This window comes from Aulonocara stuartgranti, assembly GCF_965226115.1.
Source record: "Aulonocara stuartgranti genome assembly, chromosome: 7".
Classification (NCBI taxonomy): domain Eukaryota; kingdom Metazoa; phylum Chordata; class Actinopteri; order Cichliformes; family Cichlidae; genus Aulonocara; species Aulonocara stuartgranti.
Window position 1 is genome coordinate 18,185,597 of NC_138945.1, and position 60,382 is coordinate 18,245,978.

The 60,382-nt window shown below is 39.4% G+C and overlaps 3 protein-coding genes across 6 annotated transcripts; all 3 read left to right on the forward strand.

Moving 5' to 3' along the window:
- Positions 1-11,285: 11,285 nt before the first annotated feature.
- Positions 11,286-30,799, forward strand: map1b (microtubule-associated protein 1B). Its single transcript, XM_082542703.1, has 7 exons — positions 11,286-11,690; positions 13,426-13,527; positions 21,377-21,459; positions 22,182-22,322; positions 22,505-27,647; positions 27,792-28,030; positions 29,081-30,799. Exons 1-7 carry the CDS (start codon positions 11,507-11,509, stop codon positions 29,234-29,236), a joined length of 6,048 nt encoding a protein of 2,015 aa, XP_082398829.1. The 5' UTR covers positions 11,286-11,506; the 3' UTR covers positions 29,237-30,799.
- A 6,254-nt stretch (positions 30,800-37,053) lies between these two features.
- Positions 37,054-40,093, forward strand: ptcd2 (pentatricopeptide repeat domain 2). The gene is made up of 10 exons (XM_082542706.1): positions 37,054-37,205; positions 37,508-37,600; positions 37,685-37,814; positions 37,900-38,017; positions 38,121-38,199; positions 38,298-38,389; positions 38,487-38,600; positions 38,756-38,830; positions 38,905-39,018; positions 39,311-40,093. The coding sequence occupies exons 1-10, from the start codon at positions 37,076-37,078 to the stop codon at positions 39,530-39,532; spliced, it is 1,167 nt and encodes a 388-aa protein (XP_082398832.1). The 5' UTR covers positions 37,054-37,075; the 3' UTR covers positions 39,533-40,093.
- Positions 40,094-40,514: 421 nt separating this feature from the next.
- Positions 40,515-49,767, forward strand: cacfd1 (calcium channel flower domain containing 1). Of its 4 annotated transcripts, none has more exons than XM_082542709.1 (7): positions 40,515-41,377; positions 41,744-41,856; positions 41,985-42,071; positions 45,138-45,210; positions 45,764-45,889; positions 46,042-46,149; positions 46,547-49,767. In XM_082542709.1, exons 1-7 carry the CDS (start codon positions 41,328-41,330, stop codon positions 46,635-46,637), a joined length of 648 nt encoding a protein of 215 aa, XP_082398835.1. In that variant the 5' UTR covers positions 40,515-41,327; the 3' UTR covers positions 46,638-49,767. The 4 variants fall into 4 exon arrangements, with proteins under 4 accessions (XP_082398835.1, XP_082398836.1, XP_082398837.1 ...); XM_082542710.1 differs by having other exon boundaries at positions 41,747-41,856; XM_082542711.1 differs by lacking the exon at positions 41,744-41,856.
- The last annotated feature ends 10,615 nt before the right edge of the window (positions 49,768-60,382 follow it).

Sequence of the window (60,382 nt, forward strand, 5' to 3'; positions counted from 1 at the left end):
AGCACTTCGGCACTGTAAGCATTTAACAGGAAAAACTGGATTTCTTACAGATACCGTAAGTGTGTGGTTTGGAAATGACACACACATGCACACACACATCCCCCATGCAGGACACAGTAGTTTCCTTCTGCAGGAGTTTATGTGTTGTGACTCCACAGCTCCACTCTCTGGTTGTACTTTAATGACACAGCGCAGAACGCCACATACGTTCAGACTCGTTTTGTACTTTAGCCTCCTCTGAGTTGTCCCTGCAGGAAAAAAGCTGACACACATTTGGCTCGTGATAAAAGTCTGAAAAGACCTCACAGACTGTGCTCCAGTGCATTCTGTAACTCACGGTCACTGCCAAAACCTCCTCTTTGTTTGTTGATTTCAGGTAATGACAAGTTTACATGGTTTAAGGAGGAAGCGCGTTTCATAATGACTGAGGTTTTGCGAGGTCAACTCAGTAACGGAATGTTGACTCACAGAGATAAAGCTTCGAGATAGCAAGCTGTGCTTTCGTAAGCCACCGTGAAATGTTTTCCTGTGACAGGACAGCAGGAAGCTCTTTTACCTGTGAAGGTTTAGTCATACCGTGTTCACAGAAGTTTAATGACGGCTTGCACTTTGTGAGGTTGGAGGGGTAATAATATATCCTTAGTGTGCAGTTCATTCATGGGTCAGCTCAGGGTCCAGGTGTTTGTAGTGAGATGGTGTTTGTGTCAGCTGATGTCTTTTAGTAACTATGAAATTATGGTTAGTGGTGTCAAACAGGCTGGTCAGACAGGCTGGTTTGAGTATTTCAGGAAGCGTTGATTTTCTGGAATTTTCCCATGCAACCATCTCTGGGTTTTACAGAGATTTGTCTGAAAAAGAGAAAATATGGGGGAAAATGTTTTGTTGATGCCAGAGGTCAGAGGAGGTTGACCAGACTGCTTGAGGCTGATAGGAAAGCAACAGTAACTCAAACAACCACACGTTTCAACCAAAATATGCAGAAACATGACCAACAACCCACTCATAAATAGGCCCTCTCCCTTGGGTCTTGGCCTTGTCCAGTGATGTCTGAGGCGACTCAGAGTCCTACAACACCGGTAATAACTCCCACACGAGTATTCACTAGCTGGGCCCATGTCCTCATTTTAGGTTTGACAGCATTTTAGCAGGTAAAGGTGAATGGCTTGGACATGAGTTGAGCTGCAGTTTGGGGAAGGCCTCAAAGGGGACTGGCAGCGGCTCCCGGGCCTGGCAGATTGCCATGTACTAAATAGAAGTGAAGAGGTTAAGGAAGTGAAAAGGGGAGGGAGGTTGGGGCACGTAAACGAGAATGACGAGCTTGTATAACTGGGAGAACCTATATAGATGAGAACTGGAAGGAGCGTGTTTGGAGGCGTGATCCCACTCCTGAAATTCCGATACTTAATCTCCAAAAATAGACATTATGCTTGACCTGGGAGAGCTGCCCTCTAGGTAAAGTCGATGGCTCATATGGCTCTCCATCATATCAGTGCTGCTGACTTGGGGTATATTGGTTATTCCATATAAGTTTGGGGTTAATAATAAAAATAATTATTATTATTATCAGTATTATTATTAGTAGTAGTTTTTCCCTCCTGATTCTATTGATCCTGGACATATCTCTCTAAGTATCCTAATTTATGTGATGTCTTGCTCTATGTTGAATTTTTCAAAATAAAATTTTCAAAAGGAGGAAAACAAAAAACAACCAAGGTATGCAGAAAAGCCTCTGTCAATGCACAACATGTCAGTTCATAAGGATTCAGCAAAACTGTGAAATTAGACAACTAGAAAAATGTTGATGGCTTGATGTGTCTCAATTTCTGCTGTGACATTCAAGTGGTAGAATTTCATGTGAAAAACACAAAAGCATGGCTCCATCCTACCTTAAATCAATGGTTCAGACTGCTGCTGCTGAAGGTGATGGTGTAATGGTGTGGGGATTGTTTTCTTAGCACAGTTTACGGGTATCAACTAAGCAAATATATACCATACATGGGTACTGTTGCTGCTGACCATATCCATCCATGTATGACCATAGTATACAGATCCCCTGATGGCTGTTTTCAGCAGGATCAAGCACCATGTGACAAAGCTTAAATCATCTAAAACTGGTTTCTTGAACATGACACTGTGTTCATGTACTTAATCTGCAACAATTGTGTGCTGCTTTCATGCATGTGTTCTGTAAACCTGTCTTTAAATGATCAGCTTTCTATAAGATAGGCTATGATTTAATTAAAAAACAATAAACAAAAAATTAGACGAGGCTACTATGACCACTGCTATGAACCAGAAATATAATGTAATTAAATAATACTCAAGTACCTAAATCTGGCTCTACCTCAACCTTTCATGACACTAATGTGCAACTTAAACATGAATTATGCTTCTATATTTTGAAAACTTGATAACTAAAAATTAAACACTAAAGTTTCTTGTCTTCTCCCACCACAAGAATGCACACAAATACCTGACGTATGATATTAATTTATTTTAATAATTTGTGTGCTAAAGAGAATATCCACTCTCCCTGAGCCTGGTTCTACCTTTTCTTCCTGTTAAAAGGGAGTTTTTCCTTCGCACTGTCCTCATAGCGGTTTGTCTGATTGGGATTGTCTCTATATTGCTGTAGGATCTTTGCTTTTGTAATATAAAGCACTTTGGGGTGACTGTTGTTTTGATTTGATGCTTTATAAATAAAACTGAACTGAATTGAATTAAGGTGACATCTATAGCCTGTGTTCCTGTAAAACAAGCACCAGTCAAATAACCAGTGTTGCTCAGTTACCTATTTACAGTAAAATAAGAAACTAAATATTAATGGCCATCTTTTCAAAATAGGAAAAGAAACAGAACAAAAGTTCTCCAGTGTAACAGCAACATGAACTGAATTCCCTGCTTTTGTTCAGGTGTATCGCCACAAGAGGGAGCCATCAATCAAGTTTTGACAAACTTCCTACACTTGTCTACACGATAATGAACAGCTACGATCTCCTTTCTTCCCTGACAGGAGTTCACTTTGTAAAGTGGTGAGAAGCTGTTAACCTAGCAGTGGCTGGATTTGCTGGTGGTCATAGAGCAGCGCTTCTGCCCTGTGCCCCGGATGTTAATGACCAAGTGGAAAATATTGAATTAAACTAACTTGAACAAATACAACTCAGGATCAATCTTTATATTTTTGATATAGATTAAATAAATCTGTCAGGTGTGGTGTGTGAACTTTCAGCTTCTGAAGTGGGGCATGTCTTCTAGAAAAATAGTTCATTAATCATCTCCAAAAGTTGACTCTGTTCATCTGGACGTAGCGTTTTGTCACTCATCCAAGTGACTTCTTCAGTCTCAGCTGACTGCAGGTTTCCCCAATCTTATGAACAGTACATTGCATAAACTTTAGTCTCTCTGTGAATGGTACTCATGGCCATTGATCAGTGGGCTTTGATCAGTGGTTGTTGATCACTGGACATGGGAATTTGCATAATTAAGATTAAGGAACTGACCTCCCAGCCCATTGTTCCTTCAGTGGGCTGGTTTCAGTAATTATGCAAATGTACTGTTTATAAGATTGGGGAAACCTGCAGTCAGCTGAGACTGAAGAAGTCACTTGGATGAGTGACGAAACGCTACGTCCAGATGAACAGAATCAACTTTTGGAGATTTACTTACCTGGATGATTGAGCATGCATCAAGAAGTTCATTAATCAGCAAAGTCATGTGACTGATCCTCTGCCAAATATGAATTGCTGTACATGTGATAATAAATAGGGTAGTGGCTGATGCTGTTATAAATCTGCATCCAGGACTACAGGATGAACTCTTCTAGATGTTAAGAATAAAGTCTAAATATTAATAATTTTTCCCAGATCTAATCAACTACCATTCCCATAAGTCGTTAAAGCCTTTGAAAATAACATCATGTCATGGGAAGTGCAACGTTAGCATTGCATTCAGCTGCTTGGGTCCTCTGGGTGTCATTCAAGCAGCAGAGCTGCCTGTAAGGACTTTGGTTACTTCACACTGCATGCCACACACACATTATGAACACTGATAGAGAAACGAAAAGATCCAGTATTAAACTTGCCACATCTGCGTGTGTGCAGGAGTCTTCTTGACTCACTTGCGGGACTTGGTGGTAACTAAATGGATATTGGAAGATCAATCATAAACAGAAAAGGATGACGACAATGAGGCATGAAGAAGCTACAAAAGGCAGAGGGAGTTCAGTCCTTGCTGTTTTACCAGCAAATGGGTCGGGACACGAGTACCAGATTAAGGTTAACAGTTAAGGGAAATTTGTGTGTTATAGAGATGCAGTCCAAGGTGCATCAGTGACAACTGCTAACGGGTATGAGACCAGTGATCTATCTAGCTTAATATAATTTTTTTCAAACATTAATTTAGAGTTAAATGCATTAAATACATATTTTTTTGTTCAAGTGTTGAGCACAACACATGTTGCTGCATTCAATACTGGCCTGCCACTGACATTCAATACTGTTGCTGTGTTATGTGACCGTAAGCACATGCAAAATAATGAGTATCGATGGCTATAGGATGGAATGGTGCATGATATCTGGTCTGATAAAACACTTGGTCAGCTCTATGTATGAAATAAAGGATAATTATCACTTTTAAGGTCTAATGACTAACAAAATCTGACATTTAGTTAGATTTTGTTTGGAATGCAAATAAGAAAACGTTGCAATTATCAGTACAGCAGTGTTATCCAGAGCAGACGCAACAGGGTTCGTTGGGTTCATGCAGACACACCCACACAGACACACACAAATCACAGTTGCTGGCTTGCCTTTGTGAGGCATGTCCATAAAAACAGGTCAGACTGACTATTTTATGATTGGCATTTTCTAAATTCCTGCATAGTGCTGAACATGATCGCATTTGACAATCAGGGAGATGGAAATCAGAGCTCTTGTATAGTGGATATTGCATGTATGCTTTAGAGAGTCATTGCACTCATGTAAACTTCATTGATTGAAACTCTCATTCATCACACAGCTGCCTTGTTCAATTGCATGTATACACACGCGCGCGCACACACACAAACACACACACACACACACACAGAGGTCTCTGTGATACACTGGTGTTGTCAGCTCAGCAGGGTGTAGACTAGCCCAGAGAAATGCCACAGACACACCAGGAATGGCGTGAGGGACTCCTCAGTGATGGAGTGTGGTCTGTGCACCTGTTTGTTCCCGTTTACTGGAAGACCTATTTTCATTATTAATGCAGTGTGGGCATGTGCTTTTCCCCTTTATAAATATATACTAACTGCTTCCCTTAAACATAGTGGTATATAATTGAACACATACAGTAACTGAGGCTCTAGTTACTTTACAGCAAGTCCTGCATTCATTTATCAAACAAGATATAATTGATTTTTGCATGAATTTGCAATGGGATTTAACATTTGTAGTTCCAACACTTCTCCATAAACAAGCATTGCATTCTGACCTTTCTCAAGGTGAACAGTTTTGTTCTTGACAAACACACAACGCCTGCTGGCTACATCACAACAGGGGCCTTGGCAACATGACTTAGGGGGATGCACAAATGATGTGTGCCCATTTGCAACTGTTTACTATGCAAATGTTGTGCAGTGATTTCAGAGGACTTGTAAATAACTTAAACTAATAATGAGAATCAATATTAATATTAATGTTCTAATAAAACCTCCCATCCACATATGTGCCATTGTGGGCATTTGGTGCCAACTCTGCACAGGAGGAGCCAGCGAGTGCAGCCACTGAAAAGATGTTTTACCCACACACACTCTCTCTATTAATGTCTTAATTGTGGCCCCAGATGGCGGAGGACAGATGGCAGTCCCAATGCCAAGAAATCTTGAAAATGAAAAACCCTTGAAGAGATGTTATAACAATGTTTTAAAAGTATTATATATATATATATATATATATATATATATAATTTAATTTGTTTCTTACTTAAACTAAGTCTACATATTTAACTGGAGTTAACGCAAGCGCTACAAAAATATTAATAAAGCTTCTGTTTGATTCAGGTAAAGCATAATGAAGCCGAGGTTTCCTCTTTTTTTTTTAATCAAAAAGAGTGATGTAACATGAACTAGCTAAAACGACTGGATTATGGATTTTTCTATGCAGCTCTCAATAAAAAAAAAAAAAATCCCTCCCTAAATCTCACAATGTCATCCAAATTTTAAGACACGCTGCTCAGAAGGGTTAACAGCTTTCTAAGCTAACAAAGTAGAGAACATAGTAAACACTATAATGAAAACAAAACTAAATCATAATTATAATCGTACCGGCCAAGCTGTATTGTTGTCAAACTGTAATATTGATAAATGTAACCAGACTCTATATCACTTCAGAGACCGAGAAACTGACAAAGAAGGGGTGCCAAATAAAGGACACAACAATTTTAACTGAGTAATTAATTTTTAAAATCATTAATTACATTTAGCCATATTTTCTCTCTGTTTCAAGCTTTACATTTACATTAAGGTGCCATTGCTAGAGGGAAATTCTTCTGTTTCATCACCAAATATAGGGCTATTTCAGTGTTTTAACAGTGAAGAAAGCGTTGCAAGATTTAATGGACTTTTTTCAGTCTATTTGCTTTGCATTTGAATATGAACAATCTGAACTTTGAATTTAATTCAGCATGAACAGATTTTGCATCCTATTCATTTCTTTATGGAACAGAGCTAGAAATATTTGCTTCTGGCACACATTTTTTCAATGTGTATTTTTAAGTTGTTGCTTGTTTAAACATATACCCAGTTTAGTCTGTAGTGTGTCTAGACTACTGCTTTTGCCATTTACTAGGACCAAAAAGAAACAGGCAAATGGCATGACCTCAGCTGATAACCTTCCATTTACTGTGTTTCATTAAGGTCAGCTAAGTCATTCAGCACATCAGAATGAAATTAATACAGTACGTCTCTATTGCTGGTAGGAGAGTGAGATATAAGAACTTTTCTGGCAGGAACCACTGGCCATATAATATAAGTATAAATGCAGCTTGATTTTCTAAAATCCATTCAGAGTAGTTCTTGTCACGGCTGGCGGAGTGAGCCGTGTGGAGTGGAGGAAAAGGAGGACCCAAAATGCAGCAAACTGATGATACGAGTGAAGTTTATTTACACGGTGGCAGTGGCAAAAAACAGGCAATGAAGCATGAGTAATGACAAACCTAAACTGGGAGAAACTAAGTGACAAACCTGGGACCATACAAAAAGGGTGCGGGGCAGAGAGACGCAGAGACAGGACACCATGGAACGCGGAGGAATGCAGATTAACGCAGAGACACACGGATGAATGCAGACGAGCTGACGAGGAGCACAGGCAGACACCAACTATAAATACACACACCAGGTAATGAGGAAATGGCACACAGGAGGGGACACAGCTGGAACTAATGGGCATAACGAGACACAGACCTACAAAGTAAAACAGGAAATCTAGAACCCGAACCGGACACAAGGGGGGAGGACACAGAATAACTAGAACAGAGGGAAATAATCACAAAACACAAAACGCTGGGTCAACGACCCAGGACCATGACAGTTCTAGGCTTTCAGTGTTACCTGGATCCATAGTAAAGTGAAACTGTGCATCATCAGCATAGAAAATAGTTACTAAATATGTGGCCCAGTAATATATTTAAACTGAAAATAAAGAGGAAGAAAAATGGACTTTTGGTTGACACAAAAGCTGACAGGGTGAGATGGGAAAATGTTCATTAATAGAATTAAGGGATCAAACTGCATCAAATGCAAAGTAGAAGAAAAAATATATGAAGCACTCATAGAGTGCAAACCTCTGCCAAGACAGCTCATTCACTTGGTAGTATTTACTTTCAAGGGAAAAGTGCTGTATTTTGTATATATTCATGTTGTTTTCTGTGTTCTTTTTAAACAAATTTTAGACGAGTGTTCACCTCTTTGTTGTGATCACTATTGTGGTTGTTACTCAAAAACGAACTATTATACATATTACACAGAAGACTTTTCTTTAAAGTAATGTAGTGCGTTACTTTATTACTTGAAAGATAAGGTCATTCCTCCCTCATTACATTACTTTCATGTTACTCTATAAAATAGCTGAAACACACTGTCTCATAATTACCATTTAACAATGTAAACCTGGGGCTACAGTCCCACGGACCAACACAAATCCCTATCCAAATGAGAACACACATATGATCTTTTTCGTAGTATTTATGTACGACCAGAAAGCTGAAAGTGCAAAGCAAGAATGAAAATCAGCACAAAGAGAGTTTAAAGCGATCGCCACAGTGATTCTGCTTTAGAAACATGAAAAGGTAGAAACAGAGGCTCCAGCCTGGCTGTGCCTCAGTTTGTTACTCGTTGAAGTTCAGGGTCTGGCTGCTGGGCTGAGGTCAGCATTCTCTTAGCTTGCACTAGGTTCTTAGCTAGCTTAGCAATAGTATGCTGTCTGGCAACCTAAGCAGGTGCTCCATAAATACCTCGGAGTAAACAGAGATAATAAACTGGACTGGGTTAAAAACACAGTTTATAGGAAGGTCCAGAGTCGTCTGTATTTTCTGAGGTGACAGAGATCTTTTTACATCTATCGGACAGTGTTCAGGATTTTCTGAGTCTGTTGTGGCCAGTGGCATCCTCCATGCATCCATGCTGTTGCATGCTGGGGCAGCAGGCTGAGGGTCGCAGATGCCAACAGACTCAATAAACTGATCCACAAGGCCAGCAATGTTGTAGGGATGGAGCTGGACTCCCTCAAGGTGGTGTCAGAGAGGCGGATGTTGTCCAAGATAAGGACAATGCTGGACAACACCTCCCACCCACTCCGTGACATGCTGGCCACAGGAGCACGTTCAGTGAGACACTGAGATTACCCAAATGCACCACTGAACGACAGGCAATCTTTCCTGCCTGTGGCTCTCTTCCTGAACATCTCCTCCATCTAATGCACAGTACAGTGAAATAGTTACACCCTTTTGCACATGCTCTACAATGAAAATAACAAATTTTTACAGTTTAGAGTAAAATGTCAGTCATACATATTTAATCTTTGCAATATTCTGGATATTTATAATTAAGCTATTTTTATATATTAGAGTAAATTAAATTTAGTAACTTTGCAATGTACTTGATTAATCCTGAAGGAAATTATGTGGTTAGAGTGGCTCCAAGACAATAAAACAGTAACAGACTGAAATCAATTAAATCATACAATAGTTCAAATTTTATTCGTGCATGTGAAGAATAACATTGTATTATTTAATTGATTTCGGTCTGTTACTGTTCTTATTGTCTTGGAGCCACTGTAACCACATAATTTCCTTCGGGATTAATAAAATATTCTGATTCTGATTAAGCAGGTGACTCATTTTGAAAAGTTACAAAATTATGTAACATCTAATAGACCAAAGTTCAAAACCAGATAAGTAACAATATGAAAGAAACATGCAATGTATAAACTTACCCCACCCTCTGTTGTCTGATAGCCACTGTAGGCATCTTTTGTTCTTTTCCAGAACACATTTCTTTGGTTTCCAAAGAAATGAATTAAACAGCTTATTTCACTTCTTTGGTTTGTTTTTTAAGTAACATCCAACAAAATGGGGCTTGGTGTTTTGTAAGACTCACGTGAGTGTTTGGGTTTTGAATCATTCACATCTTTCAGTGTTCATTTTTAAATGGCTTGTCCATATACACACACACACACACACACACACACATCATACATTCCTGTCTATCAAATTGCCATTGGCTCTCTATTCATCACCATCCCCCTCAAGCCACACAAACAGATACACACTCACACACACACTCACATCCATTTCGTCCTTGTCTGTATCTGGGAGACTTCTGGGGGCACCGTGTTGTATTTTTAATGGCATCCTTCTTTCCCAGCTGTGTATGATGAATGTTTGATATGACCTCCAATGGCCTTTGGAGAATAGAATCAAACCCAACCCACCACGCCACAAAGCCTCTGAAATATTCACATCCAGGAGCTGCTGAGTGGATTCCTGCTCCTGGTAGCATTTTTAAGTCAATAAAACACCTGCAGTGGCCCCGTTAGGCTTGCCAGAGGGAAATCTAGAATGAAATTCTGGATTTGTGCGCACGTGTATATGTGTATCTGTCTGACTCGTTTTTTGGTCTACACCTCCCTTTCTGTCTCTGTCATATTTGTGCCATGTTTTTTCTAGCAATGCTCAAACGTAGTTTTAAAGTTGTTTGTGTTCACAGAGGCCAAAGTTTAGCAAGTACCGGTAGGATTATTCTCCTGGGAAAACGGAGCATCTTTTATGTTCATATCAAAAGACAGAACTGTTTATTATTCACTGCCAACTGCATTTAACATCTAGACACACCACACACACACAGACACACACAGCACACACAGCACACACACTTGCAAAGAAAATATGACAGACTGGAATCCTGTGATCTCAACTCTTCTCATTTTCTTTCTGTTTGTAGTTTTCTGACTTAACCCACCCTAATATCTGATACTGCTTTCACATGAAGACTTGTGTTTTGTGAGATCTAAGATTCCAAGAATCAAAGAATTTTCCTCGAGTGACTCCCTTGAAACTTTTTAGTAGACTCTATGGGAGATCAAAGAGGGACCGTGAACAGATGCATAAAGGATATTTGTAGGATTAGAAGCCAAACACTTTTTTGGTTTGAAGTGATTTGATGTGTCTGGACATATAATACTTAGCCCTGCAACAGACTGGTGACCTGTTGGTGTGTACTACACCTCTCACCCAGTGACAGTCCCCCCAGCAATCATAAAGTGAATAAGTGGTTATCAAAATGCATGGATGGATGGATGGATAGCTACCATGGCTTCAGTCAATCTCTCAGGGGTTTTCTGCCCTGATCTTTGAGTACGGTCCTTGCAATTTGCATTCATTGTCTTTGAATATTATAGTTTTTGCATGTAAAAAAAATAAAAAATAAAAACAATTAAATGACTAAAAAGATGAAATCTCGGTTTAAAGTAAATAAAAAGTCTGTTTAAAAACGGAATCTCAAAAAGCACGCCAGAAAGGTCTATAAAGATTTTCACTGCGCTAACAGAAGTACAACTCGTTTACTACAACCCAACATCAGAAACTGAACCCAGAGGGGTGAAACATCAGTGCTCTAAGTATTTTTTTTAATATGAGTAACAAGTAGTGAGGAGTCCAGCACCGATGAAAACAATGAAAAGCATAAAATCTCAGTGACTTCCGGATGCGTTTGATTCGTTGCGGATGACATCAGCTGTGGAGTGAGTATGCGGAAAAAAAGCTCCGGCGCCCTCGTCTCTCCCCGGTTACCGAATGTGACACTGTGTCTGCTGGTATAAAAAGCAAGGGCCACTCCTATCAAGGCTGCACTTGCATGTCTGGAGACCACTCCAAAGCTCTGCAGCGAATAAAGGGAGGCTGGGATCCGCAAACGAGAGACAGCGAGAGAGCGGGGGCGTAAAAAAGAGAAGATAGACAGCAGGAGAGGATGGCAACCCTGGTTGAATCTGCAGACATGGAGACTTTAGGCGGCCAAAGCAACACCGGGGCGTCGCTGACATCCTCGAGCCCCTCGCAGCACTTTAATGACAGCAAATTCTACCTGCTGGTTGTTATCGGAGAGATCGTAACGGAGGAGCATCTGAAGTGTGCCATTGCGGACATAGAGAAAGGTAAGATGGGGCTTTGTGAAAGGGGGTGTAGGCCAGAGAGCTCCTCTTGACGTGTTCAAAACAGCTGGAACAGAGACGGATAGACTGGAAGTTTGGCAGCATAAAGTCACATAATCTGTGCGGGGGTTTTATTCTTTTCTTTTTTTTCTTTTTTGGAGCTGTAGTTATTTGCAGCGCTTTGCTTTGTGAACGGTGGTGAGGAATTACGCGTGTCAACGAGTAATGAACACAGTCTGAGTGTTATTTGTTGGGCAGCTGTTTGAAGTAGACTGCGGTGGTGCTATCTGTCAGCCCCTCCCAGTAACATCACTGTGAGCTAGAGGAAAATAATCACTACATCTTCGCCCTCGGGTATTTTACCCACCAACAGGGGCAGTTCTGTATCATTTTTTTTCTATCACATAATATCAGTGGGTTCAGTTGTTGCCAGCCACAACACACGTGGGCCTGGTGCTGTTATGAAGCTGACGAGCAATGATTCAGCATCCAATTCGGATTGTGCGTCAGTGCAGTGAAGCGAATCGGGTTTCTGAGGGTCTCTCGCAGCACCTTGCTTTTGTGTCACAGTTCACGGCCTGAAGGAGGAAACGAGAGTTTTCTCTCGGTTTGTGTCGTGGAGTTGACAGTTTGCGTTTCGAGACTGCTACAGTACGCGCCCTTGAATTACAATCAACGAATTCCCCCTTCATCCCCGTGGGAATATTTCTCCATCACTACCCTCCTGCATCCAGCTTTCTCTCTCATCCCACACACCGGCTTGTGGGCGTGGCTCGGTCCGCACTGCGGTCCCTACGGAAAGCCAGGAGGACCCATCTTCAAAGTGAAGCGGGGCGTTTTTTAGAAAGGCTACAGCTGCTGTAGAGGCCTGCCTCACTGGCCATAGTGCACTGTTTGTAGGGGGGGCAATGGCGCAGTATCTGCGTGGGCGTAAAACTAAGATGGGTTCATATTATCTTTACCCTGCACACTTCTAGATTTTCCAGGCACTATCAGAGTAAAAGCACAGAGTAGGTGTGGCTCTTTGTTAAAGGTTAAATCTGCTGATGATGTATACAGATGTACCAAACAAAAAATGAATAAATAATTTTTCTTTAATTAAAAAAAATAAGAGGTTACTTTGGAGATGAACCTGTTGGGGCCACAGTCATTTCTTTCTCTCTCTCTCTCTCTCTCTCTCTCTCTCTCTCTCTCTCTCTCTCTCTCTCTCTTTCTCTCTCTCTGTGTATTGTCAAATTTACACTTGACCTTGGGTGGGAAAAAAATTCAATAAATACATTTATGCTGTCCCCTTCATGCTGTCTTTAAAATAAAAATGATCTTATTTAATGGTGTTTCGATTTTTAACTTATGCTGTCATTTATTTTTTTAAGGTTTAGGCCCTGTTGCTAAAATAAGTGTTTTCAGCCCATCGTCTGCTGTTCACCTCAGAGTAACACTGATTCACTGCTGCTATCAAATAACTTCTCGGAAGCCTTCATTAGGCCTTGGCTTTGCAAAATTATAGAGAGGATGACACCGCAATGAGTCAGCACAACAGAGGTCGTCCCTGCTTCTGGCACCGTGGCCAAACAGAAATAGGGATATAGATATTTCCTATTATAGATTTCATTCCTCTTGCCAAATTAAAAGTCAATCCTTGCTCGTGCCAAGATTTTCCTGTAAATTTTAGGAAGATAATTCACGAGGGAAGGTGACTTTTCACAGTTTTGTTTGTGCTTGTGTGCTTGTTTTGTAGGGATCCGCTCGTGGGACGCCAACTTAATTGACTGCAACCTGGACCAGGAACTCAAGCTTTTTGTGTCCAGACACTCGGCTCGTTTCTCTGCAGATGTCAGAGGTAAACTGGAAATTTATGCCACAACGTTTCACACCGATTAATGTCTTGAGATTTTTCAAACAGCTTCCATTGTGTCGTAAACAGAAACCAAAGACATACACTTTTGCAGTCATGTGAGAAATAATACGCTTAATGTATTAAAAGTAAAAACAATCACTATATAAAAGACCCCCTTTTTTATTTTAATTTATTTCAATCACGATCTACCCCTGTCATAAAATATGTTGTGAAGCACAGTACTTGAGTATTTACAGTTTCATAGCTGCGTTTCTCAGCAGTGTCCACCATTACATCTAAGTCAGCTACAGGGAGTGCAGAATTATTAAGCAAGTTGTATTTTTGAGGAATAATTTTATTATTGAACAACAACCATGTTCTCAATGAACCCAAAAAACTCATTAATATCAAAGCTGAATGTTTGTGGAAGTAGTTTTTAGTTTGTTTTTAGTTTTAGCTATTTTAGGGGGATATCTGTGTGTGCAGGTGACTATTACTGTGCATAATTATTAGGCAACTTAACAAAAAACAAATATATACCCATTTCAATTATTTATTTTTACCAGTGAAACCAATATAACATCTCCACATTCACAAATATAAATTTCTGACATTCAAAAACAAATCCGTGACCAATATAGCCACCTTTCTTTGCAAGGACACTCAAAAGCCTGCCATCCATGGATTCTGTCAGTGTTTTGATCTGTTCACCATCAACATTGCGTGCAGCAGCAACCACAGCCTCCCAGACACTGTTCAGAGAGGTGTACTGTTTTCCCTCCTTGTAAATCTCACATTTGATGATGGACCACAGGTTCTCAATGGGGTTCAGATCAGGTGAACAAGGTGGCCATGTCATTAGTTTTTCTTCTTTTATACCCTTTTTTGCCAGCCACGCTGTGGAGTACTTGGACGCGTGTGATGGAGCATTGTCCTGCATGAAAATCATGTTTTTCTTGAAGGATGCAGACTTCTTCCTGTACCACTGCTTGAAGAAGGTGTCTTCCAGAAACTGGCAGTAGGACTGGGAGTTGAGCTTGACTCCATCCTCAACCCGAAAAGGCCCCACAAGCTCATCTTTGATGATACCAGCCCAAACCAGTACTCCACCTCCACCTTGCTGGCGTCTGAGTCGGACTGGAGCTCTCTGCCCTTTACCAATCCAGCCACGGGCCCATCCATCTGGCCCATCAAGACTCACTCTCATTCCATCAGTCTATAAAACCTTAGAAAAACCAGTCTTGAGATATTTCTTGGCCCAGTCTTGACGTTTCAGCTTGTGTGTCTTGTTCAGTGGTGGTCGTCTTTCAGCCTTTCTTACGTTGGCCATGTCTCTGAGTATTGCACACCTTGTGCTTTTGGGCACTCCAGTGATGTTGCAGCTCTGAAATATGGCCAAACTGGTGGCAAGTGGCATCTTGGCAGCTGCACGCTTGACTTTTCTCAGTTCATGGGCAGTTATTTTGCGCCTTGGTTTTTCCACACGCTTCTTGCGACCCTGTTGACTATTTTGAATGAAACGCTTGATTGTTCGATGATCACGCTTCAGAAGCTTTGCAATTTTGAGACTGCTGCATCCCTCTGCAAGATATCTCACTATTTTTGACTTTTCTGAGCCTGTCAAGTCCTTCTTTTGACCCATTTTGCCAAAGGAAAGGACGTTGCCTAATAATTATGCACACCTGATATAGGGTGTTGATGTCATTAGACCACACCCCTTCTCATTACAGAGATGCACATCACCTAATATGCTTAATTGGTAGTAGGCTTTCGAGCCTATACAGCTTGGAGTAAGACAACATGCATGAAGAGGATGAAGTGGACAAAATACTCATTTGCCTAATAATTCTGCACTCTCTGAATAGCTTCCTTGTGGAATCCTAAACACGTAGGCTTTATTGCCTACCACAGGATACACCCTGTCAGCATTTTCTTGCAAGGCACTTTTACCTTTGTGTCATTTGCAAAGTGAAGGAGTCTGTATGAAGATGAAACACATTCAGTGTTGCAGGACATGTGGTGTATCAGTAGGCAACATGGCCTTGACAGTCCCCAGCAGTTAAAGCTTCTGCTCCACATTGAGAACGACCAGCTTCGTATGTGGTTAGATGTTTAATAGATTGATCGAGCCGATAAATGTGGCTGCAAACTAAATCAGTAGGTCGATTCTAATGCATTAATATCCCTGTATCAAATCTCAGAAATGAAATACAGTCATCTGAGAGGCAGGATTCATCCAGAATGACATTTAACAGCACTCCAGCTTCACACTCCCTTTTATCCCATCTTCCCATCCTCCACTCTTGCCCTTTCCTCCAGTGTACTGTTGCCTTGCAACTAGATGCACAGTTGATTTGGGAGTAATTAGCAATGTCGAATCCCTAGTGGCGGTGTCTGTCCATGAAAATAAAGAAGGGAGGGGAACGGGGAGGACTCAGGGAGCAAGAGGGTGAGGGGAAGGGCTTTTAAAATAAGACAATGACACAGGCGGGTGGGGTGGTGAGAGAAGAGGAAATAATGGAGTAAGAACAGGCTGAAGAGAGATTGGGGTGATAAATAAGCAAGGTCACACAGAGAGACACGCAGCAGAATGAAGAGAACACTTTGAGAGTCAATGTCTTGGCAGGCAAAAAATCAATAATGTTATTTTCTCATATTGTATTTCTTTCCTTTTGGCAACTCTTTTTTTTTTTTACCTTTTTAAATTTTTGATTTCAGCTTGATGTGAACTGTACAATTTGACGGGTTTGTAGGGTTTTATGTAAAATGTCATGATTCTTTTTAATTCACAGATATATATTTTAAACTTTTGAATCATAATATTGTTAATTTAAAAAAAAAGATTTAAAAATAATAATAACATCACTTCTGTCACCTGGTGCACTGTGCTTAGTACTGGTCCTTCAAGAGCAAGAGGGTTCCTGGTTCGAACCCGCTGGCTGATTGGGTTCCTTCTACTGTCTGTGAGGTTTGTGTGTTCTCCTGGAGCCTGCGTGAGTTCACTCCAGGTACTCTGGCTTCCTCTCAGAGTCCAAAGACATGCATGCTAGGTTAATCGGTGATTCTAAATTGTCCATAGGTGTCTGTCTCTGTGTTAGCCCATGCTAAGTGATCTAAGACTAGTGGTCTCTGGAGGGTGTTACCAGCAAACTCTTCTATAGGCTCCAGTCCCACCACACCCCAAATGGGAAAACCTCTTAAGAGAATGGAGGTTGGATGGATTTTGTCCTACCTTTCTCCCCTCACCCCCAACAGGAAGAAAACCAGGGGGTTTTCTTCCTGTTGTATTGTCACCAAGTGCTTGCTCATAGGGGCTCATCTGACTGGTGGGGTTTTCTCTAAAATAATTGTAGTGCTTTGTATGGCCTTGAGGCAACTGTTGTTGTGATTTGTTGCTATATAAATTAAACTGAATTGAATTGGATGGATGCGGTACCTCCCCATACTTTTTCACAGAAAGGTGTATATTATCAGGAGCAGCAGCTAGAAGCTGAATTGGCAATGGGCTGCAAAGCAGCTTGCACTTGCACACTATGGGCATGCTATGGCAGCTTAAATCCACTTCTTACATGAGATTTGTCCTTTGGACCCATAGAAGTTGAGCCATCAGTAGAGGTGGGCTGGCACTGAGATGAATTGATCTGCTCCAATTGCAGCCATGACCGTGACCTTCAGGCACCCCTGTGCCTGAATTAAAACTATGCTTGATATGACTTTATTAATTATAAATTAGGATTTAACAGGAAAGAACATCGAAGCTGAGTGAAACATAAAAGGTTAAAAAAAAAAAAAGTTAATCCTTGCTAACAGAAGTTGTATCAAGCATCTTGTCAGAAATGAATCAGCATTGGTTCTCGGAGGGCTGTGTAGTGAGTTGAGCTTATGAGTTGATTTTCAGTGGGACTTACCCTTAGCTGTAATAAAGAAAAATCAATGAAACATCTTTAAATGCTGCATTCTTGAGTTTTCTCTTTAGCTGGTAGGGTGGTTTCATTCATTGCTTAGAGATTATTCTTTAGAGGAAAACCAGCGGGTGAAATCCGGCTCAGGAGGGCAAATGCAATTACCTGTCTGCTTGATGAACGACGAACCGTCAATCACGTGGCGCACAGGATGCCTGGCCCTCACAGTAACAAGGAAAAGAGAGGAAGAAGAGCAGGCTAGATGGGAGACCACCTGCCTTTCCTTTATAGACATATGACACTTCTGTTTACTTATAGATTTCCCATCACTCTGCCATCAGTGCAGACAGCAGTGAAGCCTCAAAAGACATGTCTAAACCACAAATCCATGAAGAAGCCTTGCTAATGAGATTCTTGAAGACAAGACTGCAATTTATGATCGATGATATTTAAAAACTGTGTTGACTTTTATTCATTTGTCAGCGAAGAAAATATTCCTAATGGTCTGTTTTCTCTTCATTCCTGACTCCAACTGCAGATCAGCAGTTTTATTCACCTGCATCATAAAAAGTCCCACATCCCCTGATATTATAAGCACTGCAATAGAAAAAAAATTGTAATAATAACTGCCTTTCATCTGTCAGCTTGTCATTCAATTGCATGGGCTAATTCCTACAGTAATGACTATGAAGATGTTAAAAGCTGAATGCTGGCAGTGAGAATCAATATGGTGCCACAGGTGATCGACTGCTTTTCAAGTTAATAGCTGGATCATTGCCATTAGCTCCATTACCAGACATGTTATATATGCTTGGTTGGAGACAAATCCAAAAGTCACAGTAAAAATTTTGCCAGTGTCTCTGCTGGACGTCACTGTTTTGGTATGAAATACACTTGCTGACACACACAATACTGGGGATCTAGAGGAGCAGATCCAGTCCTTCCTTTTGCTTTAAAGCAAGTGCTGAATTTAGTTGTTCCACTGATCTATTTTTGGTGGGGTGCCATCCTCATTGATGTTCCCATCTGGCTCGGTCAGTTGCAGAGAGGGAAAAACCAACCGGTCGTCCTCTTCCTATTCAGCCAGAAGGAGAATGTTTAGCGATGCATGTCACATTACCTCACCTCCCGCTGAGACAGAGACGCACTGGGTTTTAAGGATTTTCATATCGATCAAAGTAATTGTCAGGGTCAAACAAGCTCCTGTGTGCAATCTGTCACTTTTTGATGAGTTAAATCAGACACATGGCGGTGGTGATGGATAGTTTGTTTTTTTTCCTGTGAGGAGTGCTGTGCTATACTTTCTATTTCATCACATAAAAGGCCAGTAAGCAGGGCGTAACCCACGAAGAGGGACAAAGACAAAAGAGATGCGTCTCTTTTGCATTAGCGGTTACAGATATGGCTTTGTTTCTTAGAGGAGCACCGTTCAGACCACTCCCTCCTCAGAATGGGTTTTGGTGAAGGTTTTTCCACCCCCTGAGTAGCAGGGGTTTTATGATGGTTGTAGTAGACAGACACAAATCTTCAACATGCCGGTAAAATGCAGGTGCAAAGGAAAACTGTTTTTCACGAGGCCAATCGGTTTGACAGAAATCACCAACAGCTAGTTCGCATCTCGAAGGTGAATGTACCAACACTAGAAATAAAAGAAACAAATAAAGCTGATGCATTCATTGCCTGCTCACTGGAAAAAAATGACACACATTTAAGGTCTTCAATAGATTCTGCTGGAAAATATCCACTATGCACTCAAAAAAATGAAAGCAATGACCCTTTTGTCGTTTAAGGTTCTGTCATGATGTTGAATTTACACAAAATCTCTAGATTACAATCATTCTAGAAGAATTCATTATTATTATTTTTTTCCATCCACACCCCCAAAAACAGAACTGACAAATGCCTGGGAGGGAACAAAACCTCGAACCATTATTTCAGTTTTTACTGAACCCCCGAGATTATTAGACCCCAGCAGTCATTTACTGTGTAGGAAACACAGCAGTGAATGAGAGTGTTTTCTGTAAGGCATGATAACTCTCTGGGGTGAAGCAGTAGAGTTAATGGTTGTGCATTCCTTCATGAGAATCTGCTGCTATATGAAATATGTATGGAGGAATCAGCCGAGCAGGCAGATAGCTGCTGGAGTATTGCGTCTCCAGGGACAAGCCACACTCAGTCTTCAACACGGTGCTTCTGAATTTACAGTCTGGGTCCAAGCACTTCACACAAAGCAGATTCTCATCCTTTGTCTTTCCATTATAGCAGCAACATTTTTTTGTTTGTTTGTTTTGACTGAAATAAATGAATAAAAATAAGATCTGTGTCTTGTAGTTTGGTATCAGTTGATGCTTGATGTTGGTGACAGTGAGGAGAAACAAAGGGTCTGTGGGGTTGACTGAGTGAAGCCTGACATGTAGGGATGGATAATGAAGCTAAAGATACCATGTTCATGTCTCATCCGCTGGGCCAGAGGACAGCCAAACCCCCCTCACACACACACAGTGGGGTCACAGTCATAATCAATCAACCAAAACCTAGAAGATTGATCACGGGCCTAACCCCACAACACTGTTCGTGTTCTGTCTAATCACTCCGTCTCATGAGAGAGGAAATATTACCTTTCTCAAATTGCTGCAGATTCATCTATTTTTAGTGGCCATTGTCAGAGTTCAAATCGTTACTGGGTGTTAGAGTGAGGCAGATAATAACCCAGCCATGTCGGTGCTGTCTGTCCTCTCACAGAGGCCGAGTCTGACTGGAGTTGTGTAGCACTGTAAAAGAAGTGGCTAGTCAGTAATTGTCAAATAATTGGGAATAATAATAACATGATAACATGTCCTTTAACCTTGCAGTATGTAAATATTTGTTTGTTGAATAAAGTAGCCAGTTTAAAGCATCATCTTTATATTTGGGAAAATTTGATAGACATTTTTTAAATAGATATTTGGTCAGTTATTACAGGCAGAAACTAATTGGCAGAATAATCAGTAATGTTAATAATAATTTTTATTTTGTGTCTTTAGTGTATAACTGTTACAAAGAACTCAGGGTTATTATAGGAACTGGGAGTTCAAACGCACTGCAAGTCGAATAAAGCACAACGTAAATTAAAAAAAAAGCTACAAGAGCTTGCAAAACATAAATAAATAGATAAATAAAATAATAAAACACAATGTAAGTATTTGTGGGGAGACAAAAAAATGTGACGGAACAGCTGCAGAACTGACAAGCTAAAAGTAAACAGCAAACGTGTATGTACATGTGTTAAAAGAATCATGTGATTAAAACAAACAACAAATTTATGTAAATGTCTGGCCACTTAAATTTCCTGCATGAACAGTGAAGAACAAGGCAATAGAACATGTGTAACAGAAATATGTATATTTCATGAAAAATCAGTCATTGCTGTTAATATATGAATATTATTAGGAGAGTTTTATAATGATGAATTCAAAAAGATCAAAGAGAAATTATTCTTGTGTCACTTACATAAGATTGCTATAATATAATATATATAATATATATAATATAATTTGCTATAAATTAATAAGCACAGGGGCAAAAAAAAATACTTGATTTTTAATTCAATTAAATTTTATTTTATTGGCGCTTTATATTGTACAGCAGATCATACAATAATAATAATAATTTTTACAATTATTAAATGATAAATCCAATTATTTCCTTGAATAATCAGCCAATTGGTTTGGTTGGCAAATTAGTAAATACTTTCCTTCTTTTCCTGTCTTTTATACAATAAAGTAGGATATCATCATTACTGAGAGGCTGTATCTGATACACAGTTTTCTGTTGGTCAGCTACTCTGTAGATTGATTATGCCTCTTGGTTCTATCTAATTATATTCACAGCAGGGTTACTATATAACTCATAGCATGAGACATTTAGCATGACATTTATTTTACTATATCTATTTTCTGTTTTCTTTTCAGGCCAGAGAATTCTTCACCACAAAAGCAATATTCTGGAGACCGTTGTGCTCATCAACCCTTCAGATGAAGCCGTCAGTACCGAGGTAAAACATTTTTCCTACTAGAAATTATAGCTTCTTCCCATTATTCTCCCATCAGCATTTACAAAACATTTAAATCTTAAAACAGGTAATTATACAGCCCGGTGTGTTTGCTGATGTTGACTAAGAACCAAAAAAAAAAAAAAGGGGGGGGGGGGGGGGTGTAATAAGAAATCTAAGAACCTGGACTGATGTGTTCTTTATTGCAGGGATAGCAAGCACAGATTTTGGATTTCGCTTAACTTCAAGGAGAATAAAAATATGAGAGGATCAGGAATTGCGCCTTCTCGTTGTTTCCTTCACTCCCTCCCTGTTTGCAGTCACACTCTGCACTTATAATATCACAGAGCACAGCAGGAGTGATTTGGCCAGCCGCCCAGAGAAACTGATGGTGCTGAAGTAGAAAAAAAGAACATCAGAAATAGTGAAGGACAGCGAGATAGAGTGATGACAGTACAATAGACAGTCAGAGAACAATTAAGCTTATTAGCTAATGGAAATAAGTGACTTGAAGCAGGTGGTATTTCTAGTACATTTATCATTAAGCTAAATGCGTAAGTATTGAGCTTCTTTATTTCCTTTTTAATATAATTATTTTGAGGAGAAGGACTGCAGCTGCAGTAAATAGTCACCACATAAGTACTTTTCTCCAAGTTTATATAAATTATTATCTACTGTTGAACAAATCAGTGCACAGACAACGTATATTTTTTTCTCCTTTCTAGGTGCGTTTGATGATCTCTGACACTGCCAGACACAAACTTTTGGTCTTGTCAGGACAATGCTCTGAAAACACCGGGGAGCTGATCCTTCAGTCTGGATTGTTCTCATTTTTCAGTTTCATAGACATATTCACTGACCAAGAGGTGAGCAAACATGGGGAGGGTTCTTCTTATGACACATTTACATAATGGTTATTGAAAAGTAAAAAAAAGAATGAGAAAAAATGTGTGGTGGTCCCACACCCATATACTTACAGACACATACTGAACCTGAAATCATTGTAAGTGCATTACTGATTCCATTAATCATTTTTTCTCATGGCCAGATTGGTGAATTGCTCAGCACCATTCACCCAGCAAACAAAGCCAACCTCACTCTCTCCTGCCCCGAACAAGGCGAATGGAAAAATTCCAACTTGGACAAACACAATCTGCAGGACTTCATTAACATTAAACTAAACTCCACTCTCATCCTTCCTGAAATGGAGGGCCTCTCAGAGTTCACAGAGTACTTATCTGAATCTGTAGAGATCCCAACTCCTTTTGACATGTTAGAACCACCAACCTCAGGTGGATTCCTCAAGCTCTCCAAACCATGCTGCTACATTTTCCCCGGAGGTCGCGGTGACTCCGCTCTCTTTGCTGTCAACGGCTTCAACATGCTAATCAATGGAGGTTCAGACAGAAAGTCGTGTTTTTGGAAGCTGGTGAGACATCTAGACCGGGTGGACTCCATTCTCCTGACCCACATCGGTGACGACAATCTTCCGGGCATCAATAGCATGCTGCTGAGGAAGATTGCAGAGCTCGAGGAGGAACAGTCGCAGGGTTCAACAGCAAACAGCGACTGGGTGAAGAACATGATTTCTCCAGACATTGGAATTGTGTTTGTGAATCTTCCCGAAAACCTGGACAATCCTGAACCCAATTACAGAGTGCGCAGAAATGTTGAGGAGGCAGCTTTCACTCAGCAGTTTCTTAACAAACTAAATTTACGGACTGAGCCTTTGCAAAGACCTGTAGGAAACACTATAGAACCGATCATACTTTTTCAGAAAATGGGTGTGGGCAAGCTTGAGATGTATGTGCTTAATCCATCAAAGAACAGCAAGGACATGCAGCACTTCATAAAACAGTGGACAGGAAGTGAAAAGGACACCACTTCCATCCTGCTCCCGAATGGAAAAGAATCAGAGTTCCCTCTCTCTCACATGATTTCCATTGCTTCACTCATTGTGTGGCACCCTGCAAATCCCTCAGATAAGGTTGTTCGTGTTCTCTTTCCCGGAAATGCCACCCAGCATCATATTTTTGAAGGTTTAGAAAAGCTTAAGCACCTGGACTTCTTGAAGCAGCCCGTTTATATTCAAAAAACAGTGTCTGCTAACATGCCATCAACACCGACACTGAAGCAAGCCAAGATGAAACACCGAACAGACAGCAAAGAGAGCCTCAAGTCTACCCCAAAGCCTTCACCAGTCAAAAACATCAGGAAGGATTCCACAGAGGAAACACCAGAAAAGGCAAAGGCTGATGCAGAATCAGCTCGTGAAAAAACACAAAAGATGGAGAAAAAAGAAAAAGTCCCACTGAAAAAGGGAAAGGCACCTGAGAAAGAATCAAAAGCAAAGGCAGAGCAAGCTGCCCAAAACGAAACGCCAGAAAAAAAGAAACCAAAAGCTGAAAAAGAGAAGATTGTTAAAAAGGAGGCCAAAGCGTCTGTGGAAAAGAAAAAGGAGGTTAAAAAAGAAGTAGCAAAAAAAGATGAAACCCCTAAACAAGAAAGCAAAAAAGATGAAAAAATGAAGAAAGAGGATGCAAAGAAAGGTCTAAAAAAGGATATCAGAAGAGACTCACCTATGAAAGAGAAGAAAGAAGAAAAGAAAGAGCAAAAGAAAGATGCCAAAAGGCCATTAAAAGATATAAAAAAGGCATCTGCTGCAGGTGAAGAAAAGAATCTCAAACCAAAGCCTCTGAAAAAAGATGATGCTTCAAAGAAAGATTCAGGAGGTCCATCAAAGTTAAAAGACAAAGGAAAGATAAAGGTGGCAAAGAAGGAGACAAAAGAGGATGCCACCAAAGTGGAAGCTAGTGCTGCTCCAGTGACAGTGGATCCAGAAGAAGAAAGATCTCTGATGTCCTCACCAGAGGACCTCACTAAGGACTTTGAAGAGCTCAGAGCTGAAGAGTTTATGGAGGACGATGCAACAGTTGAACAAAATGTGGAAAAGGAGACTGTGATGATACACCATGAAGAAGTGATTCAAACCAAAGAGTCACCTGAGGCATTAGAGTCTGTTGATGAAGGTATAACCACAACTGAGGTGGAAGGAGAAAGTGGAGAGACTCCAGATGAACAAGTACTCAAGGGAAAAATCAATGGAAGCGTATCAGAGAAGTTTGATGATGAGGGCACTGTGATGGAGGAGACATCTGAGGGAGGGGATTATGAAGAGAAAGGAGAGACTGAAGAAATATATGAACCACAGAAAGCAGAACTGGTTAAAAATAATCTTCCTCCCAGTGTGGAAGAACACCACCAAGAGAAACATGCTGAAATGAAACAAGTTAGTGCTGAAAACAACAACGTAGAAAATGATTTCATTAGTCAAAAAGAAACAGAGAATCAAAATCTGTTTGTATCTGCTTCACCTAAAGTGTCCTCACCAGTGTCTCCAGCTGCGTCTATCCATGATGAAATGGTGCCAGTTGGCTTTGAGAGTTCAACAGCCTCCGATGAAGAGAACAGAGACGAACCTCCTGAAGATTACACTGTCACATCTGGCCACACCCAGTCCACCATTGAAATCTCTAGTGTGCCTACTCCGATGGATGAGATGATGACTCCCAGGGACATTATGAGCGATGAAGCCACCAATGACGAGAATGAGTCTCCGTCACGGGATGTTGGCAGGTTTGACACATCAGAGTGTGACAGAAAGAAGCTCTCTCAACTTCAGGATATTCCATGTTTAAATCGCTCTCAGAGTGATGCCACTGAAGGTCAGGACTACAACCATTCTGCTTCTACAATATCTCCGCCTTCATCTCTAGAAGAAGATAAATTCTCTAAGGATTTTCTCTCTGCAGGAAAAGCTAAATGCTTTGCCACGGCTCAGTATGATGCTGATTCATCTAAACTCAGTTCAGTATCCACAACAGTACCTTTTGTGCGATCTCCCTCAGTTGACAATAAGGATATTTCTGATTCACCATCAGTGTTTGCTCCTCCAATAGAATTATCCACCACACTGGCAGGATACACCAGAGCAACAGCAGATTCCTCCATTAGCCCAGATGATAAGACATTAGAAGGTGCTAATTCGCCTCAGTCATCTGGTCACACTCCCTACTATCAGTCACCCGTAGATGAAAAAGCGGGAGCTCTGGCAACTGCATCAGAAGAAAGAAAAGAACAGGGTCCAGTAATTGTGGAGGTTACAAGTGATAAAGAAGATTCCTCCAACAGAGTTACCCCAGAGCCTCATGAACAGGAACTAGAAAGTTCCTCCCCAGTAGAGAGGGTAGCATCCTCACCAAAGAGCTCGCCAACAGCTGAACCTGATTCTCCAACAAAGAAGGAAAAGTCCCCCTTTGATATAGATCCTAAGAAAACAGGAGAAAACAGTCATTCCGTCTTTTTTTCAGCACCACTGACCAAACATGAATCAGACATCAACCCTTTCACAGCGTTCAAAGAAGAGAGTAAAATGTCAATTTCAGAGGGCACTACATCAGATAAGTCTGGAACTCCTCTGGAGGAAGTAGTAGCAGAGGACACTTTCTCACATTTAGCTTCAGCATCCACAGCTTCCTTGGCCACCAGCTCCTTGCCAGAACCAACCACGGACTCTCCTTCCCTTCATGCCGAAGTGGGCTCTCCTCACTCAACTGAAGTAGACGACTCTTTGTCCGTCTCTGTGGTTCAGACCCCAACCACTTTCCATGAGGCAGAGGGATCTCCATCCAAGGATGATAGCCCAAGGCCAATGTCAATCTCCCCAGACATCTCCCCCAAAACAAAAAGCAGGACACAGATGCAGGATACAAAATCCCCAGAGCACTCTACCATGTCAATAGAGTTTGGTCAGGAATCCCCTGACCATTCCTTAGCCCTGGACTTCAGCAAGCAGTCCCCAGAGCACCCATCAGTGGGCAGCTCACGTGCTACAGAAAATGGCCCAACTGAGGTTGACTACAGTCCTTCAGATGCAACTGACATAAGAGCATCTGGAGACCCAACCTCTGCAGTGGAAAATCCATCACTTTTTGAAGAAAATGATTCAGTTTGTGCCACTTCTGCAACCCCATCAGATGCATCTCAGTCTACTCCCTCTGCAACAACCCCATGTCAAATGACAGAGATGACACGTGCTGTGGTTGAGCAAACAGAAAAGTCTCCAGTCACCCCCAAAGCAACCTCACTAATCCACTCTCCCCATTCCAGTGAGCCATCCCCTGTGCTTGGAGGTCCAGCAGGTAAAGAAAGCAGCAGCCCCATTTCACCATCTGTGGAGGATATAGCTGATAAATCTGACACATACCAAGAATATGACAGGTCACCCTCACCCCCAAAAGCTACTTCCCCATCCTCTTCTTTCACTCTTTCAAAAGAGGAGACACTTTTCCAGGCAAAGGAAACTAATCCCTTTAAATGTGATGATTATACATTTGAGAAAAAATCCCCTGTGAGCCCTAAACTTCCTTCCCCATCACATCTGCCACTCTCTTGTGATCAGTATAATTCTGCCTGTGGCTCCAAAGACCCAGACTCCACTAAGAGGAGCCCCTGTGCTCCATCTAAGACAGATGTGGACCTCTGCCTAGTTACTTCATGTGAATACCGTCACCCCAAAACAGAACTCTCCCCATCTTTCATCAACCCTAACCCTCTGGAGTATTTCATCAATGAAGAGAATGCCTTGGACGATGAGAAACCTCTGGCCAAGTCAGGAGGAGGACCTCCACCACCAGGAGGTAAGCTCTACACCAGGCAATGTGAGGAGACACCACCAACATCCATTAGTGAATCTGCTCCCTCCCAGACAGATTCAGATGTTCCACCAGGGACAGAAGAGTGCCCCTCAATTACAGCAGATGCAAACATTGACTCTGAAGATGACTCTGAGACTCTGCCTACTGACAGAACCCTCACCTACAGGCATGCTGATCCTCCTCCCGTTGCACTCAGGGACCCTGCTCCATCTTCAGGTCACCATGACGTCTGCATGGTCGATCCAGAGGCCCTCAAGGCTGAAGAAAACCTCCACAATGCTAACACAGAAGGAGGCGAAAAGCCCAACAAGAAAAAACTTTCCAAAAAATCTTCATCACCATCTAGAAAGGTTGGTCTATCAAAAGTGAAGGACTCAAAGATGGCCTCTCCAAAGAAGGGTGTAGGAGAAGGGAAAGATGCCAAAAATGCAACCAATACCTCTGCCTCCAGAGGGGTAAAAAGCACCACATCAGGTGAGTACTTATATATATATATATATATATATATATATATATATATCACATATCAGTTTTTGACATCTATTTGCGGCACAGTATCTTTTGTTTTTAGTTATTATTTTCTAAATGTCATCTGAGGCAAATTTACATTTTTTTCAGGTACAGGAAGTGGAAAGGTATCAGGTGGGACATCTCTACCAAACTGCCCTCCGATGTACATGGATTTGGTTTACATCCCTAATCACTGCAGTGCCAAAAATGTGGATGCTGAGTTCTTTAAGCGTGTGCGGTCCTCTTACTATGTAGTAAGTGGCAATGACCAGGCAGCTCAGGAACCCAATCGGGCTGTCCTTGATGCTTTGCTTGAAGGAAAAGCCCAGTGGGGAAACAATATGCAGGTAAGTACCAAGTATTAATATAATGTAATAATGCAATACAGTGGTCCAAGAGGTCAAATGGACTGCAACTTAAGAAAACACCAGGAAAGAGAAAAATGCTGCAAAAGTGCACCGAACACAACAGATGCTGAATAAAATGCAATGGAAATGGAAAAAAAGAAACACAGCAGAAGTTGAGTACTCACAAAACACAACAGAGGCGTGTCTGGGGATACGCTAATGTCACAGACTAGCACATGTGACAGAAACCAAAACATGCAAAGGACTGCACTGAGACATGCTTAACAAAAGCACAGGGTTCATCAGTGTTGCAGAAGTCAGATGTATTTTCTGTGATTCATATAATACTGTTAATACATTGTTTGCTATTAGCAAACTGTTACTGTTACCTTGTCACTTCACTTCCACAGCCGTTCCATGCACTGTCTGATATCCCAGTTGTTTCTCTAAATTCACAATAATTTTAGTCCAGGAGCAATGTTGTAACTGACCAATGACGATGTCTGAGCATTCAGTTAGCATTATCCAAGAAATTAGTTCATGTTTTTAAAAGTATCACTAGCAAAGCAGCATGAGTAACCTAAATTTGGATAACAGCAAACTTAACTTGATAATATAATTAATAAAAAAGAAAACACTTAAAATGCTTACCATTTGTTCCAGAAGAGAGTTTTGTGTAAACAAATGCATTTTTTCCTGACATTGCAGAGCTATGACTTTGCAACAATGTGATTCATCATTTGCAGTGCAGATCCTGGACCAACATCAACACAGTGCTATCAGACACACCTCGTTGCAACACACAATATGGTTTCCCCTTCAACACTTCTGTTCTGTATCATGATTTTTAATTGTTTTCAGCTTTTGCATCATTTCTTTTCTATTTCCATTGTGTTTTGTGTGCTTTTGCAGCATTTTTCTATTTAAGGTACAGCAAAAATAAAAAAAAACAAACAAACAAACCTCTGCTTCAACTAAAGTTAATGTTTATATATGATTATTCAAATTCAAGATGCCATTTCAGTTGAGTCTCTTTGTCGCCCATGTTAGGTTACGCTCATTCCAACCCATGACACTGATGTGATGAGAGAGTGGTACCAGGAGACTCATGACAAGCAACAGGAGTTGAACGTCATGGTACTGGCCAGCAGCAGCACTGTCGTCATGCAGGACGAATCCTTCCCAGCTTGTAAGATAGAAATGTAGGCCTGTTCCTTGAGAGATCAGGAAGGGTCCCAATTTTAAGTAAGAAAACCAATTCATGTAGCATAAAACCTAAGCAGACACCTAAACACAGAATGAAATAAATATCGGCAACAAGGACTGATTACCAAACTTTCCTCCTATGTACTAACAGTAACACAGATCAGCTCTGAAGGAGTCCATACAAAGGGTGATGTTTCATGCAGGTAGAGTACTGGGGGAGAGAAGAAACCAAATAAGCAAGCCAAGCTATGATTGTCCAGTTATGCTGAGTCTAGTGAAGTTCAAGAAAATGATGTTGTTGTTGATGTATCGAGTTTTCCTCTGCATCCCCACATCATACGTGAGAAAGCTTTCAATCAGCCTAACCACTTTCAGCAAACACGACGACTTGAAAAAGAAAATGTCTGTTATCCACACCAAAGGATAAATATAGCATGTTTTCTGTTACTGCCTTAGGGAATCAAAGTGAATGTATAAGAAGTGGCACAGATCTTGCAGATTAGACAGGTGGCTTTAAGCACTGGGAGTCAATCCTAAGAATGATGTTAAAAGGTTATAGAGTTGAACGATAGCAAATATGATTCCACTTGAATGGACACTGAACACTGATTAACATTAATGATGTCTAACTTATCTTATTCATAACGGGCAAATCTGATTGCTCCACCGTTATGAAAATGTTCTCTGCGTTTTGTTTTTTTTTTGAGCTGGCTGGATTTTAATTGATTTAGCGTCTTTTTTTTTTCTGGTTTACGCCGCTGTCTGTGTATAAGTAAGTTATTACGTTTAAATTTCAGTTAACGTGCTTGATCGTCCAGGCAGCCTTTTACACTGTGCAACAGGAAGTTGCTTCATGGCGCTCTCCCCTGTCTTTGTCACATCTGCATAATCTACAAAGAGGAATGCCTTTTATTTCAGCTTGCTGATTTATTTACAGATTTTAAGTTCTTTCTAGAAAAGAATATCCAATCTTGTTTCTTATGAACGTTTTGTATGTAATCAATGCGCAATGGGGGGAGCTAGCCTTTTCCCACTGGAAAGCTGGTGAAGCAGGATATTTTCATAAACCTTAAAATGTCTTGTTTTTCTAAAGCATTGTACTATAATTATAAATAGCTTTGTGGCAGATGAAGTGTTTGGAAGACATGCATGAGTTATGATAAATTAGTATTTTTTTTTTTTTTCTTGGGGGTTTTGCTCAAATTTGCTTTAAGACCAACAGGGCTACGTAGGCTAAATAAAGACATTTGAGGAGCATTTTAGGGTTTTCGCAAATCTTGCCATGACACATGTATTCTATGCTCCAAGGAATTGCCAGTGTCACAGTGTTGATATAAACATGATACTGAATGCAGCACATTGTAGATTTTCTAGGTGGAGGGTTCAGCATAAGGAGGCTGAAAAATTTGTCACGAATGAGAAGGGAATCAGCCTCTAGTAGAAGCTTTTTTCTCTCGTGGAGGGGCAGCACACAGAGGTGAAAGTGAGTGACTTGTGTGTTTTAGATGAAAGTATGTAAAACCAAGACTAGACACTTTAAACACAAACACGACACATAACAAACTAACAGTACAGAGACAACAGATCAACTTTGACAGGCCAGCTTCTGGAGAAACATTTACCAATTCAAACAGGCTTTTCATATTTGGGGCTATTCACTCGACACACAAACGGTACGAGATATGAGTCAAGTGATGCCAGGTGTTCATGATACCACAATAATGCAGTTTTCCTGCAGGTCAACCTGAAGCTAACACTACAACCTTACTGTCGAGCAAACAGCAACCTGCAAACTTTGAACTGACACTACTCTTTTCTCTCTCTTCTTTCTCTGCACTTTCTCTTTTTTCTCTCTCTGTCTCTTTATCTGCCTTGTCTCCTGATCTTTCTCCCAGGAGAACTTTAATAATGTTTGTCTGCAGCTGTGTGGTATAGGTGTCTTGTGATCTTTGCATCGATCGTCTCTGCCCTTTTCCCCCGGACTCATGTGTAACTTATAGGACTTAGTTTCAAGTAAAAAATACTCCTTAGTGCTTTCTGATGTTTGTGTGCAATATTTCCTCTACCCATATGGTGAATCTAATGTAAGAGGAACCACTACTAAGGAACAAACATTAAAAAAACAACCACAATAAAATCTGTTGAAAAAAATAAGACTTTTGGTATGTTTTTTTCTTTCTTACACCAGAAAAAACTCAGATCCTTTGACAACCACTCATGTTTGCACAAATTCATTAGGTAGATGAAGTCATCCAGGCGTAATGTCTGCTCTTACTAGACATTTACTACTTAATAATTGGACAGAGACACAGACTTTATTAATCCCACACTGGGGAAACTGTTGTTACATCAGCAGGAATGAGTCAGGATGAATTACAGCTGTATTAAAAAAAGAAAAATGAATAAATATGAAAAATAGTGTACAAATATAAAAACCAAAAAAAACTATACAAGAGTGGTTTGTGCTATTTAGAAATGGCTGCTATATACAGTCAAATAGCCTCAGAGATTTTTTCATATGTACATAAAGTGCAGTGGGGGTGATAATATACACACATATATTGTATATTATGGTATGTATGTGCTAAATGAGCTGCTCATGTCCTCCACAGTCTCATGCAGGCAATGAGAGTGTTGTCCATAATGGACATCCTCCTCAATAGACTCAACAAGGTTCTGGAAACATTCTTCCTGAGATTTTGGTCCATATTGTCATGATAGCGTCACATAGCTGCTGCAAACTTGTTGGCTACACATAAGTGATGTAAAAATTACACATCCCAAAAGTGCACTAGCGGATTGAGATATGGAGACTGTGCAGACAGACAAATTGAGTACAGTAAAGTTTCACTGTCATGTTCCAGCAAACAGTTTCAGATGATCTGATCTTCTTATCGTGTGTTATTGAGCTGGAAGCAGCCATCAGAAGATGGGTACACATTATCGTAACAAAGGTTCGGGCATGGTACGCAACAATAGTCAGGTAGGCAATTGTGTTATAAATAATTAAACAATACTCAACTGGCACTGAGGCCAAGAAAATATCCCTCAAACCATTATACCATGAGCAGCCTACCACCAGTAGCCTAAGCCAGGATGGATCCATGCTTTTATTTTTTTATGCTAAATTCTGAATTTACCATTTGTCTTCTGTTGTCCACTTTTGGTGAACTGATGTGAACTGTAGCCTTAGTTTCCTGTTCTTAGCTAACAGAAGTGGCAACCGGTGCAATCTTCTGCTTCTGTAGCTCATCTGCTTGAAGTTTCAAGGTGCTGTGTGTTCAGCAGTGCTCTTCTGCATGGCATCGGTTATGTTTTTAGTTTGCTGTTGTTTTTCTACATATACATATTTTCATGCACTGAGTTGCTGCCATGTGATTGTGTATTAGATATTTGCATTAACAATCGGCTGAACAGGTGTATCTAATACAGTGTCCAGTGAGTCTATTTTACAGGGTATAGAGTGCTAGTTTCAATTTAAAGTCATATAATTACCTTGTCACCAAGGTAATTATAAGATTTCTTGAGGACCACGGACCTCTGAAAATTCCTGCCACGGTAACAAAAACTACAGTCAGCCTCATAATGTTACTAAAGTAAAAGTTTCAGAAAAAGTAGGTACATTGAGGATTTTTTTTTTACATTTACATTTTTTGCAAGTGAACAAAATTTACATACTAATATAATCTACTTTATACAGTGATCTCTATTTATTTTAAATTAAATGCCCAGCATGCCTTGGTTTAGCCACCCAAACTAAGAGCACCTGTATTTGCATCTGTTGGTACTATATCTATCATTAGAAATCTGTCACTGGCTACATAGAAACTCCTCTACACTATCTGTTCATTTTCAGTCATGTGGCAGGGATTGTTGGCTGTAAAGTGAAATTGTGGCCGAGTGGAAATTACTTCTTTTAGCCTCATTGCCAACAAATGTCCCTGAAAGTCAGAATTGAGGAGAGATTTATGTCCCCACAGAGATTTACAGAGTGGACTGGAAGCCTCATTTAGTTAGTCTAAGGGGATGTGATGAGGCTAAAATAGCTAAGAGTGAGAGTGCTTTAATACAATCTGTAGGGGTATTAATATAATCTTGTAAATGTGTTTTAAGCTTTGGTTTATATACTGCCAATAGATTATATACTTACATTCATATTTTCATGGTTTTTTTGTATTACTGATTGATTTGACAACCAGATTAATCTACATAACATTTAATTATATTCAAAATGAAAATTAGGTCATTTTTGTCCAAAGCTGTTAGATGTTTGTTACCATTTAGTTAACATTATCATGCTAATGTTCCAAATAAAAATAATGAGCATTTGTGGATTAGCATTGGTATTATTCAGCTCAAAGCACAGCCATGACTAAAAGGCTTGAAGATACAAGTCATTAGCTACTTTTGATCGATCACTTTGTTGAAACAATTCATGCATAACTATTGAGAATCTGTCAAACTGTAAAAGAAATATATATTTAAAAACTAATTAACTAAGTGTGCACAGTAAAAGTTGTTGATGGATAAAAAAAAGTATAACGTTAGTGTAAAATTGTCTGCAGTGCTTTCTAGTTGTTCTGACATTGGCATCTCATTGCCAGCGAAGCTATACAAAAACATGAATTACATATGCTTTATTGTTTGTTGGAAGATGCTTAAACAGATGCTAACAAACCAATGCCACTCCAAAGTGTGCAGCTCACAGCAGATTTAAAGATAAAAACAAAAATATATGGATAGATTGATAGCTACACAGAGAACAAGAAACGTGTCACAAGAATATGAAGAATGAAAAAGAAAAGGCAGAAAGGAGACTGATTATTTCAGACTTTCTGCAGCATGAACTAAACACAAGAGCCTTTCAGATCTGATGCTCCAGAGGTACCGGCTGAGAAAGAACAGATCACCAAGAAGGAACACAGCAGATCAAGATGATAGGAAATGTCTTCACCATTCAGAGTCATTTTGTTGTGCAGTGGGAGACCACAGCTTCACGTTTGATGTCTCAGAGCAAGTGAACACTGAGCTTTGCAAGCCAAGCTTTCAGGGCTTTTAGCTAATATACAGCACTCTAGTAAACGGACAGCCTTTTTTCTTTTATAATGTATGCATATTTCCTTCAGCCTACTACTTATTTATAAGTTATGCAAATAAGGGAGAATCCCTACTGTTTCTTCAAACCCTAAGCACAGCCATGGGCCTTTAAGATCAGCCTGCAATCAGTGTAATCATAAGGCATTCTACAGATGAAGAAAAGCTGTGGCTTTATATGTCTAACACAACCAGCCTCTCACAGTAATCATTGCCAGCTGTTTTTCTTTTTTTTTCTGCTCCAAAACTGTCTCAGTGGGGACATTTATTAATGATGATGGGGCACCCCAGGCAATTTCCAAAACTAAAGGGAAGTGCACGCAGGGATAAATCAAAGAAGATGTAAGTGCTGTGATCTGTCAGCTGAACCTGGCCATTTGTCAAGGGAAATCGGAGTCTGAGTGCTAAAATAGAACCCCTACAAACAGTGTCGTGCTCCCTGTCGATTATTGCATCATTCCAGCAACTTTGCACAAGCTGCCATCACACTGATCACTCAGCCTGTGGTTATAGATAAGCAACACAGGTTTTAAAGTATGTGAAAACAGCTATATGCTGTTATAAAAACAGAAAGAGAGAGAGAGATGGAGAGGGAGAGAAGGAGAAACCCATAGAGACACATACACCTTGCAGGAAACCATAAATTATACAAGGCCCTGTGTCTGATTGGCTGAGCCAGCAATCTCAGCCGGATGGGCTGAGTTCATGTTGCCAAGGCAACTGTTGGGGATCCTCCCAGTCACAGCCCTATTTTCTCTGTGAAAGACTATCCATCTTAGGAGTTCATTTAAGAAAATACCTCAATTATAGGAATTACGTTTTCAAAACTTAAAACTTACACTGCTTTGCAAAACAGCTTCAGACTGAAAAATTGCTTCATCTATAGCTGCCCACTGCCTTCAGGGAGAAACCACCTAAACATGCAAACCTGTAGGAAATGAGAAAAAAAGAGAGTGAAAAACTACTGCATACTGGGTTCCATTTATGAATTGATTTACTGCTAATAAACAACATGTATATTTTTCTTTTACTGTAGTAGTCTGTCTGAATTTTAACATTTTTGACATTTTTCTTACACCCCCACCATGAGAAAGATTTAAAAAAAAGCATGCAAAGGCATGATTATATAATACTGTCCGGGTCAATGGGTACACTAACTAGCAGCAGAGTTTGGCACTTACTGCAGCCTTTTATGTTAAAGTAATGTTCCTTTAAAGTAATTAGAGGAATTCAAAAAACATAATCGCTTTTACTACACTGCTTGTGCGCAGAAGGATATTATTGCATTGGAAGTCACAAAAGCCACCCAAATTGCCTCTGTGGTTCAGTGACCTGACACAATTTATACAGCTGGAAAAAATAAAGTATACTCTCAAGGGGTTGAAGGAGAGATTCTTTGCAGTTTGGGATACATTGTTAAAACATTTAGAGAAAATTAAACCATACCCATCTGATACTCGCTTGGCAGCTACCGTATACCCTTATTGTTATGATGACGATTCATTTTGTGCAAACTATTGCCTTTTAAGTGCACATCTTTAAATATGGTGAATTTTGATGTACCTCATTTAAATTTATTTATTTATTTATTTTTCTTTCTTTCTGGATTGGTGTCCAATATGTTCTTGGGGTGGGGTACACATATAAAAAGAAGCATTGTAACTTCGTTACATGTATATCTTTGTATTACATTCTTGACGCTCAATAAAAAATATATTTAAAAAAATTTATGAATTCATTCATAGCCCTACTTGTAACCCATATTTTCTTTTTTTTTCTGCATGACATGAAATTGGCATACAAGTTTGGAATGGTTTTGGATTTTATAATGTAAATTATGGAACTCTTACACAAATTGTATTATCTTATCTTATCCTATCTTATCTTATCTTATTTTATTGTAAGTGCAAAATATGATTTGGCATGATATAGGTGTTTGCTCATTAGAGAACATGATGTGAGTTTTTGATTCACCTTTTAAAAATATAGACATAGAGGAGCCCAAAGCAACAAGGGGATCTGGAATGATAGCTTGAAACAGAAGAAACATTTTACAGAGGAGGTGAATTTATCTTAGCACTGTAAATGTCAATCAGGCCCAGAAATGACTTAAATATAAATAAAACATTTTTTTTGTTTGTTCAGTAACAAATATTACAGTAAACAGCAATATAGTAACAAAGACTAATACCATATGAGTGTAAACTCATAGTTGACTTTCTGAGTCCCTGCATTTTACATTATTAAACTGTGTATATTATACCTCACTGTGTGGGTACAGTACAAACACTGTAGCTGCTCCAAGCAATGACGCCAAACCAGAAATGTTCTGCAGCACAACAGCACCGCCTGCTGGTTAACAGAAAAACACATTTTTCTGCCGTTTTGTTCAGTAATAAAATTTCGCGTGGCCTTTCTGGAAACCACGATTCAAATAACATAGTTAAAGCTTCGTTTTAAATGACGATCACATCATTTCTGATGTATAATAAAAAATCTGTCTCCTTCGACCTGCTTAAAGAAACTGAGCCGGGTCATTAAGCGGTGCCATTTTGGATCATACCAACTGGAAATTGCACATGACGGAATTAAAAATAATAACTAATTATATTATTCAGGTTAAATAAAATATTGACATTTTTAAGTGTTTTATTTTGATATGGCTTAATTTCCAGGGCGGAAATTATTTTTTATTTAAAACCTTGCTTTATTATTACCAATAACATCCCCTTTGATTTCATTGCCATGGTACAGCCTGTGGGAGATATGGCGCTGGGCAGACTTGGTAAATGTTGTCGGTCGTTATTATATGAGCCCTCTAAAGGAGTTTTTTACGGTGTTTTACAGCTAGGCTGGATTGAAGGCTGCATAGGAGGTAAGACAAACAAAAGTCGCCAACAAATGTTGTCACTCTTAAAAGGTAGTACGAAAACTGCCTGGTTTGCATAGCGGGGGAGCTAGCACCCTGTAAAGCAAGCACACGTGAATTAAAGCAAGGTACAGTTGTTCTCTTTGGCTATGTGAGTATTGTGCAAGCTATTCTATGCACGGCTACCTTATCACAGGGACTCGTAAGAGCTTTCTTCTCGTATAGTTATTATTATTTTTGCCCATATATGATTGCCATGTATGGGTAACTGATTATGGATTCATTCACATATTTTAACCACCCTACAGCAAAAAGGCATTTGTTGTCGGAAGATGTTATCAAGCTACAAGACTTCCAGCAAAGAAAGCTGGCAGTGGCTCACCATGTCAATGGATCGGAAGGTAAAGTAGTTATTCTTGCCACTGGCCCAGCTCTGCAAATTTATGTCATATAAAACTTACTTTTGTGTAAACCTCACACTACAGGGAATTATATTAACCTATTCAGTCAGAAGCTGCAAAGGAATGAGCTGATATTGCGGGATGATTTGAAGTTTCTCCTTCACCTGTGCCAGTCAGCAGATGACATGCAAATAGCCAGAGATGCCATCTATAGGTAAGTGCAGCATTCATACAGGGATATTTGTTAAAAAACAATCCATCCAAATCTCACTTACCCATTGCTGGCTTGCTCTCATAAGGTATCACACAGAAAACCGTAACTTGTTGTATGGAGACTTCAAATTTGGTCCTCTCTTCATGAGACTGTGCTATGAGTTGGGTCTGGAGAGCATGGCTTTTGCTACAATAACAGACAAGGTAAACTGGGTAACATCCAAACTTGAGTTAAACAACAATAACTAGACTGGGCATATACTTTAGTGTTTGACTAATAACATTTTATTTTCTGCTGTCTGAACAGATCATGAAAGGATTTTTCCACGACACCACATCCTTTAATATAGCCATAGACATGTTGTTCATGAAAGGCTCCTTTGAAAGTAAGTAACAGATTAACTCCTGTGTTTTTTGTTTGTTTGTTTTTCTCCCACAGTGATTATGATATTTATATAATAATGCAAACTTTTAACTATTGCAGATGCTTTGGAGGTTCTAAGAACCATGAGGAGCCAAGGCATACCATTCAACAAAGACACACTCACGTTAGCAGCTGGTACCTGCTATAAGCTGGTAATGTTTCAGATATTTTACTCTTTTATGTCCATTCAACATTACAACCTCATTTATTCTTATATTTGGACCGATGCCCTGTTTTTGTGTTGGTCAGAATACGGCAGAGACCTACCGGATCTGCATCGCGCTCATTGAAGAGGAACAGACCAGAGGGCAGTTCATCCCGAGGCATACTTACTGTTTCGCTGTAGCACTAGCACTTCGAAGAGTGAGTTTTACATTATGTACCTCTTTTGCATGAAGTGAGATATAGCACATATTTAGAGCATCATTTGTTCTCTTTTCTGTGTGTGTGTGTGTGTGTGTGTGTGTGTGTGTGTGTGTGTGTGTGTGTGTGTGTGTGTGTGTGTGTGTGTTTTCCAGGGTGACCTTGAAAAGGCTCAGTCATTATTTTCACAAATTATGAGCACCGACAGCAGATTATGCCAAAACTTTAAGGTAAAGGTGCAGCATGTAAAATGTAATGTGCATTACTTCTTCCTGTCATTCTGTGTAATTTGTTTGTACTTTAGGTCCTAATACTAACAATGTCTGGAGCATTGGCAGAGGCTATTTCTATCCTTTCTGCAGCCATGTTGCCAAAAAGTCCATCTTTTGTAAAAAAGCCAGAGTTTTCTCAGGAGGTGGTAAGTGAAACTACAGCTACTTAAAATTACTGCAGCTGCCAGGCGATTGGTTAGGATTACATAATTGTTGTTGTTAGTGTAAATGCTTACAAGATGAGTGGTGCATTTAAAGTTCTACACATTTTTTGTCCTGTTTTAAACATTGGAAAATCTAGTCCAAAGGAATTTTGATGTATCCTTGTGCTGTTATTATTAATCCATGCTACTCTGAGGAAATGTTACTCAGATTGTTCTCTCAAGCTTGAGAGAACAATCATCTGCCCAAGAGTTGACTTGGTGTCATCCGTTTCAGGTGGATTTGCTACGTTTGCGGAGTCAAGGCAGGCCGCATATAATAAAAGTGGAGCAGGTAGTGACTCAGCTTGAAAGAGACGGTCAGGTGACTCAGCAGACGCTCGATGACATGCTGTGCCGCACGCCCACAGGGAAGAGGAAACCAGCGCCAATAACACTGGAGAGGAGAACTAGCCGGAGAACTCTAAAGCCTCTACAGTCCACTTTACTGTCAGAGTGAGGCTAGAGTTGTCCATTTAAACACTCTGACATTTCCCAGATTTGACTTTGATGTTATAAACGCACTCATATGATATTTAAGGGCCCTGACCAGCAGCCTATTAAAACACGCTTGTCCTCGCCAGTGCAGATACAACAGCCCATAGCATTGCACCTAAAGAAGCAAAATTGCCAAGAGGAAAGTTTATTTTTCTACTGCATCAGCATCATTGACAGAGTCTATGCCATCTTCAATAAAGAACACTTTAATATTTTATGTTAAATGTGTTTAAAATAAATTCACAGTACCTGTGCATACTCTTAGACTAATGAATTATTATGTGAAGGCACAAAGCAACACTTTTGTGAAAAGGTAGCTTGCCATCTTTAATGCTGAGTCATTTGACAGTCTTGTGTCATATGCATTAACTATCGTTAGCTACCAAGCAATCAGAAACAGGGACAGGTTTATTTGTAAGGCTCGTTTGGAGGTCATAAGTGGGTTTTCTGTTTGTTGGGGGAGAAGTGTGTTATGTGTATGAATGAGTGCTCAAAGACAGATTTATTAAAAATCTAAAGTTTTGGGGGGTGTTGCTGGAATCAAATGATTTTGCTTTCTCATACTTTCTAAAGAGGACACTGGCGATTGTAAAGAGCAAACACTGGGTATGTTGTGAGTTTTCCCTGTAGTCGACACTAGATATTTCCCACATCTTTAGTGTGGTTTAAAGGTTTAGTGTGTCTTATCTATATGAATGGGGGGAAAGTGGGCCAGATCTGTGAGTCTAAAGACATTTAATTACACATTTAAAAATCCCTGAGATATCTTATGAGAAAAAGAAATTCAATTGTAACTGTACAACTCAGTGTTTCTACATGGCCTGTACTATGAAGAATAAAAGAAATGTGTTACAGAAACATTTGTTTTTTAAAGGAAAATTCTATTTAGTAGATACTGAAAAAGAAATTGAGATTTCTGTAATTTAAACATGTAATTTAGTTGGGAGAGGTCTTAAATGGTACTAACCAGCCACAATACTGTGGCTAGTCTTGAGTGTACACTCCCAGCACCTAATGCGACAACTTAAAAATAACATTACTTTAGTAGAAAATTATTACAATGCCAACAGATGGATGTGAAATGCTAGTATTTCTACTGTAACAGCATAAATTAAGTACAAATGCCAACCAAACCCGCCCGTAGGAATTTGCCCGGATGTAAACAAACCGTGACGTACATCAGACCCTTCCCACAATGCAATGCTTACGTCTATTTAACACGTAAAGAGGCGAAAGACTGAGCTGCTAAATTAACCTGAACACACCGGTTGGACAGTTTGGAAACAGCAGAAAGAGAGCGTGTTTGTTTTTTTGTTTATGTGACTGATTTTGAAGTTATATGAGGCGGTGCGGCGACATCCTCGCCTAGCGGCCGCTGGTGGCGGTGCTTTTTAGCGTTAGCTTGCCGGTTCGCTGGGACTGTCATAAGCCGTGTGTAGAAGCTCCTCGTAACATCGGGCAGCTGACCCCAACTGGAGCAGACAAAGGAAAGAAAATAATTTATTTTAAAAAAGACGTGTAAACTGAAAAAGATATAAAACTATTCGAAGGGACTGCGAGGTCGGAGTAAGATGGTTAGAAATTAGTTTGCTGGGTACTGTTACATTAATTTAGAGATTCATATTTGGGTGTTTGGTGGTCTGACATTTGTAAATACTGGCTTTGGTTAGCTTTAGCAAGCGTAGCTAGAAAAACACAATGAGCACCGAAGAGACGGCAGCGCCTACAAAATCCGCTCCGGATGATGATGGAATGACATGGTGGTACAGATGGCTCTGCAAAATAGCTGGGGTTTTGGGAGGAATATGTAAGTAGTTGTCAAAGTCTTATGTCACTCCTCGAGTAAATAACGTTATGTCCACAGAAACCCAAATCCTGCCATGACAACACGCTTAGCTTTAGTTAATACCACAGACTGTGCACTATGACCACTGCTGCTGCTGTGTGCCAGGTCACGACATTTACTTATTTTGTGTGACAGCTATGTGATTAATCTTTACGCCGTAATTGATACTGTTATGTGACCTCCTCAGTATGCAGATGAGGGGCAGCTGCAGAGTGACATGGCATTTTTTTATAACGTAACATCTGTTTTAGATTGTGAATATGCCGCAATTTAACTGCACAGCCACTAAACAAAAGCTTTGTCACTGCTTTGTCCCCCTCGCTGCAGCAGCAGCCACTCCTGGGCACCGTCTGTTTGTTTGTTTTTTCATGCCATAGCAGCTTGTTCTGCCAAAACGAACCGCGGTGCACATACTCAGGTATTCCCCTCAGGAGTTTCATGTGAGGCTTTTTATTTATTTATTTATTTATTTATTTATTTATTTAAATAAATATAACTGCTGGCTCTGCAGTTTTTGCAGTATCCCTGATCCACCCTTCCTCTCCCTGTATCCATCTCTCCTTCACAGTGACACCAGAGTCACCGTGGCCGTATCACATTAACAGCTGCATATTCAGTGGCTTCTGTATTATTAAGGAAGCTGGATTGTCTGAAGGTACAGTGGATGAGTTTCAGCATGAAGCTGCTCTGTGGTGTTATTTGGTTTAGTTACCACAGTGGTGAAAACTGCAAGACTTGAATACTCTCTCAACTCCACCCTAAAAATACAACTCTGTGTAGACATAGATTGGGGTTCTGCACTCAAGGGTTTTCACGATTTAGTGCAAGGTGGGGTTTTTTTGTTTTTTTTTGTTTTTGTTTTTTTACATTTAAAAAATAAGAACTGTCTTTTTTTTTCATTTTATTATTTTTATTTATTTATTTATTTTTGATTGTTTGATACCTTACAGCAAATTCTGTAAATTCTAATAAAATATACATTAACTTTCAGGATTTTTCTTCTTTTTTAAATTATTTAAATCAAAATTTTTACAGCTTTAGCATTTTTATTTATAACATTAACTACTGGCAAATAACCTTTTGCATTTCCTTTTTGTTGTTGTTGTTGTTGTTGTTTTTCAGATTTTGCAGAGCTGAGAGTCCTGTCCTCAATATTACTTAATACAGTATTTAGCATAAGATTTAGAAGCAGTGAGATTTTTTTCAGATATATCTTCTTTTTAAAAAAAATAGCTGTGGACTTCACATATGAAGTAGAGCAGGGCGATATGGCCAAAAATATTTATCACGATATATATTTGAAAATTTGCAATAACGATATAACCGACGATATAATTGATGCGAGACAAAATACAACTCCACAACATTACTAGCGCAAAAAGACAACCTTCCATTTATTTTCACTTAAGAAGCTGGTTTTTATGTACATTAAAGCTTTATAAAAATGTAACAGTGCAAATGCAAATTCCTTGCTGAAAGTTTAACCAAAAGGCATTTCCAGTAGAAATGGGCTGACATATCCTGAGCATAACCATGTATAATATCCACTGAAGTTAAAAAGAGGTGCTTTGCAACATTAAACTGCAGTGTGCAGTACGTATTTTTCGGACCATAAGGTGCACAGGATTATAAGGCACATTAAGCGAAACAAAGCAGTCAGATAAATCAAACTTTATTAAACTCATTCTTCTTGCTTCCTCCACTTCTGTACCATTGATTCATTAATGTTGAATTCTCTGGCAGCTGCTCTATTCCCATGTTGTTGCAGTATATTAATGACTAACCTCGTATTGTGGATGGATTATCTCAGTTGTTCTCCTGACTGAAGTTTGGTCCGTTTACAGCATCCTGCCATGCGATTGCATTTGTCTCTAACCATGAAGAACCTTCACGTTAACTTTTATAAGTGGAAAAGTGTTAGTGTTCGTCCTCCAGCTTCACTGTTTATGTTATGCTAACATAGCTGTGTCGCTAGCGATCACGTAGCACATCATTATATACCAGCTAGCCCAACTTCAGTAACCCTACAAACGTCACTGCTGTTTAGTTTCCTGTCTTCATTTATGTTGGAAGTGATAGCAGAGCTGTACGTTTGAATTTTTTCAGAAATCTCTCAGTCAGAACATGCTATATCATGCTTAGGTAACTAGCGAAACTAGCGAGCTAACTTCCGCTAGCTTCCTGCTAACTTCTAACTCCGTTAAATGTAATAACTTTTGTTTTCATGGATGCCTGGAAGTTAAACTTTATAGTTACACCTGGTAAAGCAGCAATGCTGATCGTTTTATTAAAGATGAAAGAATTTAGACAGTTTTTAACTCTAAGTGATGCTGCAGTGTTGTTTGACCTGAAGAATACGGAGTTTAGGACCCAGATTACTCCCAGATTTAAGAGCATCTTAGTCCGACAAATACGACAATAACAACGGCCGCTTGCATGTTCTGCAAAAAATGTGCTTTGTTGTGTATCTGACGGACAAACACCAAACCAGTTCCACATCACGGAAGTTGCACCATTTTTACAAACCAATTCTGGTTCATCTGTTTCACTCAACAATCGGCCATGTGCGTATGAAAACAAAGGCACTGCGCACGCGCGTTTTACTCCCATTCTATCGCGATATTTCATTTTCCTATCGTTGCCTAACATTATACCGGTATTACCGTGAACGGTATAATATGGCCCAGCCCTAATATGAAGTATTGTAATTTCAATGTAGTGGATATACGCACACACACAGCAGACTGAAGATATAATAAGAGCCAACCCCAAAACTTTACCTGTTCTATTCTACATGGATATCGTGTATATAGATAGCACTTCTTGTGTTTACAGTTGACTGCATTACATTAGTGTGACTCAAACTGGCAGTAATTTACACCATTAGTTCATTTTCTGTGTTAATTGCTTTATTTCACACACATCCGTGATATGTGAGATGCCAAGTTGGATACATTAGAGCCTGCCAGAAATCCTTACATGTAGGAAGTAGACATGGTTTTTTTACACAGCTTTTGAACTCACCATTTTCTACTGAGCTTTTGGTCTGTCTCATTTTCTGCTGTACACATATTTATTTTTTTACATACAATAGTGGACCTTCTGCGTCTTAGCAGTGGAAAATCTTCCTCACACTGAGTAGATGTTGTCTATCATAATCACTGTGGAGAAATGCTGCGAGTGAAAGGATTAAAAGGTTTCAAACAAATGCTAGCCAAAAAGAGGGACGCGGCCTCAGTTATGATGCAGTTATTATTAAAACACTCTGAAACAAATTCTCTTGTACATGAAAAAGGCAGCCTGCTTTGATTTTTGACCTGATTTCTCTCAAATTTATTCTGTGTAGTTAATCTTTGGGCCAGGCCTTGTTTCATAATCGCCCTTTCATCGAGATAGGCGTGCTGTATTTGACCAGTTTATTTGATTTTCGTTTATTTGTTTCAGAACAAACACAGAGCACAGTTGTAGCGCTCACGAGACCTCTTTCATTCTGTGTTTGTCGTCCTTTTGCATTCGTAAGTTTCATATTTTCCACGTCACTAAGCAGCTTACACATGACAACTTTCCCACACAACTTTCGACACTGAAGTGGCTGAACTGTATTAACAGCTTCAGCCGGATGTATGGGACGGATTATTTTCTCTATCACGCAATGATCTGCTTCTGTGGTGTCATAATAACAGCCCTTTGCTTTGTGTTTTGTCCTGTCCAAATCATGCAGCCTGTGCCATCTCAGGAGTGTGGAACTGTGTCACTGTGAACCCTCTAAACATTGCTGCTGGAGTGTGGATGGTGTAAGTCCCATTAGTGTCGCACTTTTGTAATATTCACATGCCACACAGCTAGATAGTTTAAAGGACAGTTTAGAGGTGGAAATGCAGTAAACATAATACCAAATGACCTCTTTTTAGGCAACACTGTGTGTTGGTGATGTAGCGCATTCAAGGACAATCAGAAAGTTGCCTTTTCTGGTCCAGTTTGTGTAAAGTAATGATTAAAAACACCAAATGAAGAGCCTTTCAGCGAACTATACATTGATATTGAGCAGAAGTCTCATATAGCACCTAACCACACCTACTCTAACAAAGGAGGTATGAAGAGTAAATTGGAGCATCTTGCGCCAAAGTGCCTTAACAATTCTTTATTTTAGGTAGGATTTTTAAGTTATAAGCAGGTTAAGTGGTAACTGTATCTCCAATTTGGCTAGCTGGCTCACTGTGAGAACTTTGTTGTTGTTTCCATGACAGCACAATACGTCTTTTCCAACTAGCTGCTGCTTTTAGTAAAAGGAAAGGGCAAAGAATGATTTCCTTGCCGTGCTTACGTATCCTCTCCTTCCTTCTCAAGGTTGAACGCCTTTGTGTTGTTCCTCTGTGAAGTCCCGTTTTGTTGTCAGTTCATCGAGTTTGCTAATGCGGTCGCAGCTCGTGCAGACAAACTCAAACCCTGGCAGAAGGCCTTCTTCTATTGTGGGTGAGGATGATTTATGCCACTGGAGACAGAAATGAACTATATGGGGGGAAAAATAAAAAACATTTGGAACTTGGGTTTTCTGATAGTTGTGCACATCGCATATAATCTTGGAAATGTACTTAATCAGATTCAATGACTTTGCCTGTTCTCAGGATGGCTGTGTTTCCTGTATTCTTGAGTTTCTCCTTTACAACCTTGTTTGGGAACGCCATCGCCTTTGCTACAGGAGTGCTGTACGGCCTCGCTTCTTTAGGCAAAAAGTAAGAAAGAAAATATAATGCATCTGAAATATCTACACAGTACAGACTGTGCAATAACGTGTTTTTTGATATCTCACCCACATTATATCCCATTGAAACAGGCTCTCACATTAAACATTAAACGTTTCATTATAACAAGTTATCATGTTTTTAATCTCAAGTTTAAATGCTCTAACAGTTCTAATGTGATTTATGTGGTTTCTTTTGTTGTTGTTTATTCACGTAAAGTAACTTTTCACTTTTCAAGATGAGCTGTCCATTAACCTTGCAGTTAACAGTGTCATCTATTCCTGTCATTCTTTCTTTCTTTTTTCCTCCCCACACTTCCCTGAACTTAACATTTTATTATTACCATCACTCTCCTGCACCCCTGTCTTTCCTTTCCCTCCTCTTCCAGGGGAGATGCAGTGACTTACGCCAGACTGCAGCATCAGAAACAGGGGGATGAAGAGAGGATGACAGGAACGACAAACGGGGCTCCAGAGTGAGGCCTTTTCACCAGCTGTTGTTTCTTTCCCTCCTCCTCTGTTCTACACTTGGGATTTTTCTCCTGTCCTCTATCCATCCTACCTCTTTCTCCGCACCCTTTTCTTTACTAAAATGTTACATTCTTGTTGCGCTCACCTGCAAAACAGATTCAGCCTGTTATTTGGTACTTGCCCTATAAACGGGATTCATGATTGTGACCTGATCACTTATATTTAAAACTTAGTTTTTATGTTTTGTTGTGTTTTGCTGGTTTCAGTCATACAGCCTTTATTTTTCTCTCTTTCTTTTTTTTAAACTGACGTTGTTGTCGCCCATAAAGCCTTTCAGGAAATCTGATCAGAAATTAATGTGATTGTAAATTGTACATATTTGACTTCAGGTTATTCACTTTGACTTTAAGGCTGCAGTTCAGAGTTGTGTGTCAGAGGAATTCGCCCCTTTGCATTCTTTGCGTGTGAGTGTGCCTCCCTGCTGTGGCACCGTGTCTCAATGCAATTTAACAACCGTGTGGCCAGAGTGGGTATACTTTTGTTTTGGGCACAGCGTGGTACACAGTGTCAGCAGTGCAACACATCAGCGGGTTAAAAAAAACAACAACAAAAAAGTTATTACACTTTAATAATGCACAATGTCCCGAGGTAAAGAACCGCGTGTATCAGGAGCAGGAATTGTAGCAAACAGAGCTGCCCTCGCAGAGCTGGGAGAGTGGAATTATTGCCTGGAAGAACGTGACTCTTTTCTCAGCTGTCCTCAGATCAGATTCGTCACATTTTGGGATTCTCTTCAGCCTCAGGAGGCTACGTTTGCAGCTGCGAGGCATGATGTGCATCACACATGTGTCAGATCACACTTCAGTAATACTCAGAATCAGTTGGGGAGGGAAGCCTTCTCAAGTTGCGGATGAGCCACAGCTCATCTAGAGAGACACAGGTTTATTTTCTGTATCCTCTGAAGGCTGAGACCGGATCTGCTAGAGAACTTTGAGCTATGTTTACTTGCGTGTTGCACCGGCACAAACTGGGTTTGGCGTTCAAAACAAAAAAATAACATTGTCAGCATTCACAATGACACTGCAGCGACAAGATTGCATTTAAGTGGTGCAAACTTTTGCGACTGGCCCTGTTGCGTATGTATTTCGCACAAAATACAAGGAGGAGAATATTTAAATCACATGATACACAGTTTACTGCTACCTGCGGAAATATTTAACGCAGAAAAAACACTAACCACACTTATAAATACTATCTGAGGATTTCACTCATGTGCGAATTTGCTTCACTTAGTAAGTCTGGACGATAAAAAGCGATTGCGGGGATAAGCGCTGTCACTCCAGAATGTATTATTGTATTTGAGAATGTTAAGGACTATCGTCTTCTGACGATAATTAACATTCCTCTTTGGTTTTACTGAGTTAACAACATATGATTTGCGTGTAATATTTTTGTATGTGGCTATGTTTTGATTTCATGACCTTTTATCAACAATCTAGAAATTTCTAGACCAGGAATGTCAAAGTCATTTTATGTCATGGGCCACATGTGACTTGTTTTTATCTTAAGTGGGCTGGACCTGAAACTCCTTGTTCTGTCAGTGTAAAGACATTTTACTACACATTTAAAAATCCCTCAGATGCAGAAAAGTGCAGATTTTTCTACATGATCAAAAAATGTTGCTGTAGTACATGAACGAAATGCATGAGCACAAATAAATGTGTAAAATTACAGAAAAAAATGTTCTGGTAACTACAAAACTGAAGGATTGTGCTGATTCTAATGTGGACTCATTGTAGAAAAAAAATTCTGCATTTAATAGTGAAAAAACGCAATCTTTTCTGTGATTTAATTGTTTATCTATTACTTAATTACTTTAGGGTAGTATGGATGGCAATCGGGGAGGTCCTTATGTGTATAAAAAGCTCTAAAGCTCATGAAAACACAGTTAAAAGTCTAATATCAAAGCCATTCTGTGGGCCAGATTGGAGTCTTTGCCGGACTGATTCTGGCCCCCAAGCCTTATGTGTGACATCCTCAGTCTAGGCACTTAATGTCTGTCAACCAAAACCTTTTATAAATCTCTGGCCAGTGATTTCAGTAGCATAGCTTCTGAGCACACACAGGTCTAAACTGCAGCTTGACGTCATATTTGAGGGATATTTTTAACATTGGAGAATGTATCTGGTGCATCCAAAGATAGAGACCTTTTATCTTTATTTTTGTTTTGTGCTTTTTATACATTAACTTTTCAGTTGGCTTAAGTTCAGTTGAGGTATTTGTGTAGCTTTCAGTTGAATGGCAAAACCTGCTTGTGCTGCTAACGGACAAGAGACCAGTCGCCAACTTGTGGCATGTAGATTTTGTGAAACGTCATGAAACGAGGAGCAAAACTGTGCACTCATTTGGGAATCTTTGTGTAGCTGGGGTTTCTTTTCCCGCTTTAGAATCCGTTAATAAGTATCTGCTGATTTCTTTGTGTCTGACATACTGCTCTCTTATGCTCTACCAAAACCCATCCACAGTTTAATGAAGGGAAGTGTCTTGATTCAGGGAGTAATTGGTCTGTATCCCACACAGTCACCACCGCAATGGTTTCACTCAAATGAGGTATGCAGTGCTCACCAGTGTACCGTGTGTGTGGTTTGTTTTTGGGCCTTGCCATTGTTATTTTAGCAGTAATAAGGATGGAATAAGTGTTTACACATACCTCTTACAGCTGTTTCTACCTTAAGTCTTGACTGAGTGAATTATTCATACCATCACCATCAGCTCTCAGGTATCATAGTTAACAGTGCACAGCACACACAACCAGCCTGTGCGTAGGTCCTAGTCGAAGCCTGACTCTACGATTTTACTGTATCACCCGAGTCAACGTGAAAAGCATTTTGTCATGCAATTAAAACACACACAAAACAGCCTTCACACACATCCAATCCAGTGATATGCTAAAGTCTAACACTATAAAAGCGCTCCACTGCTGTTTAACACTGCTTTCTCTGTCCACGGCCATCCACAACAAAACAAATTGCTGCAGGTGTTGAGTGTATCTTGTGCTGTAAGGGATATGTGAATAATGTGTGTTGTGATGTGAATCCTGATCATGTTACAAATTAGTGAATAAACAAAATTGCTACTACTGCGTGGTGTTGGCTTCTTCTGTACCTTTTTGTATCACTCTCAGGTTTGTATTTCTTCTATCACGATGATCAGGTCAAAGTTTACATGTTTATATTAATGTCAGAGCCCATCTAACTTAGTAACTGCAGTTCTGTCCTCTGTCATTTCAAATATTTCGTGTATAAGACATAATAAAAAACTGCTTTTTACCAAATCCTCTTATTAGGTAAATACTGTACATGACATGCATTACTTATTTAGCAAAAATGACGGCCTAACATCTCCACTTTGTTCTCATCTGTCCAGAGGACTTCCAGAAATCTTGTAGTTTGTTCAAATGCAGCTTTACAAACTTACGTTGTGTTGCCATGTTCTTTTTAAGAGAAGAGGCTTTCTTCTTCTTGTTTAGTTGCTTTCTACTTCTGCTGTCAAAAGTTTTCTCATATAACATCCTAACTAAAGAGTTGGAGATGTAGCTCTTTTGCAGAGTAATGCACACTTTGACCTTGGGGTCATCCACTCGTGGGAAGATTGGCAACTGTGTTGAATGCTTTTCCACTTGAATAATCTTTCTGACTGTAGAATGACACGCTATTTCTAAGTGGCTGTATAACCACACCCAGATTGACTGCCATTGACAAGATCTTTGCTGATGTCAACAAGCTGCCAAAACTTCTGTTTTTTAATGGAGATGCACACACCTCCTGAGCTTCTCTATAAAAAGTGGGAGAAAGTATTAAGGATGTGTTTAGTATTCACATGCTGCTTCTTAGTTTTGGTTTGGTTTCTGTTTAATAAATAGTGGTGTGGTGTAATATATCATGTTTTGTCATTCATCCAATTTTAAGACCTGCTAGGGGTCCTGGTTAGATTTATCATGTTTCCTCCCCTCATCCCAAACCAGGCTGCCTCTCCCTGAACTAGGTTCTGCTTGAGGTTTCTTCCTGTTAAAAAGGAGTTTTCCTTCCCACTGTCAACAAAGTACTTGCTCATAGGGGATCATATGATTGTTGGGGTTTTCTCTGTAGAGACTTTACCTGACAATGTAAAGCGCCTTGAGGCAACTGTTGTTGTGAATTAGTGCTATATGTATAAAACTGAATTAAATTGAATTGAACTGCTGTTCTCATATGCAAAACCTTAGAACTGGAAGTGTTTATTTTAATTTATTTTGTTTTTTGCCATTAATGATTACTCTTGTTAAAAAGTTTTACACCTGGGAAAAGTAAGTATGATATGTCACAGTCACGCGTGGTTCTTTTCAGTTCTTTTTCAAATGTTATTTCCATTTACTGCAGCTAGGTAGAACCTTTTTCCTCTTTAAATTATTCAGCTGTGGTTGAATCTGGGCAGAACATCCTGCTCCTTCTGAAAGCTTCAAAAGACAAAGCATCTCTCTGTCTGAAGTGTGGAGTTAGGCAAGAAGATGAATACTGATGAAAGACTAAATTTTATAAAAAGATTTCTGTTATACGCTGGGGGTTTGGGGGTAATTTTGTTAAGTGTTAGAATGTTTTGGGGCACCTTTGATTGTGTTTTCTTAATAAAACAATTTCCCACTGACATTTTAAGATCCTTTCAGACAAATAAGCCTTACTTTGAATGATAATCTTGGAAAAAATGGCCCCTTTATGTTTTGAAAAACCAAATGAAAGCAAGTAAAATTTGTTTATTTTTCATGAAGTCCTCTCTGCCATTTTTTTTAAACTGCACAAACTGTGTTTGTGACAACTGTTTATTGAATTTCATTCAGTTTCAGTTTTATTTATACATCACCACATCACAAGATTCACCTCAAGGTGGTTGTAAGGTAATGATTCTGCAATAATACAGAGAAAACCCCAAAAACCAGACAACCCCCTTTGAGTTCCCACTTGGTGACAGTGGGAAGGAAAAACTCCCTTTTAACAGGAAGAAACCTCTGGCAGAATCAGGCTCAGGGAGCGGCGGGACAAAAGACACACTGTGTGCAGATGATTCATAGAAAGGTTTCAGTGTCACATAGATGATATTGATAGATATTACTGTTATCATTAAAAAGAGATTTCAGTGTTATCTCTTATGCTTCCGCTTTTTGTATTGTTACAAGCAAAAATATTTGGGCTTTTTAAAAAACATTTTTTATAATGCTATGTGTCATCCAACCCAATCAAACCACTGTGTTTGTAACTGTGGTTGATCTTGAGTGGTGGCCCTTTACAGTGGCAAGCTTTTGATATTTCTTATGCCCTGTCAACATGGATCAGTGTCTGCAGGTGAATGGAAATTGAAACCAGACTGTTGATCAACCACACTGAACTGAGTTAGAAGGAAATAACCTTGAGGATTTTATTAAAACATACAAGCTTAATTCTTTTCCCAGACAAAACTAGCACTCCTATTTGATTTCATCAAGTATAGTTTCTCTTTCTTTTGCTTAGCCTACTGACTTTAATATTTCTATCACGAGCTTGCAGTAAAATCAAACTGCAATTTGTTTCCCCTTTTTTTGCTGTCATGTCGGACAAATCTAAATCACATATCATTTAAAAGCAGTGATCAAAGAAAAATTAAATGCTTCACATCTCAGTGTCACACCACAGAAATTAAGGATACTCCAGAGTTCCCTGTTTTTTTTTACATTTTGCCGTACACTATTGCTTTTTTATTAGTTTTCTTTGAATTATTTGTATCTAAAAACTCATGAAAAATAAACCCAGTCTGACTTGATTTACCAGCACTTCCCCTAAAGTATGCTGTATAATAAATTACCTATTTATTAACTACTATTTAAATTTCCTTTGTAGTGAGTCATTTCACAATACATCAGTATTACATTTTGCATTGCTTCCTGGAATGTGCAACACATAAATAATGCTATCTGTAAAACTGCTCTGAGAATTCTGAATAAAGTTCTCATGTTTGAACATGTGATTCTATTTTCTATTTTCTTCTGGCCACTGAAGAATTCATGTCTTTGCCTTGAGAAACTCTTGGGTAGTGTTTACAGCATGTTTTGACTCATTGTCCATTTGTATGATCAAGTATATCTCTGTACACATTAGAGTTCATCCTGCTACTCCCAGCAGCAGCTACATCATCAATGAAAAGCCATAACATAGCCTTCACCATGTCTAACAGACGATGTAGTATGCTTTGGATCATGAGCTCTTCTTTCCTTCTCCATATTTTTTTCTTTTCCAATCATTCTGATACAACTTCATCTTGGTTTCATCTATTCTAAATAATTTTTTCCAGAACAGTGCAGGCTGTTTTAGATGTTTTCTGGTATTATCTAGTCTGACACTCTTGGACTCAAGTGTAACTAGTGGTTTTCACCTTGTTCTATGCTTTCTGTATTTAAATTCATGATGGTGTCTTTGACAATGATACACCTACTCCCTCAAAAGTGTTTTTGATGTTGTGAAGCTGCAATCATCTACTTTAATACTTTTGTTAAATCCCTTTAATTAAAGCTGAACTTCAACCAGATCTTGACTGTTAGATGAGAAAAAACAGGCGCAAAATTTCAAAAAAGTATGGACCTAAGCATATACATACATACAATGATGCTTCACTGCAAACCTGCTCCCATCACAAGCCTGTTTATGTCTTGTGTAATTATGTCTCCGCATGTTTTCATTATCTGAACTCTGTGATTTGTCACAGTCTGAGTCTTCTGTGTGGTTTATGTTTAATAACAGCTGTTAAAGTCAGATGACTAGACAAGGAGTTACCTGATGTGTTCTGCAGATTAGATAAGTGTGAAATAACACTAACACAGCCAGATGTAGATCAGCTGCACCGCATGTGGATAAGATCAAACAGGAATGTTTCCATTAGTCTATTACATCATTAATTGTGAGACCTTTTCATATTCACAATGACCAGATACTAAGATTACAGAAGAGCAGACAGTGGACAGAGATATTTACAAAGCAAATAAAAATGGCCTAAAGCACAGCTTGTAGCTCAGGTGGTAAACATGGATGCTCATTTAACTGCAGGTTAAATCCCAGAAACGATGTGGGCTTCATAGATAATTGGCAAACCTTCTGGAGGAAACCTGGTCTTGTTAGGAGAGACCGCATCCATCCCACTTTGGATGGAGCAGCTCTCATTTCTAGAAATATGGACAAATTTATTAAACCCCCCAAAATATGACTATCCAGAGTTGGGACCAGGAAGCAGAGTTGCAGTCTTACACGCCTCTCTGCAGCTTCTCTCCTCCTGCTACCCCCCCAAAAACCCATCTCCATAGAGACTGTGTCAGCTCCCAAACAGACAAAAAACAAACTAAAAACCAGCAACAAACAACTTAAACATAAACAATTACAAAGAAAGAACAATAAAGTATCCACATCTGAACCAAAGAGTAAAACAGTGAAATGTGGATTATTAAATATTAGGTCGCTCTCCTCCAAGTCTCTGTTAGTACATGACTTAATAATTGATCAACAAATTGATTTACTCTGCCTTACAGAAACCTGGTTGCAGCAGGATGATTATGTTAGTTTAAATGAATCAACACCCCCGAGTCATTCTAACTACCAGAAATCTCGAAGCACAGGCCGGGGGGGGGGGCGGTGTGGCAGCAATTTTTCACACCAGCCTATTAATTAATGAAAGACCAAGACAGACTTTTAATTCATTTGAAAGCCTGATGCTTAGCCTCGTCCACCCCAGCTGTAAAACTCAGAAACCAGTCTTACTTGTTATCATCTATCGTCCACCTGGGCCTTACACAGAGTTTCTGTCTGATTTCTCAGACTTTATATCTAATTTAGTTCTGAGCTTAGATAAAATAATTATTGTGGGTGATTTTAACATCCATGTAGATGCTAAAAATGACAGCCTCAACATGGCATTTAATCTGTTATTAGACTCAATTGGTTTCTCTCAAAATGTAAAAGAACCCACCCACCACTTTAATCACACTCTAGATCTTGTTTTAACATATGGCATAGAAACTGAACATTTAACAGTGTTTCCTGAAAACCCTCTCCTGTCTGATCATTTCCTGATAACATTTACATTTACAATAATTGATTACACAGCGGTGGAGAGTAGACTTTATCAAAGTAGATGTCTTTCTGAAAGCGCTGTAACTAAGTTTAAGAATATAATCCACCCACTGTTATCATCTTCAATGCCCTGTACCAACATAGAGCAGAGCAGCTATCTGAACGCTACTCCAACAGAGGTCGATCATCTTGTTAATAATTTCACCTCCTCACTACGTACGACTCTGGATACTGTAGCTCCTGTGAAAACTAAGGTCTCTAATCAGAAGTATTTGACTCCGTGGTATAATTCTCAAACACGTAGCCTAAAGCAGATGACTCGTAATCTGGAGAGGAAATGGCGTGTCACAAATTTAGAGGATCATCATTTAGCCTGGAGAAATAGTTTGCTGCTTTATAAGAAAGCTCTCCGCAAAGCCAGAACATCTTACTATTCATCACTGATTGAAGAAAATAAGAACAACCCCAGGTTTCTCTTCAGCACTGTAGCCAGGCTGACAAAAAGTCAGAGCTCTTTTGAGCCAACCATCCCTTTAACGTTAACTAGTAATGACTTCATGAACTTCTTCACAAATAAAATTTTTATCATTAGAGAAAAAATTACCAGTAATCATCCCACAGATGTAATATTATCTACAGCTACTCTTAGTACCATTGATGTTAAGTTAGACTCTTTTTCTCTAATTGATCTTTCTGAGTTAACTTCAATAATTACTTCCTCCAAACCATCAACGTGTCTTTTAGACCCCATTCCTACAAAACTGCTCAAAGAAGTCCTGCCATTAATTAATTATTCGATCTTAAATATGATCAACCTATCTCTAATGATCGGCTATGTACCACAGGCCTACAAGCTGGCTGTAGTTAAACCTTTACTCAAAAAGCCATCTCTAGACCCAGCAGTCTTAGCTAATTATAGGCCAATCTCCAACCTTCCTTTCATATCAAAAATCCTTGAAAGAGTAGTTGTCAAACAGCTAACAGATCATCTGCAGAGGAATGGTTTATTTGAAGAGTTTCAGTCAGGTTTCAGAGCTCATCACAGCACAGAAACAGCTTTAGTGAAGGTTACAAATGATCTTCTTATGGCCTCTGACAGTGGACTCATCTCTGTGCTTGTCCTGCTAGACCTTAGTGCAGCATTCGATGCTGTTGACCATAATATCCTATTAGAGCGATTAGAACATGCTGTAGGTATTACAGGTACTGCACTGCAGTGGTTTGTATCATATCTATCTAATAGACTCCAATTTGTTCATCTAAATGGAGAGTCCTCTTCACACACTGAGGTTAATTATGGAGTTCCACAGGGTTCAGTGCTAGGACCAATTCTGTTTACATTATACATGCTTCCCTTAGGCAGCATCATTAGAAGACATAGCATACATTTTCACTGCTATGCAGATGACACCCAGCTCTATCTGTCCATGAAGCCAGATAACACACACCAATTAGTTAAAGTGCAGGAATGTCTTAAAGACATAAAGACCTGGATGGCCGCTAACTTTCTGCTTCTTAATTCAGATAAAACTGAGGTTATTGTACTCGGCCCTGAAAAGCCTAGAAATATGGTATCTAACCAGATTCTTACTCTGGATGGCATTACCTTGGCCTCCAGTAACGCTGTGAGGAACCTTGGAGTCATTTTTGACCAGGACATGTCCTTCAATGCACATATTAAACAAATATTTAAGACTGCGTTCTTCCATTTGCGCAACATCTCTAAAATTAGAAATATCCTGTCTCAGAGTGACGCTGAAAAACTAGTTCATGCATTTATTACTTCCAGGCTGGACTACTGCAATTCATTATTATCAGGATGTCCAAAAAACTCGCTGAAAAGCCTTCAGCTAATCCAAAATGCTGCAGCAAGAGTCCTGACAGGGACTAGAAAGAGAGAGCATATTTCTCCTGTTTTGGCTTCCCTTCATTGGCTTCCTGTTAAATCCAGAATTAAATTCAAAATCCTGCTCCTCACATACAAGGTCTTAAATAATCAGGCCCCATCTTATCTTAATGACCTTGTAGTACCATATCACCCTATTAGAGCACTTCGCTCTCGCTCTGCAGGCCTACTTGTTGCTCCTAGAGTATTTAAAAGTAGAATGGGAGGGAGAGCCTTCAGTTTTCAGGCCCCTCTTCTGTGGAACCAGTTTCCAGTTTGGATTCGGGAGACAGACACTATCTCTACTTTCAAGATTAGGCTTAAAACTTTCCTTTTTGCTAAAGTATATAGTTAGGGCTGGACCAGGTGACCCTGAATCCTCCCTTAGTTATGCTGCAATAGACATAGGCTGCTGGGGGATTCCCATGATGCATTGAGTTTTTCCTTTCCAGTCACCTTTCTCGCTCACTATGTATTAACAGACCTCTCTGCATTGAATCATATCTGTTATTAATCTCTGTCTCTCTTTCACAGCATGTCTTTTATCCTGTCTTCCTTCTCTCACCCCAACTGGTCACAGCAGATGGCCGCCCCTCCCTGAGCCTGGTTCTGCCGGAGGTTTCTTCCTGTTAAAAGGGAGTTTTGAATGGCAGTTCACCCATGTCCCTTATGTCAGTCAGCCTATTCTCCAATCTCATCATTTAGCCTGATATATTCAAATAAGTTCAACAATATTTTTAAAAAAAGAGGAAAAAGAAATAAGAGGCTTATGGGATCAATAACGTCATGGGATTTCTGCTGGATGCTTGGCAACCAATTAGCAATGATACAGACGTACACCATTTAAAGTCTACTAAAAATTTATGTGTTAATGCATTTCAGGGTCATTGGGGAGGTTGGACGAGACTGGATACACCCTGGACAGGTCACCAGTTTGCCACAGGGCTAACGCAGAGAGATAAAAAGCCATTCCCACACATCAATGGGCAATTTAGAAATAACCAATTAATCGAACCCCACTAACGGTATGTGTTTGGAAGCAAGCTGGAGTACTCAGAGACCAGACATGGGAGAAGTCTGTGAAGGTTCTCAGTCATCCAGGTCATTGTAGTCAAAGGAGCTTGCAAAGAAAAGCGTCTGGACTTCTTTAAGTTGCTTGAAGACGTTTCACCTCTCATTCGAGAAGCTTCTTCAGTTCTAAGGTCAAATGGTGGGGAGTCCCAGATTTAAAGAAGTCCAGACGCTTTTCTTTGCAAGCTCCTTTGACATGGGAGAAGCATGCAAGCACCACCAGATGGTGGATTCAAACCCAAGGACTTCTTGCTGTGAAGCAACAGTGCTAACCACCACACCACCCAGTAAATTTAGTAAACTTTTTTCTTTTAATATAATTTGGCTTTTTAATTTAATTTGGTTGATGATCCTATAATTCATGTTTTAAAATGAACTGTGTTTTAAGAATATTCATGGAATTGTATGATAAAAACTGTCCAACAATAAAATACAACAGAAAGCACAAATATTCACATAGACCATGGATCACTAAGGGTTTACAAAATGCATGTAAAAAGAAAAATACACTCTATAGGGAATTCCTAAAACAAAGAACAAAAGATGCTGAAAATAAATATAAAAAATACAAAAATAAGTTGACCAATATTATACGTGTATGTAGAAAGGAGAATTATAGTAAAATATTGAACAACAATAAACATAATATGAAGGGAATATGGGATGTTTTAAACGGTATCATTAAAAATAATTCTGGACAACAAAGTTATCCTCAATACTTTATCGACAATGGCAATATTATGGAAAACACTGCTGATAAGGTCAACAGCTTTAATCATTATTTTGTAAATATTGGACCAAAACTGGCAGAACAAATTCCTGAGTCACTGCCATCAGTAGACTGTAGTGAAAACCTGATTGATAGGAACCCTAACTCAATGTTCCTCACATCAGTGGAGGAAAAAGAAATAATTGACATTGTACACATGTGTAAATATAAAACATCTACTGATTGTAATGATATTGACATGAAAATCGTCAAGAAGGTCATTGAAGGAATTGTAGGACCTCTAACATATATTTGCAACTTATCATTTCAGACGGGAAAAGTGCCAAACAAAATGAAAATAGCTAAAGTTGTGCCGCTGTATAAAACCGGAGATAGACGCCACTTCACAAATTACAGGCCTGTTTCTTTACTACCACAATTCTCCAAAATCCTAGAAAACCTGTTTAATAAACGATTAGACAAATTCTTAGATAAATATAAATTACTCTCTGACAGTCAATATGGATTCAGATCAAAAAGATCAACATCTCTGGCATTAATCGAATCAATTAAGGAGATTACAAATGCTATAGATCAGAAACAGTATGCAGCTGGAGTATTTCTGGATCTCAAGAAAGCATTTGACACAATCAATCATGACATATTAATTAATAAACTGGAACGGTACGGGATCAGGGGGGTTGTACTGCAATGGGTGAAAAATTATTTAAGTGACCGGAAACAATTTGTGAAGCTGGGTGTCCATTCCTCATCATGCTTGGACATTGCTTGTGGTGTTCCACAAGGCTCTGTACTGGGTCCAAAATTATTTATTATTTATATAAATGATATTTGTAAGGCATCTGATATATTAAAATTAGTATTATTTGCAGATGACACAAATATTTTTTGTTCTGGGGGGAATCTAAAGGAGCTGCTGGATACAATTACTTCAGAAATGTGCAAAATTAAAAAATGGTTTAACAGGAACAAACTATCGCTAAATCTAAGTAAAACTAAAATAATCTTATTTGGGAATTCCCTTAGAAATGCACAAGTGCAGATTCATTTAGGTGGTGTGGAAATTGAAAGAGTACTTGAACATAAGTTTCTTGGTGTGATTATAGATGATAAATTAAACCGGAAGTCTCATATAAATCATATACATAACAAAATTTCAAGAAGTGTTTCAATCTTGAGTAAAGTAAAACACATTCTGGACCACAAATCACTCCACATTCTCTATTGTTCCCTGATTGCACCGTATTTGAATTACTGTGCAGAGGTTTGGGGCAATACTTACAAATGTTCCCTATCATCAATCTTTCTATTACAAAAAAGGGCCATAAGGATAATCCATAAAACTAGTTACAGAGATCATACAAATCCACTATTCTTAAAATCAAAAATTCTAAAATTCACAGATCTGATTCATTTTCTCACTGCACAAATTATATATAAAGCAATAAATGACCTGCTTCCTGACAATATTCGAAAAATGTTTTCTAAAAGGGAACGGGGATACAATTTGAGGGGGGAATTAAATTTAAAACATCCTCGTATCCGTACAACATTAAAAAGTTTTTGCATCTCTGTGTGTGGAGTGAAGCTGTGGAACAGACTAAGTAAAGATATGAAGCAATATCCGAGCATGGCGCAGTTTAAAAAGCGATTTAAAGATATGGTTTTTACAGGGTACAGGGAAGAGGTAGAGATTTGATAGGGTGTTCTTGTCTAATATTTTCATGTGTGTGCGGGTGCACGGGTATGTTGGTATGGGTATATATATATTTGTAGGTTGTGTATCCTTTGAGGTGTTAATGGGGTTATTGAAAATGTGTATATGTGCGTATGTGTATATACGTATGTATGGATAGATAGAAACATATATGTATATATATATATAAAAATGAATAATAAAAAAAATACACATGACATATAATGTAATTGCAAGGAGGTATTTCTG

Bases quoted from the DNA above. Each gene is read 5' to 3' on its own strand.
- map1b (XM_082542703.1), top strand. From the start codon at position 11,507: ATGGCAACCCTGGTTGAATCTGCAGACATGGAGACTTTAGGCGGCCAA. The intron at 21,460-22,181 runs GTAAAACATTTT...TCTCCTTTCTAG, and splicing joins ATGAAGCCGTCAGTACCGAG to GTGCGTTTGATGATCTCTGA. The intron at 27,648-27,791 runs GTGAGTACTTAT...CATTTTTTTCAG, and splicing joins GGTAAAAAGCACCACATCAG to GTACAGGAAGTGGAAAGGTA.
- cacfd1 (XM_082542709.1), top strand. From the start codon at position 41,328: ATGGTGGTACAGATGGCTCTGCAAAATAGCTGGGGTTTTGGGAGGAAT. The intron at 41,857-41,984 runs GTGAGGCTTTTT...TCTCCTTCACAG, and splicing joins ATTCCCCTCAGGAGTTTCAT to TGACACCAGAGTCACCGTGG. The intron at 46,150-46,546 runs GTAAGAAAGAAA...CTCCTCTTCCAG, and splicing joins CTCGCTTCTTTAGGCAAAAA to GGGAGATGCAGTGACTTACG.
- ptcd2 (XM_082542706.1), top strand. From the start codon at position 37,076: ATGGTACAGCCTGTGGGAGATATGGCGCTGGGCAGACTTGGTAAATGT. The intron at 37,815-37,899 runs GTAAGTGCAGCA...TGCTCTCATAAG, and splicing joins GCCAGAGATGCCATCTATAG to GTATCACACAGAAAACCGTA. The intron at 38,390-38,486 runs GTAATGTTTCAG...TGTGTTGGTCAG, and splicing joins CTGGTACCTGCTATAAGCTG to AATACGGCAGAGACCTACCG.